Source organism: Lepidochelys olivacea (genome assembly GCF_965140295.1).
Source record: "Lepidochelys olivacea isolate rLepOli2 genome assembly, chromosome: 6".
Classification (NCBI taxonomy): Eukaryota; Metazoa; Chordata; order Testudines; family Cheloniidae; genus Lepidochelys; species Lepidochelys olivacea.
The window spans coordinates 2,992,879-3,064,967 of record NC_140416.1 but is presented as its reverse complement, the minus strand read 5'-3'; the positions used below and the strand labels follow the sequence as shown (position 1 = coordinate 3,064,967).

The 72,089-nt window shown below is 44.4% G+C and overlaps 5 protein-coding genes and 1 pseudogene across 6 annotated transcripts; 4 read left to right on the top strand and 2 right to left on the bottom strand.

Moving 5' to 3' along the window:
- Positions 1-4,933: 4,933 nt before the first annotated feature.
- LOC311522631 (olfactory receptor-like protein OLF2) lies at positions 4,934-5,464 on the top strand (the record flags this gene model as incomplete). Its single annotated transcript, XM_084632091.1, has 1 exon — positions 4,934-5,464. One exon carries the CDS (start codon positions 4,934-4,936, stop codon positions 5,462-5,464), a length of 531 nt encoding a protein of 176 aa, XP_084488217.1.
- A 4,594-nt stretch (positions 5,465-10,058) lies between these two features.
- On the top strand, positions 10,059-24,443 carry LOC311522630 (olfactory receptor 5W2-like; annotated as a pseudogene). The gene is made up of 3 exons: positions 10,059-10,838; positions 12,283-12,322; positions 23,500-24,443. The product of its transcript is annotated as an olfactory receptor 5W2-like (transcript).
- Positions 24,444-30,307: 5,864 nt separating this feature from the next.
- LOC311522693 (olfactory receptor 8U3-like) lies at positions 30,308-31,246 on the bottom strand (the record flags this gene model as incomplete). The annotated part of the gene is made up of 1 exon (XM_084632183.1): positions 30,308-31,246. The coding sequence occupies one exon, from the start codon at positions 31,244-31,246 to the stop codon at positions 30,308-30,310; it is 939 nt and encodes a 312-aa protein (XP_084488309.1).
- Positions 31,247-42,775: 11,529 nt separating this feature from the next.
- Positions 42,776-43,714, top strand: LOC311522691 (olfactory receptor 5W2-like; the record flags this gene model as incomplete). Its single annotated transcript, XM_084632181.1, has 1 exon — positions 42,776-43,714. One exon carries the CDS (start codon positions 42,776-42,778, stop codon positions 43,712-43,714), a length of 939 nt encoding a protein of 312 aa, XP_084488307.1.
- Positions 43,715-53,452: 9,738 nt separating this feature from the next.
- Positions 53,453-54,391, top strand: LOC311522690 (olfactory receptor 5AR1-like; the record flags this gene model as incomplete). The annotated part of the gene is made up of 1 exon (XM_084632180.1): positions 53,453-54,391. The coding sequence occupies one exon, from the start codon at positions 53,453-53,455 to the stop codon at positions 54,389-54,391; it is 939 nt and encodes a 312-aa protein (XP_084488306.1).
- A 10,579-nt stretch (positions 54,392-64,970) lies between these two features.
- LOC311522687 (olfactory receptor 5W2-like) lies at positions 64,971-65,909 on the bottom strand (the record flags this gene model as incomplete). Its single annotated transcript, XM_084632177.1, has 1 exon — positions 64,971-65,909. The coding sequence occupies one exon, from the start codon at positions 65,907-65,909 to the stop codon at positions 64,971-64,973; it is 939 nt and encodes a 312-aa protein (XP_084488303.1).
- Between the last annotated feature and the right edge of the window lie 6,180 nt (positions 65,910-72,089).

Genomic DNA, 72,089 nt, shown 5'->3' with positions numbered 1-72,089 from the left:
TTTTTCCTTCTTCTCCTCTGCATGCTTCTTTTCTTTTTTCCTCTCCTCCATTTCTTTTTCCTTTGCCTCCATTTCTTTTTTTGCCTTCATTTTCTCTGCCTGAGTTCAACCCATCTTTTATGTTCCTTTTGTTTTTCCTCAGCCTCAAATCTGGCTAATTGCAGCTTCTGTTGAACATGGCATTCTGTCCTCCTAACCTCTCTGTTTTTAACTCACTTTACACCCAAGAGTTAGAAATAAAGCAAAAAAACCCAAAACCCTGACTTGTAAAATTTTGCTGTGCTGTAACCCGATACCTTTTTTCTTTGATAGCTGTTCTCAGCCGACAGAAAACTCCTTTTGTTATGCCTGCTGCTCTGTCCCCCAGACAGAGAGACAAAATCTACAGCTGCAATCACCTTTTACAAAACCTTTTAAAATCCTGCTGTGCTTCTGGTCCAAAATGATCCCACCACTGCCACCATGTCAAGGTTCCTTCCCCACTCTGAACTTTAGGGTACAGATGTGGGGACCTGCATGAAAGACCCCCCAAGCTTGTTTTTACCAGTTTAGGTTAGAAACTTCCCCAAGGTACAAACTTTGCCTTGTCCTTGAACAGTATGCTGCCACCACCAAGCATTTTAAACAAAGAACAGGGAAAGAGACCACTTGGAGACATCTTCCCTCAAAATATCCTCCAAGGCTCTACACCCCCTTTCCTGCAAAGGCTTAATAATAATCCTCACCAATTGGTACAGGTGAACCGAGACCCAAGCCCTTGGTTCTTATGAACAATGAGAAATTAGTTAGTTTTTTAAAAGAAGAATTTTAATAAAAGTAAAGGTAAAATAATTATCTCTGTAAAATCAGGATGGTAAATACCTTACAGGGTCATCAGATTTATAACACAGAGAATCCCTCTAGGCAAAACCTTAAGATACAAAAAGACACAAAAACAGGAATATACATTCCCTCCAACACAGCTTATTTTACCAGCCATTAAACAAAAGAAAATCTAACACATTTGCTAGTTTGATTACTTACTAACTTAACAGGAGTTGGAAGGCTTGCATTTCTGATTTGTCCCCAGCAAAAGCATTACACAGACAGACAAAACCCTTGATTAGTCCCCCGCCCCCCTCCAGATTTGAAAGTATTTTGTTCCCTCATTGGTCATTTTGGGTCAGGTGCTAGCGAGGTTATCTTAGCTTCTTAACCCTTTAGAGGTGAAAGGGTTTTGCCTCTGGCCAGGAGGGATTTTATAGCACTGTATACACAAAGGTGGTTACCCTTCCCTTGATCTTTATGACACACCCTGTGCCCATTGGCTCACCAAGGTGCCAGGACGGAGCCACGGGAACCCCACTGACACCAGTGGGAGTGGCCCAGCCACACTCCATGGCAGGAGATGCTGGGCAGAGTTGGGGGAACTCCAGCCTCCCCTGATAATGTTGGGTGGGGGCTGATGGCCACGGGGCCCTGAGGCTGATGGGGCTGAGGTCATCTCTGGGAAGGGCAGGGTGGGGACCTTGATGCCATGGGGTTCCTTGTTGAGGATGGGGGACATTGAGCCATTTCTCTACCCTGCATTCTCACAGCAGTAGCATAAATGATGCTTTTCTCCTTCTCTCCCTGGTGCAGAGACCCTCAGTGCCCAGCTGGAGGAGGAGGAGGAGGAGGAGGAGGATGTGTCCCCTGAACAAGACACCATCAGGGTCATCCAGCAGCACCTCCAGGGCAGAGTTGAGGTACAAAAATCTTCCAGCTGCACTGCCCCCAAGTCTGTCCTGCCCCTTGTTCCATCCCCACCCACATTCGGGGTCTTGTCCCAGAGAATCCATCACCCGCAATGGGGGGCACTTCTCCCCTGTTACCTGGCACCCCAAAGTGGGGGTGTTCATCTCATGCAGGCCAAGGTGTCCGCTCCCCGCAGACACTGCCCCAGTTACAACCCCAGTCTGTGCAGGGTGACACTGGTTTTGGGAAGAGGGGTGGCTTTCCCTGTCCAACTCCAGGGAGGTCCTGAGACCTGGAGCTTTTGTAGGTGGGGTGGGGAGGTCCCTACCTGACCATCTCTCTCTCTCTCTCTCCCACAACCCCACTCTTAGTGGGTGGAGGACAGGGCCAAACAGCTCCGCTTCCTCCACGCTGTCCCACGTCTGTGCTTCTCGGCACAGCAGCAGGGGTGGGACACTCTGGAGCCGTACTTCTCCAAAGCGGCCCTTGTGGAGAGCATTGCGGTGAGTGGGACCCCGTGCCCGGCTCCTGGGGTGAGGGAGCCCAACATGGGAGGAAGAGGTAGTGGGGCTGGAGGGGGAAGCAGAGGACAGGGCTTCCTGGGGATGAGGACTGGGGAGCAGGGAAAGAGGAAATTCTGACACTGATGGGGAACTGGCAGTGGGGAAACTGTAAGGCCGGAGGGGCAGCTGAGGCTGAGGGGAGGGAAGAATTGGGTGGGAGAGGAGGAAGGAAAGAGTAAGTTTGATGGATGGGAGGAATGGGGAGGCCAGCTGGTTGGGGGTGGGGGTGACACTGACTGTTTCTGCAGAGCACTTTGGCCTCCTCCCTGGAAAGCGCCTGTGGGACTACAGGGCCTGAATCTCACATGCAATTTTATCTCCTTGGGGTCTCTCAGGAGCTGATTGAAGATCTGCCCATGGTGTCTGAGCCGAGCTCCATCGTCTCCAGCTCCATGGCCGCGGTTTGCAGCCTCAGGTACCAGGACCCTCCCATCCAGCTGCTCTAACCCTGGTGCAGATCCTCTCGGGCCTAGATTAACCCCATCCGTGTCTGTTTGCATCCCCCAGCAGAGGAGGTGGGAACATCCCCTCTTCCCTGGCTGGGGGTGATTTCACTCCCGTAACGTTACAGTGGCCATAGGGAGGGATCATTGCAGGGGAGGAGGGTCATGTGCATGACACTGCCAGCGCCACTCCGGTGCTGCCAAGCATAACACGGGCTCCTCTTTCCCTCCAGCAAACTGAAGCCACCACTTGCCCTGGAGCTGGAGTCACGCCTCCTGCGGGCTCTACAATACACCATTTTCACCATGGGCACGGGGCAGGACACCACCCACTTCCGGGTAGGTCATGATCCTACTTCTCTGTCCCAGGAGCAGGAGCGGCCTCTGGTCCCTACCCCCTCGGTTTGATGGAGCTGCTGAGAATAGGGGAGGGGTGAGCAGAGCGGGGGGCAAGCCCGGGCAGGGCGTGGGGGGTGGGGGGGATGACACAAACTGCAAGGGAGGGCCCCTTCCCGCCAGTGAGGATTGCGTTACCCCTCTGTGGCTGATCCCAGCCTTCCCTGTTCTCCTCATTGTGTGCTCTGCTGCCTGGACTTTCCCAGGGATCCTACCTCCCACCCATTGCGGTTTGGCTTTTCCATATTCTGCTGGGTACCAGGCCCTGCGCAGAGAACTGCTAAGGGCAAGGATTGAAGAGCCAGCAGGCATCCAGCCATGAACTCTTGCTAAGTGTCCCTGCAGTCATGTGAATGGCAGAGGCCAGGATGTACCTTTTGGGTCTGGCCAGGGCTCCCCAGAGAACCCTCCTGGTCCCCTGAGAGGGGTAGCCCCATGTCCCATGACTGACGGGTGCTCCCTCTTCTTGCAGGCTCTCAAGGTTCCTTCCCCACTCTGAACTCTAGGGTACAGTTGTGGGGACCTGCATGAAAACCTCCTAAGCTTACTTTTACCAGCTTAGGTTAAAACTTCCCCAAGGTACAAAGTATTTTACCCTTTGCCCTTGGATTTCCACTACCACCACCAAACTTTATCTGGGTTTACTGGGAAAACAAAGTTTGGACACGCCTTTCCACCCAAAATCCTCCCAACCCTTGCACACCACTTCCTGGGGAAGGTTTGGTAAAAATCCTCACCAATGTGCATAGGTGACCACAGACCCAAGCCCTTGGATCTTAGAACAATGAAAAAGTATTCAGTTTCCTTACAAGAAGACTTTTAATAGAAGTAAAATAGAATCATCTCTGTAAAATCAGGATGGTAAATACCTTACAGGGTAATTAGATTCAAAACATAGAGAATCCCTCTAGGCAAAACCTTAAGTTACAAAAAAGACACACAGACAGGAATAGTCATTCTATTCAGCACAGCTATTTTCTCAGCCATTTAAAGAAATCATAATCTAACACATATCTAGTGAGATTACTTACTAAGTTCTAAGACTCCATTCCTGTTCTGTCTCCGGCAAAAGCATCACCCAGACAGACACAGACCCTTTGTTTTTCTCCCTCCTCCCAGCTTTTGAAAGTATCTTGTCTCCTCATTGGTCATTTTGGTCAAGTACCAGAGAGGTTACCCTTAGCTTCTTAACCCTTTACAGATGAGAGGATTTTTCCTCTGGCCAGGAGGGATTTTAAAGGGGTTTACCCTTCCCTTTATATTTATGACAGAGCCCTAAACTCTTTCTGCCTCACCTGACCCACCTCAGAATGGGGGTAATCATTCTTGCCTGCCTTATAAGGGTGCTGTGAAGGTTCATGAATGTTTTAAGGTCCTTGTCTGGCCTCATCACCACAGTACCTCCCATCACCTCACAATCTTTAATGTTTGTGTCTGACAACATCCCTGGCTGTATTATTCCCGTTTTACAGATGACAAGCTAAGGCTCAGAGAGATATATCTATCCTTATATGACCTCGGATGTCTGCAGCTGAGCCGGGAACTGAGCCTCAAAATTCAGAGTGCGCAGCAAGTGCCCAATCCACTAGACAATCTTGTCCTCACATGGCAATTGAGTAACAGTGGCGTATAACCTGTTTGTAAGAGAATGATGACTCAGCCCCTCATTCTATACAGCAATGCTGTCTTCTCCTTTACATTCGGCGTGTATGTGTGTCTCACAACTGCACGGAGGATGCCTCTCGTAGTCTCTAATACTGCCTTTTTAGCTATTCGAGGGATTCCTTTGTGAAGGTACATTACAAATTGCATGTGATGTCCAGGCAGCTTTGTAAACAGCTGGTGGCTGGAGCGTACACTGTGGGGTTGGTGGATTCAATGATACACACATGTTGTACATTTCAGCTGTCACTTTGGAGCTCCAACATCATCAAACATTTCTTCTGTGTCATCCCCCTGCTGCTGGTGGTCTCCTGCTCTGACATCCGCATCAATGAGATTGTGATGTTTGCTTTCATGTGCTGCATTATCGTGAGCAGCCTTGTGACTGTCCTCCTCTTCTATGTCTATATCATCTCTACCATCCTGCAGATCTACTTCACCAAGGGCCAGCGCAAAGCCTTTTCCTCCTGCACTTTCCACTTGACCTCAGTGGTCATGTTTCACGGCACCCTCCTCTTCATGTATTTACGCCCCACCTCCAGCTATTCCATGGACACAGACAAAATGGTTTCAGCATTTTACACGCTGGAGATCCCCATGGTGAACCCCCTCATCTACAGCCTGAGGAACATGGAGGTGAAGGACGCCTTAAGGCATGCAAGTTTCCCAGACACTTCAGTTTAAACACACAGGATTAGATAAAACAATAAAATAAAACCTATCTGTGTAGTCACTAAACTTCAGTGAGCACAAATAATGAGGCATAGAAGTCAGACATGGTTACAAGAAAAATAAAGCTAAAATGCAACTTGTGCCTAACTTAACAAACAATGTGCAATTCAAAGCAAAGGTTTTGTCCCCACATGCTTTCAGCAGTCTTACTGACCAAACTTCTTAGGTCAGGACCCTTGCCCCAGTCCAATGGCTGCTTCCTGTATCCCTTCACATGCAGTGAATAAACAGGCAGAGAGAGAGAGAGAGAGAGAGGTGCCTCTCTCTCCAGATAGGAATGTCTGCCACTTCTTTTTAAAGTCCTATCTCTCTTTTGAGAAACATTTCCACCTCATTACCAGGAAATAAAATGTCCTCGTGCAAGAATGATTCCTTGCTGCTTTTTCCTCATCTTTTTGAGCTTCTTTGGTTTCAATTCCTGCTTGATAACTCTGTTTACTGCTTAAATATAAAATTAAGAAGAGCACACATTTCTTTGTTAAAGATAGACCTGTTTGCCAACCTCAGTATGAAACGTATTAATAAGAACGTAAGAACATAAGAATGGCCATACTGAGTCGGAACAAAGGTCCATCTAGACCAGTGTCCTGTCTTCTGACAGTGGCCAATGCCAGGTGCCCCAGAGGGAATGAACAGAACAAGGAATCATCAAATGATCCATCCCCTGTAGCTCATTCCCAGCTTCTGGCAAAGAGAGGCTAGGGACACCATCCCTGCCCAGCCTCGCTAATAGCCATTGATGGACCTATCCTCCATAATGTATCTAGTTCTTTTTTGAACCCTGTTATAGTCTTAGCCTTCACAATATTCTCTGGCAAGGATTTCTCAGGTTGGCTGTGCATTGTGTGAAAAAATACTTCTTTGTGGTTGTTGTAAACCTACTGCCTATTCACTTAATTTTGTGGCCCTTAGTTCTTGTGTTATGAGAAGGAGTAAATAACACTTCCTTATCTACTTTCTCTCCACCAGTCACGATTTGGTAGACCTCTATCATATCCTCCCCTTAGTCATTTATTTTCCAAGCTAGAAAGTCCCAGTCTTATTCATCTCTCCTCATACAGAAGCCGTTCCATAGCCCTAATCATTTTTGTTGCCCTTTTCTGAACCTTTTCCAATTCATCTCTTTAGAGATGGGGTGACCACATCTGCATGCAGTATTCAAGATGTGGCAGAATTCAAGATATTATATACAGGCAATATTATAGTTTCTGTCTTATTATCTATCCCTTTCATAATGATTCCCAACAGTTTGTTCACTTCTTTGACTACCGCTGCACACTGAGTGGATGTTTTCAGAAAACACCATACAATGTAATCTTATAATTTGCATACAATGTTGCCACATGTATTTTATCAGGAAAATAATGATCAGCAAATTATGAGTTTTCAAATGATACATTATAAGACATACTTTAAAAAGCAAAAAAAAAAAAAAAAAATCCACACGAACAATTCCACCCCCACCACAAGTTACACTCTCCCAAATACAAGAGAAAAAAGTCAGCTATTCGAACATATGAAACGTAGAATGCGAGAGGACTCCTGTCTGTGAAGCATACCAAACAGGTGTAGCCACACCCATAGCCCTATGTAATCAGCAGCACAATCAGAACAAATTCCATGGGAACAACCCCTAGATTGCACAGTAACACCCTTTAAAGTCTGTGGGAATGTCAATTTATTCTATCGCCATGAAACTCTTCACTCCCATCCCTCCCACCTCCAAAAAACCACAGCGCAATGGTGATTTACACCACCTGTGAATCTGGCCCAATGACTCCCAGGGAGAGGCCTCCATTGACAGCAGCAGGGGATGTGGTCTAATGGGTAGTGTCCATGTTATGGTTACCTCTTTAAGCAAGTCTATCCATATCCAGCAGACCTGTGCACAGTGCAGAGAAGCCCTGAGCATCCTCAGGAGGCACAAGTTGAGGAATGTAGAAGGTTCAATGTTGCCCATGTGATGTCACTATAAGGCAGGGGAGGATGCACATTCTCCCTTCCCTAGCTTCACCAGGTTGCTGGGCAGGGACAAGAGTCTGCCACTAGCAACATCTCCATGCAGGAGATTGTGCAGGAAGGGCTCATCTCGATTTCAGAAAAAAAAAACCAAGTCCTGAGGCCTGTAGGAAGAGAATGGATATTTGCAATGCATAGGAGCTGTTAGTGTTACAAGTGGGTCATTTCACAAGATGAAATCCCTGGCCATGCATTGAAGAGATCCCAGCATGGAAGGGCACAGAAATTAAATTGCCCCCTCTTTCACGGGGACTTTACTATTTGTCATTCTTGAATTGCTCTTTTCCTGTGAAATAAAAGGCATTTGCCTAGAAAGGTGAAGGCTACTCTTTGCGTGTGAAACCATAAAAATCAAGCTCTTCCTCTCATCTGTCAAAACCTGCACCACCATCGTCCAAGAGGCCATTTTTATAATAGTGATTCCATTCAGAAGGGTCATTTCCACAGTTCCCTTTCAGGTGTGTGCCTGGGTGACCACGCACGAGGCAGTGAAGGGCCATGTGCCTAATTAGGTGCCTGGACCCTGGAGAGGATGCACTTGTAAGATGGGTGGTGGCCTTGGGAGGAGTAGGGAGTAGGTGAGGGAGCAGTGGAGTGAGATGGGGAGTGAGGGGAAATTGGGACATGCAGGGCTGCACCGGCTGAAAAGAGATGCGACTGTCTATCGTTTATCAAAAATGTATTAATATTTGTGGTGAGAGCATGACTATTTCTAGTTGACTCTTAGATTTATTTAGCATGTTAGTGCTGAGCTCTGTGTGCAGATAATATGCATGAAGAGGGATAGTTTGTGACCTGCAGAAGTCCAGAGCATGCTGTGGTCTCCTCCTGAGCTCCTCTGGTCATCCTTTGGTCTCCATCAGGCAAAAATGAGTGAACGAACTTTTCCTACCATTAGGAGAATAACCTAGCAAGGGAAGGACATTGGATACCATGGTGATTGGCATGCTGTAAATGCTCGATAATCTGGAGTACTCTTACATGTCTTACAGGTTTTACATTCGACCTATTGGGACCAGGACAATGATGTGATTCTGAAACCATGAATGACTGAGCAGATATAAGCTACAGCTGCAAATAATTTGTATGTTTCACCTGTATCTAACTTTCTGTTCCTTTTATTCAAAATTTCTTGTGAAAGCTCCTTGAATTTTTTTCTTGAGAAGCCTTTTGATGGGTAATTGGATTTTCCTTTCAACTATTTTTTTCCATGAAATTATCTTTTCCCTGGAAATTATAAGCTTTCCATCAAAATACCAAACTGCTCTCCTCCCTAAACCATGGCTGTGGGACTCTGGTGATGTTCCAGGGCAGTTCAGCAAGAGGAGAGACCATCGTGCATCATGGGGGATGTAGTCCAGCCTGGGAGCCAGGAACATGGAAGAGATTGGTGCTGTGTGGTATCTGATGTAACCCTATGGTATTTCCTAACAAAAAAGATTTTGGTCTCCACAAAAAAAAATAAACAAACCGCCTTTGTGGATCAGTTCTACACAGTACTTGGCTTGCACTGAAAACAGCAGGATGTAATATACCCCTCACCTCATACTCTGTAACTCTGGTAGAAATTGCATCATTTAATAACACAATAGGAAAGATTGGGACAAATTAATCCCCAGGGCACCAATTACACCAAGGTGGCTTGGGTTCACTGAATAGATTAATTAGGTGTTATGGCTGTCTGAGCTCAGGTATTCCCAGTTGCTTCAGGAATCATGTGCCATAGATCACACATCTCGGTATAAAACTTCCCAAATGCTCCAAACTGGTAGTTTCTATGGATGGGAAAATGCCACCACATCTCTCTATCTCTTCTCAGCAGGTGCATGCTATTGTCCTGTATTACAGTCACACACACACTCAGATACCATGGGGATCAGCAGCTATTCAATTCCAGGCCTCCAGCACTTAATGTCTCAGCAACAACTCCGACCCCTTCAGCTAAAGGAGTGACGTCCTTGGTTGGAAAAATAGGCAATTACCTACTCACTGAAGCCTGGGCTTTCCATTATGTCTCTGGGTTTTCATACAGACTCAAGTAAATGCCAAAAAGCTTAATTAGCACAGTGAGCAACTTTACGCCAAACCTACATGCCAAGCCACAGAGCTCCCCTTGCCCAAAGAGGGTGGAAAGATTGACACTCCTTCACTCTCACCACTTCTTTAGCTATGGAATAATCCCTTCAGACTGATTCTCTCACAGCAGAATCACAAGTCACTGTTTTCTCTTTGAATGAGTGAACAGGGAGTGTTTGTGGGTGGGACATGATGAATCTGAAGTGTCATTATATTTGCACAGTGTGTACATTTTATCGAACACCTGGAATGACCAGCTGTGAACATCTGGCTCTGTGGACTAAGCACTTCCCTGAGTGGGTACTGATGTTCATTAAGAAACTGATCTCTGTTTATCTTCACTTCTTTCATTACAGAGAAGGGGCAGGTTTTCCGCACCATTCACCTGCCCATATCTCTATAGCTGCCTGACCTCTGCCTGACCTCTATCACCCTGGTGGAGAACGGGGGGATGATCTTGTTAATCATGATTGATCCCCGACTCCACACCCCCATGTACTTTTTCCTCAGGAATTTGTCTTTCTGTGACCTCTGTCTTTCCTCGACAATTTCCCCCAAGATGCTGCTGAATTTCTTAGCCGAGAGGAAAGGCATTTCTTACACGGCCTGCGCTGTGGAATTGTCTCTCTCTATCGCTTTTGTAGACGCTGAGTGCTTCTTGCTGGCTGTGATGGCGTATGACCGTTATGTTGCCATCTGTAAGCCGCTGCTCTATGCGGTCACCATGTCCAGGCGGTTTTGTAAACAGCTGGTGGCTGGGGTGTATGCTGTGGGGGTGGTGGATTCAATGATTCCCACATGTGTTACATTTCAGCTGTCATTCTGTAGCTCCAACATCGTCAATCATTTCTTCTGTGACATCCCCCCTCTGCTGGCGCTCTCCTGTTCTGACACCCGCATCAATGAGATTATGATGTTTGCTTTCACGTTGTGTTTGACAGGGAGCAGATTTGTGGCCATCCTCCTCTCCTATGTCTATATCACCTCCACTATCCTGTAGATCAGCTCTGCTGCGGGCCATCGCAAAGCCTTCTCCACCTGCACTTTCCACTTGACTGCGGTGGTCCTGTTTTATGGCACCCAACTCTTCATGTATTTACGTCTCACGTCCAGCTATTCCATGGACACGGACAAAATAGTCTCAGTGATTTAATTGCTGGTGATCCCCATGTTGAACCCCCTCATCTACAGCCTGAGGAACATGGAGGTGAAGGACGCCCTGAGGAGAGCAGTGAATAAACTCCTAACCAGTTCTTGAATCTGTTTAACTTAGTACTGGTTTAGTGATGGGGAGTGGAAACAGGTGAATTGAATTCCCATCCCATTGCAATGTAATTTTGTTGAGCCTGTGGGAGTATAGTATTGTTATTATGAATTTGTTTGTATTCCAATGGGGCCTGCAGGCCCCAACTAAAATCAGGGCTTTGTTAAGCTATTACCCCATCAAAATTCCAGGAGGCACCTGTTTCAAATGTGTGAATATTTGTGACGGGCTTCTGTAGAACTGATCAATTAAATTGTTTTAATGGTTCATTTTATTAATATAACTTCAAAAATAAAGATTTATGAATGAAACTACATTCATTCATAAAACCAGATACCCCAATAACTGGCTAATTGACTTTCACTTTCAATCCAATTGCTGCTTAAATAGTTGAAACTTATACTGTTTCAACATTGTAACTTCTTCTCACTGTTTGCCATTCCTTACACTTGTCCATATTGTAACTCAAACTCCATTTTAACTTGTCCCAAACTCCATTTTAAAATGCTCACTCCATTTTGAAAAAGCTTGCTGCAACCTTCATTTTTGCAAAACCCTGCTGTAATCTTATTAGTGTAGTTTAGATGTGTGAATGAGGTATATATGGATAATGGAATCAACCTCCCGCCCAGACTGTCCTGATGAAATAAAGTGTAAACACCAATGGCTGAAGATGCAGACAACAGCCCTGATAAAGCAAGAAGAGTCCACCCTGGAAAAAAAATAATAAAAGTTCAATTGAAGAAACATCAAAGCCAGGTCCCAGGCTGAAAGTCATGTCTGCAATTGATGGGTGATCAATCACACCAAACCCAGAGGCAGTGTGACACATCAAGACCTATAGACTCTGGATTCAAACTAAAGCCTACAAAAAGGATGGGTGAGATGGATCACTTTGGAGGGTAACATTCTGCTCCCAACACGGAAGGGCATTGGTGCATGCCCAACAGAGACCCAGTTCTTCCTTGTGCCTGGCTTTCCTGGCCAGTTATCTGCCATGAGCTACGAACTCAAGCCCAGAACTCAAACTACATTCAGGAATGGTAACTATTTAGCAGCTACAGAACATTTGATGTGTGTGTGTGTGTGTGTGTATACATGGGTATTAGATATTAGTTATTGGTCATAAATCAAATTGTGTTATAATACATGTGACATCTTGTCTTGTCCCATGAAACAAACCTGTGTAGTTTTGTCTGCATAACACTTTGAAAGCATAGATGTATTTGTATTGGGAAAGAAGAGGGGGGAATCAAATCTATCTCCTTCTGCTTTGTAGTGGGTTTGGTTTGGTTATGCAGTTGCAAGTATGAAGTGTGTGATTTCTATGGCTGAAACAAAGGGAGTTTTGCACCTAGCACCCTCCTGATCATCTGCAGCCCTTTACGTCCTCTGTGGGGTTGTTGTGTAGATTGTCTCCTGGTTTGTATCCACGCATGTGGAGGAGAAAGGTGAATTCCATCAAAATGGCCTTTATTTTAAGTTAAGGGAGCAACAAAATAAGTAAGAACAAGGGTAAGATATACAAAAGAGAATGTGGTGTGTGTGCGTCCACTGTGAGAATCTGCATTGAACTGAATACAAAGTAATATGGGAAGGGTGAGTTTTCTCGAGTATATAAATTAAACAGAAAGAAAAAGTCATATCAGACTCTAGATGTTTATACCACAGGAGCAGGTTCGCTATGAGGTCTTACTCTTAGTTCTGTGGGTAAGTCCTATGGACTCTGAAGAATAGGGATTCTGGGAATTGTACAGCTCAGGTTGCGGAGAGTGAGAAATGGATAGAGCTGGGCCAATAGCTGATTTTTGCATTCATGGGTGGTTAGAAAACATTGAAAAACAAATTCAGTTCAACCTGAACCAAATCTGAAAATTCCTCAAATGTTTGGCAAATTGAAAACATTGACAGAAATGTCCTGTGGGGTGAAGGGAACTATTTAGCATGAACAGAAATGGAACATTTCCTTTCCTTCCTGGATACTTTTTGATGTCAAAGCAAAGGCAATGTAGGTCCACACTGACAAAAGGGATGGGAATGGAAGAGGTGGTAATGGTGCTGCTTCCCTTGTAGACTTTAACCCAGTGATTAGATCACTCCCATGGGAAGTCGGAGATCCAGGTCAATTCCCCCTCTGTCGAATGGGGAGAAGCAATTTGAAAGTGGGTCTCCCACATTGCCGGACAGGATCCTGGTGACTGGGCTATGTTCTGTCCTGCATCGTTCTCAGGACTAGTCTACACTACTGCTGTAAATTGATATAAGTTATGACTCTGTAGACAAGTGGTTCGGGGCACCAACATGCTCAACTTCATGTCTCTGTTCCAATGGTTTTTTTAATTACTTGTCCACTGTAGAACAACTTTGAAAGGAGAGATTGAGAGCAACCGAGTCTAGAATACGACACCACTCAGGGGCTGGGATGCTTTTTGGAAATACAGGAAACGCAAATGCACATCTTTGCTCAGCACTGGACAGAAGGGGGAATTGCACCTGGATCTCCCACCTCACAGGTGAACACCCTCAGTATTAAGGTAAAAATTACAAAGAGAGGGAGCATAAATTATTCATAAATTTAATAGTGAAAAGTACAAGGTCATGCATTTAGTGATTAATAACAAGAATTTTTGTTATAAACTGGGGACGCATCACTTGGAAGTAATAGAGGAGGAGAAGGACCTCATAGTATTGGTTGACCTTGGGATGACTATGAGCTGCCAAGGTGATATGGCCATGAAAAAAAAGCTAATGCGGTCTTGGGATGCATCAGGCGAGGTATTTCCAGGAGAGATAAGGAGGTTTTAGTATCATTCTACAAGGCACTGGTGAGACCTCCTCTGGAATATTGTGTGCAGTTCTGGTCTCCCATGTTTAAGAAAGATGAATTCAAACTGGAACAGGTATAGAGAAAGGCTACTAGGATGATCCGAGGAATGGAAAACCTGTCTTATGAAAGGAGACTCAAGGAGCTTGGCTTGTTTAGCCTAACCAAAAGAAGGCTGAGGGGAGATATGATTACTCTCTATACATGTATCAGAGGGATAAATACCACGGAGGGAAAATTATTTAAGCTCAGTACCAATGTGAACACAAGAACAAATGGATATAAACTGGCCAGCAGGAAGTGTAGACTTGAAATTATATGGAGATTTCTAACCATCAGAGGAGTGAAGTTCTGGAACAGCCTTCCAATGGAAGCAGTGGGGGCTAAAGACATATCTGGCTTCAAGACTAAGCTTGATAATTTTATGGAAGGGAGGATATGATGGGATAGCCTAATTTTGGCAACTAATTAATCTTCAACTATTAGCGGTAGGTATGCACAATGGCCTGTGTTGGGATGTTAGATGGGGTGGGATCTGAGTTACTACAGAGAATTCTTTCCTGGGTGTCTGGTTGGTGAGTCTTGCCCAAGTGCTCAGGGTTTAGCTGATCACCATATTTGGGGTTGGGAATTAATTCTCCTCCAGGGAAGATTGTCAGAGGCCCTGGGGGTTTTTCACCTTCCTCTGAAGCGTGGGGCATGGGTCACTTGCTGAAGGATTCTCTGCACCTCGAAGTCTTTCAACCATGATTTGATGACTTCAATAGCTTAGACAGACGTTCAAGATTTGTTACAGGAGTGGCTGGGTGAGATTCTGTGGCCTGCGTTGTGCAGGAGGTCAGACTCGACGATCACAATGGTCCCTTCTGACCTTAAAGTCTATGATTCTATGTTTAGTCTGGAAGAAATTCACCCTTTTCTCGATATTTTCATGTCTCAATGCTGGGAAATTACTTAAACAGCCTTTTGGAGAGGTACAAACACATGAAGTGGAATACAGTCACCCCAGTTTCATATCATATTCAAAAGATCTTACGGGAGAGACAGAGATCCAGACCAGCTGATGCTCTGGCCCTCTGTGTTCCATTTCACAAGGAAGGGAACAACATTATTTGCATGTGCTCTTCACACCTGTAGTCCTGGGAGCAAAGATGTTACAGGGAGCAAATCTCAAAGTTATCCCATAAAGCAGCTCCAGACGAATTAAGGGTAACCTGGGTGTGGTTAGCAAACAGGGAAAAGTTCGACTCTTAGTCTGATTTTTACGGTTCTGAGCAGGCGCTGCTTTCGTCCTCAACTCGTTGTATGTGAAGGGAGGAAAAACAAAGAGCTACCACGAAGTCATGGGCAAACAAGTCAGTTTCAGAGCATTTTGGCCTTTAATTGAAATTACAGTGGGCCATTCATGGGAAGGGAAGAAAAGAATTATCCTTAGACAAATTTTAACTTTTCTGAACATATTTACCTATCAGGAGAAGGAAAGAGCTTTACCAAGGGAGGGAGAAGAGTGACAGGAAAAGGAGAAAAAAAATCCTTTAATAGGAAGGGGGAAACTCCCACATCCATTCAGGAAATGTCTATACTAAGGCCATTACATTGACTCAGCAATGGTGTGCAGCAGTACCGGAGCATAGATGCTTTCCACATTGATGGAAGGGTTTTTTTTCATCGATGTAGTTAATCCACATCTCCGAGGGACAGTAGCTACATCAATGGAAGAATGAAATTGAGGGTCAGTAGAAGCTAACTGCCTCGCACAGGGTGTGAAAAGATCCCCCCCCGTGCGACAGAGCTCTGTTGATCTAATTTTTAAGCATAAACCAGGCCTCAGAGAAGCTGCCGATGTAAAAGACCAGTTGGGAAATCTAGTCCTATCTCCCTGCCAGGGCAGCAGAATCCCCTTCGGTTCTTTTTGTTCAGGCTCGTTGGAAATATTCCACTTATCCCAGCTTCCCCGTAGAGATTCTTCTGTGTTTTGATTGAGCTCAGTGTCAGGCTGTCTGTGTGTAGTGGGCACTCTGTGTGTGTGTGTGTGTGTTTGGTGTGCAGTGGGCACTATGGGTGTGCATGTGGTGGGGGTACCCTGGAGCTGAATGTCAAGGGGAGGCAGATGTGTGTCCCTTGCCCTGCCCAGTGCTCAGGCTGGCGTCCCCCCTCTGCCCAGTGCAGGGCTCCTTGTGAGATCAAAGAATCATAGGACTGGAAGGGATCTCGGGAGGTCATCTAGTCCCCTCCCCTGCACTCATGGCAGTTCTAAGTATTATCTATTATCTAGTATTATCTGCAGTTCACTGAAACTGAGATTCACTCAGTTCAGGGGCTTCTTAGTTAACAGAGACTTTCCCAGTACCCAGTTTTCAGCCTTTCTGGGCAGTCTGCAACTTCGGCAGTTCTAGCTTCTTTTGATCTTCACTTTTACTGATTTTGCTTATTTTTCTGTCCCTATTTCCCTTAACTGAAATAAGCAATCAGAAACTAACAAAACAGTAATCACTTTGTCCATTCTCCACCCACCACAGCCAAAACTCACTTAAAATCATGACCAGAGTCTCAAAGAAATCAGCTGTGCACACATCCTGCTCAGCTACGCCACTGTGACGTGTTGGGTCACAGAAACCCCTTTGGGACTGCCACGTGATGTGCTGAGTCTCCCTCTGAGCCTGTTTTCCGTGCCAGCTTGAGACTTCAGTACCTTACCTCGTTTGAGCTAGACACGCTTGCCTGCTGCAAACCCGGATCCAAGTCTCAACCACGTCTGCCACAAGCTGCAGGCTTCACTGAAAACAGCTTAAGAAGTGCTCCTGTTTCTATTATTCAGATAGCCAGCTCCCAATGGGGTCCAAACACCAAATAAATCTGTTTTACTCTTTATAAAGCTTATATAGGGTAAACTTATACATTTTTCACCCTCTATATCACTGATAGAGAGATATGCACAGCTGTTTGCCCGCCCCTGCCCCCTCGAATTAATACATACTCTGAGTTAATTAATAAGTAAAATTCCTAATACAATGAAAACTAAATGCAGGTAAATCTCACCCTCAAAGATGTTGCAATTAGCCTGTTTTACAGACGAGACTTCCTCCTAGTGTGGGTCCAGCAATCACTCACACCCCTGTAGTTACTGTCCTTTGTTCCAGTTTCTTTCAGGCATCTCCTTGGGGTGGAGGGGCTATCTTTTGTGCGAGCTGAAGACAAAATGGAGGGGTTTCCCCAGGGGCTTATTTAGTCTCTCTCTTGTGGGTGGAAACCCCTTCCCCTCTCCTATGCAGAATCCAGCTCCAAGATGGTGTTTATAGTCACATGGGCAAGTCACATGTCCATGCACGACTCAGTTCCTTAAACAACAACACTACATTCCCAGGAAAGCTCAGATGTGGATTGGCATCTCTCAAAGTTCATTGTTAGCTTAAGTTTTTCTTGATTGGACACTTACAAAGAATAATCTTTTCTCAAGAAGCTGTCCAACTGCTTCACTGAGGGTACTTAAAATCAAACAAGTACATAACAAGTATTCATAACAAGTATTCATAACTTTGAATACAAAAACGTTATATGCACACAAACAGAATATATCCAAAAAGAAAAGGAGGACTTGTGGCACCTTAGAGACTAACCAATTTATTAGAGCATAAGCTTTCGTGAGCTACAGCTCACTTCCTCAGATGCATATCGTGGAAACTGCAGCAGGCTTTATATATACACAGAGAATATGAAACAATACCTCCTCCCACCCCACTGTCCTGCTGGTAATAGCTTATCTAAAGTGATTTCCAGCACAAATCCAGGTTTTCTCACCCTCCACCCCCCCACACACAAATTCACTCTCCTGCTGGTGATAGCCCATCCAAAGTGACAACTCTTTACACAATGTGCATGACAATCAAGCTGGGCTATTTCCTGCATAAATCCAGGTTCTCACATCCCCCCCACCCCCATACACACACAAACTCACTCTCCTGCTGGTAATAGCTCATCCAAACTGACCACTCTTCAAGTTAAAATCCAAGTTAAACCAGAACATCTGGGGGGGGGGGTAGGAAAAAACAAGAGGAAACAGGCTACCTTGCATAATGACTTAGCCACTCCAAGTCTCTATTTAAGCCTAAATTAATAGTATCCAATTTGCAAATGAATTCCAATTCAGCAGTTTCTCGCTGGAGTCTGGATTTGTAGTTTTTTTGTTTTAAGATAGCGACCTTCATGTCTGTGATTGCGTGACCAGAGAGATTGAAGTGTTCTCCGACTGGTTTATGAATGTTATAATTCTTGACATCTGATTTGTGTCCATTTATTCTTTTACGTAGAGACTGTCCAGATGACTACAAGCCATCAAGAACACTATCCCCGATAATGTCACGGCTAACCTGGTGGCTGAACTTTGTGACTTTGTCCTTACCCATAACTACTTCACATTTGGGGACAATGTATACCTTCAGATCAGCGGCACTGCTATGGGTACCCGCATGGCCCCACAGTATGCCAACATTTTTATGGCTGATTTAGAACAACGCTTCCTCAGCTCTCGTCCCCTAAAGCCCCTACTCTACTTGCGCTATATTGATGACATCTTCATCATCTGGACCCATGGAAAAGAAGCCCTTGAGGAATTCCACCATGATTTCAACAATTTCCATCCCACCACCAACCTCAGCCTGGTCCAGTCCACACAAGAGATCCACTTCCTGGACACTACAGTGCTAATAAACAATGGTCACATAAACACCACCCTATACCGGAAACCTACTGACCGCTATTCCTACCTGCATGCCTCCAGCTTTCACCCTGACCACACCACACGATCCATCGTCTACAGCCAAGCTCTGCGATACAACCGCATTTGCTCCAACCCCTCAGACAGAGACAAACACCTACAAGATCTCTGTCAAGCTTTCTTACAACTACAATACCCACCTGCAGAAGTAAAGAAACAGATTGATAGAGCCAGAAGTGTTCCCAGAAGTTACCTACTACAGGACAGGCCTAACAAAGAAAATAACAGAACGCCACTAGCCGTCACCTTCAGCCCCCAACTAAAACCCCTCCAACGCATTATTAAGGATCTACAACCTATCCTAAAGGATGACCCAACACTCTCACAAATCTTGGGAGACAGGCCAGTCCTTGCCTACAGACAGCCCCGCAACCTGAAGCAAATACTCACCAACAACCACATACCACACAACAGAACCACTAACCCAGGAACTTATCCTTGCAACAAAGCCCGTTGCCAACTGTGCCCACATATCTATTCAGGGGACACCATCACAGGGCCTAATAACATCAGCCACACTATCAGAGGCTCGTTCACCTGCACATCCACCAATGTGATATATGCCATCATGTGCCAGCAATGCCCCTCTGCCATGTACATTGGTCAAACTGGACAGTCTCTACGTAAAAGAATAAATGGACACAAATCAGATGTCAAGAATTATAACATTCATAAACCAGTCGGAGAACACTTCAATCTCTCTGGTCACGCAATCACAGACATGAAGGTCGCTATCTTAAAACAAAAAAACTACAAATCCAGACTCCAGCGAGAAACTGCTGAATTGGAATTCATTTGCAAATTGGATACTATTAATTTAGGCTTAAATAGAGACTTGGAGTGGCTAAGTCATTATGCAAGGTAGCCTGTTTCCTCTTGTTTTTTCCTACCCGCCCCCCCCAGATGTTCTGGTTTAACTTGGATTTTAACTTGAAGAGTGGTCAGTTTGGATGAGCTATTACCAGCAGGAGAGTGAGTTTGTGTGTGTATGGGGGTGGGGAGGATGTGAGAACCTGGATTTATGCAGGAAATAGCCCAGCTTGATTGTCATGCACATTGTGTAAAGAGTTGTCACTTTGGATGGGCTATCACCAGCAGGAGAGTGAATTTGTGTGGGGGGGTAGAGGGTGAGAAAACCTGGATTTGTGCTGGAAATCACTTTAGATAAGCTATTACCAGCAGGACAGTGGGGTGGGAATAGGTATTGTTTCATATTCTCTGTGTATATATAAAGCCTGCTGCAGTTTCCACGATATGCATCTGAGGAAGTGAGCTGTAGCTCACGAAAGCTTATGCTCTAATAAATTGGTTAGTCTCTAAGGTGCCACAAGTCCTCCTTTTCTTTTTGCGAATACAGACTAACACGGCTGTTACTCTGAAAAGAATATATCCAGTAGATCATAAGCTTTGCAGAGATATGTTACACAGCATATCTGGCATAAAACATATTCAAGATATGTCATATTTACAGCTATGAGCCTATTTCTATAAAGAATTATGGGGTGCAACATCACACTCTGTTTCACGGAGTATAAATTATGGGAAATAAATAAAACTAACAAAAGAATCAGAAGGGAGCTGGCATGCTCGGAGATATTTTGTAGCAGCATCTGCAAAGATGCTGCAGGGATCTTCAGGGTTAACCACCAGTTTGGGGAATATCCTCCTTTTTGCAGCCTGCCCTGACCTTGGCATTTTCAGTGAGGACTGCCCCAGGCACCTACGGATCACAGGAGGCACAAAAACCAGGAGGAGGAGTTATGGGCATGACTCTCAGAGGAAGTAGGGGCATAGTGTTTCCTGGGCAGAGACCTGGGGTGACAGACTTTGGATACAGAGATTGCTGGTTTTTGGTTGTTTCTAGTGGTGTTCAGGGAAGCAGGATTTTGCCTCCATTCTTTGTAGCCCCTCCGCCATGGATTATACCAAAGAATGTAGCTGACTTGGATCATCAATTTTTCCTCTGAATACAATCGACCCTGCAATGCCTCACAGTTTGGGACCACTTAGGAGAAGGGGGCACCAACATTCCCTGGAGCACTGATAATACCACCCAAGCCTGCACACCCTTGAGGGATAATTTCTCCTACTATAGTGAAAAAGGGAGGAGTCATCACTGGGCCTGCCTTGGGTCTCCTTGTGGAGAGGTGATGACCACAACGTCCTTGTGCATCTGAAGCCATGGATCAGTGCATGGGCCCATCCCTTGGGGGACCTACACTTTCATGTCAATTGAACACAGCTGTCAATCAGCACCACACTTTTGGTGTTCCTGGGATATTTTCTAGGTTGGTGGCTGTGACATACCAGGGTCCAACCCAGACTAATCAGGAGCTGTGTCATACCTGCCTAAAACCTTACAATGCCTTGCTGAAGTGGCTTCAACTTTGGCCACTCACAAACAACCATCTAGCATGCAAATCACACCCGAGGCATGTGTGTGTAACTGCAGCCTGGCCAGGAATAGTTGGGCTACACTCAGGCTCTCACCACCCTTCCTTATACTGCAGGGTGACCCCAACACATTCCACAGTCTTTGATTTCCTTCCAGAAATGTACGTCCTGTGTTGCCCAGTCCTCTCCTGGACAATACAAGCTACATTGTCCATTATTTCTTTAATAGCACTAACATGCCTGCAACTTAGCTTCTCAGATACTTCTATTTAAACACACTGGATTAGATAAAACAATAAAAAACAAAGTTTATTAACTACAAAGATAGATTTTAAGTTAGTGGAAATAAAGAGGCATAGAAGTCAGAGATGATTTCAAGAAAAATAAAGGTTGAATGCAACTTATGACTAAATTAACAAATGATGTGAAATTCAAAGGAAAAGTTTCCTCACCACATGCTCTCAGCACTCTCACTGACCAAACATCTTAGGTCAGGAGCCATCCCCACTCCAGTGGCTGCTTCCTTTATCCCTTCAGATGTGGTGAATCAATGGGCAGAGAGAGAGAGGTGCCTTGGGATGTCTGCACCTTCTTTTTAGAGTCCTATTCCCCCTTTGAGAAACATTTCCACCTGTTTACCAGAAGACAAAGTGTCTTTGTAGAAGGATGTTCCCTGCTGCTTTTTCCTCACCTATTTAGATACAAAATTAAGTAGAACACAAATTTCTTTGTTTAAGACAGAGCAGTTTGCCAGCCTCAGTTTTCACCATGTATTAAGAACACAATACAGTGTTATCTTACAACTTCACATACATGATAAAATATTATTAATATTTGTGAGGAGAGCATGACTATTTTTAGTTGACTCATAGATTTATTTAGCATTTTATAGCTGAGCTCTGTGTGCAGATCATATGCATGCAAGATGGACAGTTTTGTGAACTGCACAAGTCTGTAGCATGTTGTGGCCTCCCCCTGAGCTCCTCTGGTCATAATGTGGTCAGCATCAAGCAAAATGAGTGAACCTGTCTTTCCTACTTTGGGGAGTAACCTAGCAAGGGAAGGACATAGGATATAATGGTGATTGGCATACTATAAATAGCTAGATAATCTGCAGTACTCTTACATGTCTTAAAGGTTTTACATTCCACCTACTGAGGCCAGGACAATGAGGTTACTCTGAAACAAGGAATGACAGAGAAGATATCAGTTACACCTGCAAACAATTAGTTTGTTTCACCTGTATCTAACTTTCAGTTCCTTTGATTCCAAATTTGTTGCTAAGGCTGGTTGAAAATTTTTCATGAGAAGTTTTTTTATAGGAAATTGGATTTTCCATTTAACTATTTTTTTCCAATAAGTTATCTTTTCCCTGGAAATTATAAGCTTTCCATCAAAATACCAAACACCCATCCTCCCTAACCATGCCCGTGGGACTCTGGTGATGTTCCAGGGCAGTTCAACAAGAGGAGAGACCATCATGCATCATGGGGGATGTAGTCCAGCCTGGGAGCCTGGCCCATGGAAGAGATTGGTGCTGTGGAGTGTCTGAGGCACCCCCATGGTATTTCTGAGTCAAACTATTAAGATTTTAGTGAAAAGATTTTAGTCTTCACAAAAAAACCCCAAAACCCTTTGTGGATCATCTCTACAAAGTACCCAGCTTGAAGTGATAACACCAGGATGAAATATACCCCTAACTTCATACTCTGTAAATCTGGTAGTAATTGCATCATTTAATAAACCAATAGAAAGAGTCAGTCAAATTAATCCCCAGGGCACCAATTACACAGGGGGTGGCTTTGGTTTACTGAATTCATTAATGACGTGTTATGGCTCTCTGAGCTCAGGTATTCCCAGTTGCTTCAGGAATTATGTCCCATAGATCACACATCTTCGTATAAAGCTTCCCTAATGGTCCAAACTGGCAGTTTCTGACAATGATGAAACACCACCACATCTCTCTCTGTCTTCTCAGCAGGTACGTGCTATTGTCCTTAATTACAGACACGCACACACGCAGACACCTTGGGGATCAGCAGGTATTGAAAGCCTCAGCCCCAACTCCTACCCCTTTAGCTAAAGGAGCAAAGTCCTTGGTTGGAAAAAAGTAGGCAATTACCTAGTCACTGAAGCCAGGGCTTCCCATGATGTCTCTGGGTTTTCAGACAGGCTAAAATAAATGCCAAAAAGCTTACTAAGCACGGTAAGCAACTTTACCCCAAACGGACATGCCAAGCCACAGAGCTCCCCTTATCCAAAGAGGGTGGAAAAATTGACACTCCGTTACTCTCACCCCTTCTTTAGAGATGGAATAATCCCTTCAGACTGATTCTCTCACAGCAGAGTCATAAGTTAATGTTTTCTTTTCGGATTTGTGAACACTAATGTTTGTGTGTGGGACATGATTAACCTGTGTGTCATTGTGTTTGCACAGAGTGTGCATTTTATCAAACGCCTGGAATGACCAGCTGTGAATATCTGGCTCTGTGGACTAAGCCCTTCCCAGAGCGGGTACTGATGTCCATTAAGAAACTGATCTCCATTTATCCTCTCTTACCTCATTACAGAGAAGGGGCAGATTTTCTGCACCCTTCACCTGCCCACATCTCTGTTGCTGTCTGATCTCTGTTCAGAGGAGATGGAAGAAGGAAATCACTCGGAGGCGACTGAGTTCATTCTCTCAGGACTGACAGATCGTCCGGAGCTGCAGGCCCCTCTCTTTGTGGTATTCCTACTGATTTATGGTATCTCCCTGGTGGGGAATGGGGGGATGATCTTGTTAATCACGATTGATCCCCGACTCCACACCCCCATGTACTTTTTCCTCAGGAATTTGTCTTTCTGTGACCTCTGCCTTTCCTTGATAATTTCTCCTAAGATGCTGCTGAATTTCTTAGCCGAGAGGAAAAGCATTTCTTACACGGCCTGCGCTGTGCAAATGTATCTCTCTTTCGTTTTTGGAGATGTTGAGTGCCTCTTGCTGGCTGTGATGGCGTATGACCGTTATGTGGCCATCTGTAACCCGCTGCTCTATACGGTCAGCATGTCCAGGCAGCTTTGTAAACAGCTGGTGGCTGGGGTGTACGCTGTGGGGATTGTGGATTCAATGATATACACGTGTTGTACATTTCGGCTGTCATTCTGCAGCTCCAACATCATCAATCATTTCTTCTGTGATGTCCTCCCACTGTTGGCGCTCTCCTGTTCTGACACCCGCATCAATGAGTTTGTGGTGTTTGCTCTGATGAGCTGCATTACAGGAAGCAGCTTTGTGACTGTCCTCCTCTCCTATGTCTGTATCATCTCCACCATCCTGCAGATCCGCTCTGCTGAGGGCCGGCGCAAAGCCTTCTCCACCTGCACTTTCCACTTAACCGCTGTGGTCCTGTATTTTGGCACCCTCCTCTTCATGTATTTGCGTCCCACCTCCAGCTATTCCATGGACAGAGACAAAGTGACCTCAGTGTTTTACACGCTGGTGATCCCCATGTTGAACCCCTTCATCTACAGCCTGAGGAACAGGGAAGTGAAGGATGCCCTGAGGAAAGCCATGAATAAACTGCTAACCAATTCTTGAATCTTTTTAACTCTGTATTGGTTTAGTGATGGGGAGTGGAAACATGTGAATTCAATTCCCAGCCCATTACGATGTAATTTTGCAGAGCCCATGTGATTATTGTTCATTATTATTTTGTTATTAAAATTAATTTGTTTGTATTCCAACAAGGTCTGCAGGCCTCAGCTGAGGTCATTGGACAAAACCTGAGGAAGACTCACAGGTCCAGAAAGAGAGAATGATTTTATAAACTGGTTCCTAGGGGCATCCACCTAGAGGGTGAGATATTCAATTTCACATCTCAGGACAGTGAGTGGCAGTTCCCACTGTATTTTTCACTGAATGCATCCGATGAAGTGAGCTGTAGCTCACAAAAGCTTATGCTCAAATACATTTGTTCATCTCTAAGGTGCCACAAGTCCTCCTTTTCTTTTTGCAGCTACAGGCTAACATGGCTGCTACTCTGAAACCGTTCCAAAGGGGTTTCTGTGACGCAACCTGTATTACAGAGCTTAGGAATAAAATTGCAAAACAATGTGTGTGTGTCTGGGGCGGGGGGGGACGTGGGCGGCATGGGAGAACAGCACAAGAACCGATGGACTTCAATTGCAGGAAGGGTGGTTTAGGTTGGGCATTAGGTGAAACATCCCAACAGTGAGGGTGGCTAAGGAGTGGAATAACCTGCCCAGGAAGGTTGTGGAATCTCCACCTCTACAGATTGTTAAGAGCAGGCTAGAGAAACACCTGTCAGGGATGGTGTAGGTAATACTCAGTCGTGCTGTGAGTGCAGGGGAGGGGACGAGATGACCTCTCGAGATCCCTTCCAGTCCTATGATTCTATGATCTCACAAGGAGCCCTGCACTCGGGGGTGGGGGGACGCCAGCCTGAGCACTGGCAGGCCAAGGGACACGCATCCGTCTCCACTTGACAGTCAGCTCCACTGCACCCCCCACCACACGCACACACACATAGTGTCCACTGCACACCAAACACACACACACAAACAGACAGAGTACCCATGACACACACACAGCCTGACACTGAGCTCAATCAGAATGCAGAATAATCTCTACGGGGAAGCTGGGACAGCTGCAATATTTCCAACAAGCCTGAACAAAAAGAACCGAAGGGGATTCTGCTGCCCTGGCCGAGAGATAGGACTAGATTTCCCAAATGGTCTTTTCCATCGGCAGCTTCTCTGAGGCCTGGTTTATGCTGAAAAAAAAGATCAACAGAGCTCCGTCAGACAGGGAGGGGAAACTTTTCACACCCTGTGGGTGGCAGTTAGCTTGTACTGACCCTCAGTGTCATTCTTCCATTGACCTAGCTACTGCCTCTCGGGGACGTGGATTAACTACATCGAAGGAAAAATCCTTCCTTCACTGTGGAAAGCATCTACACTATGGCGCTGCTGCACATCATAGCTGAGTCAATGTAATGGCCTTAGTATAGATATTCCCTGTATCGATCGCTGAGTTTTCCCCCTTCCTATTAAAGCAATTTTTCTCTCCTTTTCCTGTCACTCTTCTCTCTCCCTTGATAAAACTCTTTCCTTCCTTTGATAGGTAAATATGTTCAGAAAAGTTGAAATTTGTCCTCTTAGGATAATTTCTTCCTTCCCCTCCCATGAATTTCATTTCAATTAAAGGCTGAAATGCTCTGAAACTGACTTACTTGCCCATGACTTGGTGGTACCTCTCTGTTTCTCCACCCTTCACTTACAATGAGTTGAGGACGGAAGCAGTACCATCTCAGAACCCAAAAATCAGACTAAGAGTTGAATTTTTCCCTGTTTGCTAACCACACCAACGTTACCCTTAATACCTCTGGAGCTGCTCACTTAGGCAGCAGAGGTTAAATTTGGCTTTGAGGACTTTGAGATTTGGTCCCTAGAGCATCTTTGCTCCCAGGACAACAGGTGTGCACAGCACATGCAATTAATGGTGTTGCCGTGTCTTTCTTTGTGTAAATGGAACACAGACGGACAGAGAATCAGCTGGCCTGGATCGCTGTCTCTCCTGTGAGGTCATTTTAACATGATAGAAAACTGAGGTGACTATATTCCACTTTATTTTTTGGTCACCTATTCAAATGCCTCTTTAAGTAATTTCCCAACTTTGGGATGGAAAGGTGTCCAGAAATGAGTGAATTTCATCTTTACTAATTAAATTATTGTCAAAAACAATACCGTTTGGATTGACCTGAAACTTTTCACAAACATGTTACAAAAACGCCTAACAGCTTTGTCCCAAAACAATGTTTGTGTGAGTGTGTGTGTGTGTGGGGGGGATTTCATAGATTCATGGATGTTAAGGTCAGAAAGGACCATTATGATCATCTAGTCTGACCTCCTGCACAACGCAGGCCACAGAATCTCACCCAGCCACTCCTGCGAAAAACCTCTCACCTATGTCTGAGCTATTGAAGTCCTCAAATTGCAGTTTAAAGACTTCAAGAAGCAGAGAATCCTCCAGCAAGTGACCCATGCCCCATGCTACAGAGGAAGGCGAAAAACCTCCAGGGCCCCTAACAGTCTGCCCTGGAGGAAAATTCCTTCCCGACCCCAAATATGGCGATCAGCTAAACCCTGAGCTTATGGGCAAGATTCACCAGCCAGATACCCAGGAAAGAATTCTCTGTAGTAACTCATCTCCCACCCCATCTAACATCCCATCACAGTCCATTTTGCCTATTTACCATGAATATTTAAAGATTAATTTATTGCCAAAATCATGTTATCCCATCATACCATCTCCTCCATAAACTTATCAAGTTTAATCTTAAAGCCAGATAGGTCTTTTGCCCCCATTGCTTCCCTTGGAAGGCTATTCCAAAACTTCACTCCTCTGATTAAACTTCCCAATGACCAGTTTATATTCATTTGTTCTTGTGTCCACATTGGTAGTGAGCTTAAATAATTCCTCTCCCTCTCTGTTATTTATCCCTCTGATATATTTACAGAGAGCAATCATATCTCCCCTCAGCCTTCTTTTGGTTAGGCTAAACAAGCCAACCTCCTTGAGTCTCCTTTCATAAGACAGGTTTTCCATTCCTCGGATCATCCTAGTAGCCCTTCTCTGTACCTGTTCCAGTTTGAATTCATCTTTCTTAAACATGGGAGACCAGAACTGCACACAGTATTCCAGGTGAGGTCTCACCAGTGCCTTGTAGAACGGTACTAAAACCTCCTTATCTCAACTGGAAATACCTCACCTGATGCATCCCAAGACCGCATTAGCTTTTTTCACGTTCATATCACATTGGCAGCTCATAATCATCCTATGATCAACCAATACTCCAAGGTCCTTCTCCTCCTCCGCTACTTCTAATTGATGCGTCCCCAGTTTATAACTAAAATTCTTGTTATTAATGCCTAAATGCATAAACTTACACTTCTCACTATTGAATTTCATCCTATTACTATTACTCTAGTTTACAAGCTCATCCAAATCTTCCTGTATGATATCCCGGTCTGTCTCTAAATTAGCAATACCTCCCAGCTTTGTATCATCCTCAAACTTTATTAGCACACTCCCACTTTTTGTGCCGAGATCAGTAATAAAAAGATTAAATTAGATTGGTCCCAAAACTGAGCCCTGAGGAACTCCACTGGTAACCTCCCTCCAGGCTGACAGTTCACCTTTCAGTAGGACCTGCTGTAGTCTCCCTGTTAACCATTTCCTTTTCCACCTTTCAATTTTCATATTGATCCCCATCTTTTCCAATTGAACTAATAATTCCCTGTGTCGCACCGTATCAAGCACCTTACTGAAATCTAGGTAAATTTGATCCACTGTGTTTCCTTTGTCAAAAAAATCTGTTAATTTCTCAAAGAAGGAGATCAGGTTGGTTTGGCACGGTCTACCTTTTGTAAAACCATGTTGTATTTTGTCCCATTGACCTCATTGACTGACTAATCTAATTGCCTTTTATGATGAGATTACTGGTTCTGTGGATGAAGGGAAAGCAGTGGATGTATTGTTTCTTGACTTTAGCAAAGCTTTTGACATGGTCTCCCACAGTATTCTTGTCAGCAAGTTAAGGAAGTATGGGCTGGATGAATGCACTATAAGGTGGGTAGAAAGCTGGCTAGATTGTCGGGCTCAACGGGTAGTGATCAATGGCTCCATGTCTAGTTGGCAGCCGGTATCAAGTGGAGTGCCCCAAGGGTCGGTCCTGGGGCCGGTTTTGTTCAATATCTTCATAAATGATCTGGAGGATGGTGTGGATTGCACTCTCAGCAAATTTGCGGATGATACTAAACTGGGAGGAGTGGTAGATACGCTGGAGGGGAGGGATAGGATACAGAAGGACCTAGACAAATTGGAGGATTGGGCCAAAAGAAATCTGATGAGGTTCAATAAGGATAAGTGCAGGGTCCTGCACTTAGGACGGAAGAACCCAATGCACCACTACAGACTAGGGACCGAATGGCTAGGCAGCAGTTCTGCGGAAAAGGACCTAGGGGTGACAGTGGATGAGAAGCTGGATATGAGTCAGCAGTGTGCCTTTGTTGCCAAGAAGGCCAATGGCATTTTGGGATGTATAAGTAGGGGCATAGCGAGCAGATCGAGGGACGTGATCGTTCCCCTCTATTCGACATTGGTGAGGCCTCATCTGGAGTACTGTGTCCAGTTTTGGGCCCCACACTACAAGAAGGATGTGGATAAATTGGAGAGAGTCCAGCGAAGGGCAACAAAAATGATTAGGGGTCTGGAACACATGAGTTATGAGGAGAGGCTGAGGGAGCTGGGATTGTTTAGCCTGCAGAAGAGAAGAATGAGGGGGGATTTGATAGCTGCTTTCAACTACCTGAAAGGGGGTTCCAAAGAGGATGGCTCTAGACTGTTCTCAATGGTAGCAGATGACAGAACGAGGAGTAATGGTCTCAAGTTGCAGTGGGGGAGGTTTAGATTGGATATTAGGAAAAACTTTTTCACTAAGAGGAAAGGAGTACTTGTGGCACCTTAGAGACTAACCAATTTATTTGAGCATGAGCTTTCGTGAGCTACAGCTCACTTCATCGGATGCATGCTGTGGAAAATGCAGCAGACTTTATTTATACACAGAGAATATGAAAAAATACCTCCTCCCACCCCACTGTCCTGCTGGTAATAGCTTATCTAAAGTGATCATCAGGTTGGGCCATTTCCAGCACAAATCCAGGTTTTCTCACCCTCCACCCCCCAACACAAATTCACTCTCCTGCTGGTGATAGCCCATCCAAAGTGACAACTCTTTACACAATGTGCATGATAATTAAGTTGGGCCATTTCCTGCACAAATCCAGGTTCTCTCAGCCCCTCACCCCCCTCCCAAAAACCACACACACAAACTCACTATCCTGCTGGTAATAGCTCATCCAAAGTGACCATTCTCCCTACAATGTGCATAATTAAGGTGGCCCATTTCCAGCACAAATCCAGGTTTTCTCACATCCCCCCCACCCCCATACACACACAAACTCACTCTCCTGCTGGTAATAGCTCATCCAAACTGACCACTCTCCAAGTTTAAATCCAAGTTAAACCAGAATTATCATGCACATTGTGTATACTGAGACATGAAATTGAACATTTCATCCTCAAGGTAGATGCCCCCAGCCACCAGCTTATAAAATCATTCTCTCTCTTTCTGGCCCTGTGATGCTTCCCATGTTTTCCCCACTGATCTCAGGTGGGGCCTGCAGACCTTGACAGAATACAAAAAACATTAATACAAAAAATACAAAACCTTGAAGGAATATAAAAAAAAATAATAATAACAACAGTACAGTAAAGAACAATACTCCCACGGGCTCTGAAAAATTACTTTGTAATGGGCTGGGAACTGAATTCACCTGTTTCCACTCCCCTCCACTAAACCAGTACCGAATGAAACAGATTCAAGAATTGGTTATGAGTTTATTCACTGCTTTCCTCAGGGCGTCCTTCACCTCCGTGTTCCTCAGGCTGTAGATGAAGGGGTTCAACATGGGGATCACCAGCGTGTAAAACACTGAGGCCACTTTGTCTGTGTCCATGGAATAGCTGGAGGTGGGACGTAAATACATGAAGAAGAGGGTGCCAAAATACAGGACCACCGCAGTCAAGTGCAAACTGCAGGTGGAGAAGGCTTTGTGCCGGCCCTCAGCAGAGCGTATCTGCAGGATGGTGGAGATGATATAGACATAGGAGAGGAGGACAGTCACAAAGATGCTCACTGCAATGCAGCTCATGAAAGCAAACATCACAATCTCATTGATGTGGGTGTCAGAACAGGAGAGCGCCAACAGTGGGAGGACGTCACAGAAGCAATGATTGATGATGTTGGAGCTGCAGAATGACAGCCGAAATGTACAACACATGTATATCATTGAATCCACCACCCCCACAGCGTATATCCCAGCCACCAGCTGTTTACAAAGGTGCCTAGACATGGTGACCGTATAGAGCAGCGGGTTACAGATGGCCACATAACGGTCATACGCCATCACAGCCAGCAAGAGGCACTCAACATCTCCAAAAAAGAAAGAGAGATGCATCTGCACAGCGCAGGCAGTGAAAGAAATGCTTTTCCTCTGGACGGAGAAATTCAGCAGCATCGGAGGGGAAATTATCAAGGAAATGCAGAGGTCACAGAAAGACAAATTCCTGAGGAAAAAGTACATGGGGGTGTGGAGTCGGGGATCAATTGTGATTAACAAGATCATCCCCCCATTCCCCACCAGGGTGACACCATAAATCAGTAGAAACACTCCAAAAAGGGGGACCTGCAGCTCCGGACGATCTGTCAGTCCTGAGAGAATGAACTCAGTCACCTCTGAGTGATTTCCCTCTTCCATCTCCTCTGAACACAGATCAGGCAGCTACAGAGATGTTGGCAGGTTGATGGTGCAGAAAACCTGTCCCTTCTCTGTAACGAAGTAAGTGAAGATGAATGCAGATCAGTTTCTCAATGGACATCAGTACCCACTCAGGGAAGGGCTTAGTCCACAGAGCCAGATGTTCACAGCTGATCATTCCAGGTGTTCGATAAAATGCACACTCTGTGCAAACTCAAGGACACACAGGTGAATCATGCTGTACACACAAACACTCCTGTTCACTAATCCGAGCAACAAGTAGTGACTTGTGACTCTGCTGTGAGAGAATCAGTATGAAAGGATTATTCCATCGCTAAAGAAGGGGTGAGAGTAAAGGAGTGTCAATCTTTCCACCCTCTTTGGGCGAGGGGAGCTCTGTGGCTTGGCATGTCCATTTGGGGTAAATTTACTCACTGTGCTAATTTAGTTTTTTGGCATTTACTGGAGCCTGTATGAAAAGCCAGCAACATCATGGGAAGTCATGCGACTAGGTAGTTGCCTACTTTTTTCCAACCAAGGAGGTCGCTCCTTTAGCTGCAGGGGTAGGAGTTGGGGCTGAGGCATTAAGAGTTGGAGGTACTGAATTTAATACCTGCTGATCCCCGTGGTGTCTCTGTGTGTGCATGACTGTAATTCAGGAGAATAGCATGTACCTGCTGAGAAGAGAGAGAGAGAGATGTTTCATGTTTCCTCATCGACAGAAACTGACTCTTTGGGGCATTTGCGAAGTTTTATACTCAGATGTGTGATCTATGGGACATGATTCCTGAATCAACTGGGAATACCTGAGCTCAGAGAGACAACACCTAATTAATGCATTCAGTGAACCAAAGCTACCCTCGGTTAATTGGTGCCCTGGGGATTAATTAGACCTACTCTTATTTACTGTGTTATTAAATGATGCAAATTCTACCAAAGTTACAGAGTATAAGGTTAGGGGTATATTGCATCCTGCTGTTTTCAGTGCAAGCTGGGTACTGTGTAGAGCTGATCCACAAAGGTTTTTTTTTCTTTTGTGGAGACCAAAATCCATTAGCTAAAAATGTAATATTTCGACCACGGGTATTCCCTAGATACTGGGTGGCAGTTCCAAAGCGGTTTCTGTGACCCAACTCGTTACACAGAATTTAGGAATAAAATTAGGAATAAAATTGCAAAAGAGGGTGTGTGTGTGTGTGTGTGTGGGCAGAGGGCGGATAGCACAAGAACCCATGGAAGGACGGTTTAGGTTGGACATTAGGAAACAGATCCCAACAGTGAGGGTGGCTATGCACTGGAATAACTTGCCCATGAAGTTTGTGGAATCTCCACCATTGGAGATTTTTAAGAGCAGGTGAGAGAAACACCTGCCAGGGATGGTCTAGATAATACTCAGTTGTGCTGTGAGTGCAGGGCAGGGGACTAGATGACGTCTCAATGTCCCTTCCAGTCCTATGGTTCTATGAAAGCACTAGAGGCCCTGCACTGGGAGTAGGGGGGACGCCAGCCAGAGCACTGGGCAGGGCAAGGGACACACAGCTGCCAACACTTGATACTCAGCTCCACTGTACCCCCCACTACACACAACACACACAGTGTGCACACCAAACACACACACACACAGCCTGACACTGAGCTCAATCAGCTGGGAGGGCTGAATATGTTCAACTTGCCTGAACAAAAAGAACCAAAGGGGATTCTGCTGTCCTGGCTGGGAGATAGGACTAGATTTCCCAACTGGTCTTTTCCATTGACAGCCTTTCGAAGGCCTGATTTAGGCCTAAGAAAATAGATCAAGAGAGCTCCCTGTCGCACAGGAAGGGGAAATTTTTCACACCCTGTGCAAGGCAGTTAGCTTGTGCTGACCCTCAGTGTCATTTTTCCATTGACCTAGCTACTGCGTCTCGGAGACGTGGATTAACTACATCGAAGGAAAAGCCCTTCCGTCACTGTGGAAACCATCTACACTATGGCTCTGCTGCACACCATAGCTGAGTCAATGTAGTGGCCTTCATATAGACATTCCCTGACTCGATGGGGGAGTTTTTCCCCTTCCCATTAAAGAGATTTTTCTCTCCTTTTCCATCATTCTTCTTCCTCCCTTGTAAAGCTCTTTCCTTCTTTTGATGGGTAAATATGTTCAGAAATTTTCTCTCAATCTCTCCTTTCAAAGTTGTTCTACTGTGGATAACTAATTAAATAACCATTAAACAGCTTTATACAGAGTAAAATGGATTTATTTCGGGTTTAGATCCCTTTGGGAGCTGGGTGTCTGTGTGCTGGAGACAGGTATCCTGCTGAGCTAGTTTCAGTCTAGATCTGCAGTTTTGGGGGTGTGGCCCGGACCCTTGGTCTGTGTTGCAGCAGGCTAGCATGTCTGGCTCCTCAAGGCAGGGTTCTGGAGGCCCAGGCTGGCTGGGAAAACAGCACACCAGATGACAGGAGGTAGGGAGGGGGGTGGCATGCTTGGAGATTCTATTTTGCAGCAGCTGCAGAGATCTTCAATGTTAACCACCAGTGACCAACAGATGAAGTCAAATACAGTCACCTCAGTTTCGTATTATATTCAAAAGGCCTCACGGGAGTGACAGCGACAGAGACCAGCTGATTCTCTGGCCCTCTGTGTTCCATTTCCACAAGGAAAGACACAAACAACAATATGAATTGCATGTGCTGTGCATACCCGTTTTCCTGGGATCAAAGATGCTCCAGGGAGGAAATCTCAAAGTCATCCCAGTAAGCAGCTCCAGAGTATTAAGGGTAACGTTGGTGTGGTTAGCAAACAGGGAAATGATTCAACTCTTGATTTTATGGTTCTGATTTTAGGGTTCTGAGCAGGTACGGCTTCCGTCCTCAACTCATTGTAAGTGAAGGGAGGGAAAACAAAGAGGTACCACCACATGATGGGCAAACAAGTCAGTTTCAGAGCATTTTGGCCTTTAATTGAAATGACATTCATGGAAGGGGAAGGAAGGAACTATCCTGAGAAGATCAATTTCAACTTTTCTGAACATATTTACCTTTCAAAAGAAGGAAAGAGCTTTACCAAGGGAGGGAGAAGAATGATGGAAATTGCTTTAATAGAAAGGGGGAAACTCCCCCATCGATTCAGGGAATGTCTATACTAAGGCCAATACATTGACTCAGCTATGATGTGCAGCAGCACCATAGTGTAGATGCTTTCCACATTGACGGAAGGGTTTTTCCATCATTGTAGTTAATCCATGTGTCCAAGAGGCAGTAGCTCACTCAATGGAAGAATGACACTGAGGGTCAGTACAAGCTAACTGCCTTGCACAGGGTGTGAAAAGTTTCCCTGCCTAGTGCGACGGGGCTCTGTTGATCTAATTTTTAAGCATAAACCAGGCCTCAGAGAAGCTGCTGATCAAAAAGAACAGTTGGGAAATCTAGTCCTATCTCCCTGAAAATCTTCATTGGTTTAGAATCCACAAACTTCCTGGTCAAGTTCTTCCAGTGCTTAGTCACCCTCACTCTTGGGATTTTTTTCCTAATGTCCAACCTAAACCGCCATTGCTGCAATTGAGGTCCATCAGTCCTTGTCCTATCCTTCCCCTACTCCCACTACATTGTTTTGCAATTTTATTCTTAAACTCTGTGTGACGGGTTGCGCCTAAAAACCCCTTTGGGACTGCCTCCGGATGTGCCTAGACTACCTCTGAGCCTGATTTGCCTACCATCTTGGGACTTCAATCCCTTATCATGTTTGAGCCAAGCATGATTGCCTGCTGCAAACACAGATCCAAGTCTTAACCACGTCCCGCACAAGCTGCAGGTTTAACTGAAAACAGCTTAAGAAGCGCTCCTTTCTCCAGCACTCAGATGTCCAGCTCCCAATGTGCTCCAAACCCCAATAAATCCATTTGACCCTCTATAACATTTATACTTGGTAAACTCATAAATTATTCTCCCTCTATAACACTGATAGAGAGATATGCACAGCTGTTTGCCCCCCCGGGTATTAATACATACTCTGGATTACTTAATTAGTAAAAAGTGATTTTATGGAATACAAAAGTAGGATTTAAGTGGTTCCAAGCAATAACAGACAGAACAAAGTAAATTACCATACAAAATAAAATAAAACATGTAAGTCTAAGCCTAATACAGTAAAAACTAAATGCAGGTAAATCTCACCATCAGAGACATTCCAATAAGTTTCTTTTACAGATTAGACTTTCTCCTAGTCTAAGTACAGTAATCACTCACACCCCTCCAGTTACTGTCCTTTGTTCAATTTCCTTCAGGGATCTCCTTGGGGTGGAGAGGCTATCTCTTGTGCTAGCTGAAGACAAAATGGAGGGGTTTCCCCAGGGGCTTATATAGTCTCTCTCTTGTGTGTGGAAACCCCTTCCCATCTCCTAGCAGAATCCAGCTCCAAGATGGAGTTTTGGAGTCACATGGGCAAGTCACATGTCCATGCATGACTCAGTTCCTTACAGGCCAACCCCACATTCCCAGGATAGCTCACATGTGGATTGGCATCTCACAATGTTCATTCTTAGCTTAAGTGTTTCTCGATTGGGCACTTACTGAGAATAGTCTTTTCCCAAGAAGCTGACCAACTGCTTCACAGAGGCTACCTAAAATCAAACAAGTACATAGCCAATACTCATAACTTCGAATACAAAATTGATACATGCATACAAATACTATGAATATACCTAGTAGATCATAACCTTTGCAGATATATGTTACATGGCATATTTGGCATAAAACATATTCCAGTTATGTCATATTTACAGTCACAAGCGTATTTCTATAAAGAATTATGGGGTGCAACGTCACATTCTGTTTCACGGACTATAAGTTATAGGAAATAAATAAAATTAACAAAAGAATCAGAAGGGAGCTGGCCTGCTCAGAGATATTTTGTGGCAGCAGCTGCAGAGATGCTGCAGAGATCTTGAGTGTTAACCACCAGTTTGGGGCATATCCTCCTTTTTGCAGCCTGCCCTGACCTTTGTATTTTCAGTGAGGACTGCCCCAGGCACCTCCGGGTCACAGGAGCCACAGAAGGCAGGAGGAGGAGTTGTAAGTTCCTAGAGGAAGTAGGGGCAGAGTGTTTCCTGATCACAGACCTGGAGTGACAGACTTGGGAGTTTCTGAATACAGAGATTGCTGGCTGTTGGTTGTTTCTATTGTTGTTCAGGGAAGCAGGACTTTGCGTCCATTCTTTGTCACCCCTTCCCCAACGGATTATACAAAAGAATGTAGCTGACTTGGATCGTCAATCTTTCCTCCTAATACAATCAACCCTGCAATGCCTCACAGGTTGGCACCACTTTGGAGAAGGGGGAACCAACAGGCTCTGGAGCACTGATAATACCAGCCAAACCTGCAACCCATGCGGGATAATTTCTGCTACCATAGTGAAGAAGGGAAGAGTCATCACTGTGCCTGCTATGTATTCCCTTGGGGGCAGGTGATGTTACCACAATGGCCTTGTACATCTGCAGCCGTGGATCAGTGCATGGGCCCATCGCTGTGGGGACCTCACCCTTTCATGTCAATCGAACACTGCTGTCAGTCAGCACCACACCTTTGGTGTTCCTGGGATATTTCCTAGGTTGGTGGCTGTGACATACCAGGGTCCAGCCCAGACTAATCAGCAGCTGTGTCACACCTGCCTGCAACCTTGCAATGCCTTGCTGAAGTAGCTTCCACCGGGGACACTCACAAACATCCCTCTAGCATGCATATCACACCCTGAGCATGTGTGTGTAACTGCAGCCTGGCCAGGAATAGATGGGTTACACTCTGGCTTTCACTACCCTTGGTTATACTGCAGGTTGACCCCAACACACACCCCACTCTTTGATTTCCCTCGCAAAATGTACGTCCTGTGCTGCCCAGTCCTTTCCTGGACAATACAAGCTACATTGTCCATTGTTTCTTTAATAGCACTAACAGGCCTGCAGCTTAGCTTCTCAGACACTTCTATTTAAACACACTGGATTAGATAAAACAATAAAACAAAGTTTGTTGAACACAAAGAGAGATTTTAACTGAGTGCAAATAATGAGGCATAGAAGTCAGACATGGTTACAAGACAAATAAAGCTGAAATGCAACTTTTGCCTATGTTGACAAATGATGTGAAATTTAATGCTAAAATTTCCTCACCACATGCTTTCAGCAGTCTTACGGACCAAACATCTTCAGTCACGATCCATCCCCCAGTCCAATGGCTGCTTCCTTTATCCCTTCAGATGCACTGAATCAATGGGCAGAGAGAGAGAGAGAGTACACAGCGCCTTGGGATGTCTCCATCTTCTTTTTAGAATCCTATTCCCCCTTTCAGAAACATTTCCACCTGGTTACCAGAGGACAAAATGTGTATGTAGAAGGATGTTCCGTGCTGCTTTTTTCTCACCTTTTTGGGCTTTGTTTGCTTCCCTTCCTGCTTGGTGAGTAAAGATTGTGATTTTATTGGGACTGTCACCTAATGTGCTGAAATTACCTCTGAGTTCATTTTCCCCTGCCAGCCTGGGCCTCCAGAACCCTGCCTTGTCAAGCCAGACACGCTAGCCAGGTGCAACACAGACTGAGGGTCTGGGCCACACCCCGAAAACTGCAGATCTAAACTGAAACCACCTCAGCAGGATACCTGTCTCCAGCACACAGACACCCAGCTACCAGTGGAATTTAAACCCCAAATAAATCCATTTTACTTTGTATAAAGGTTATACAGGGTAAAATGATAAATGTTTGCCCTCTATATCACTGCAAGAGACATATGCACAGCTGTTTGTCCCCCAAGTAACAATTACTTGCATTGAATTTACAAATATACAAAAGTGATTTTATTAAGTATAAAAGGTAGGATTTAAGCTTCAAAATGGAGCACACTATCTGGTGACATGGTCTTGGGCTGTCCCACAGGTACACAGGAAGGTAAACAGAGCCATTCACAGTTCATTTATTCTGAAGCACCTTTAATGGCCTCCACTTAAAATGTCTACCTCAGTAATACAAGTTTATAGGTTATTCTCCTAACTCCAGATATAGAAATAATCCATGTAAACAAATAGGATGAACACATTTAGTAGATTATAACCTTTATAATGATATGTTACATGGGGCACTTAGCATGAAGCATATTCCAGTTATGTCTTACTCATAAGCATATTTTTATAAAGCATATGGAGTGCAATGTCACACAGAGCTTTGCCCGGCACTAGACAGAAGGGGGAATTAAACCTGTATCTCCCACCTCACGAGTGAACACCCTAACTCTTGGGCTAAAAATTAGAAAGAGAAGGATCACTACCTTCTCCTATGGTGGCTGCGTTGCGACCGGCACCTAAATCCTCCCCCTGGGCACACACAGTGTTCTGGGACAAAGCTATTAGGAGTATTTGTAACAGAATTGTGAAGAGTTTCAGGTGAATCCAAACAGTATTGTTTTTGACAATAAACGATTAGTCCAGAAGAAATTCACCCATGTCTAGACACTGTTGTGTCCCAATGCTGGGCAATTACATAAAGAGGCATTTGGAGAGGTGACCAACTTAACAAAAGAAGGAAAGAGCTTTACAAGGAAGGGAGAAGAGTGACATGAAAAGGAGAGAGAAATAGCTTTAAGAGGAAGGGGGAAAACTCCCCCATCGAGTCAGGGAATGTCTATACGAAGCCCACTACATTGACTCAGCTATGGTGTGCAGCAGCACCATAGTGTAGATGCTTTCCACAGTGATGGAAGGGTTTTTCCTTCAATGTAGTTAATCCACGTCTCTAAGAGGCAGTAGCTAGGGCAATGGAAAAATGACGCTTAGGGTCAGCACAAGCTAACTGCCTTGCACAGGGTGTGAAAAATTTCCCCTCCCTGTGCGACAGAGCTCTGTTGATCTAATTTTTCAGCATAAACCAGGCCTCAGAGAAGCTGCTGATGGAAAAGACCAGTTGGGACATCTAGTCCTATCTCCCTGCCAGGGCAGCAGAATCCCCTTCGGTTCTTTCTGTTCAGGCGAGTTGGAAATAGTCCAGCTGTTCCAGCTTCCCAGTAGAGATTATTCTGCATTCTGACTGAGCTCAGTGTCAGGCTGTGTGTGTGTAGCAGGCACTCTGTGTGTGTGTTTGGTGTGCATCAGGGACTATGTGTGTACATGTGGTGGAGGGTACAGTGGAGCTGAATGTCAAGTGTAGGAAGGTGTGTGTCCCTTGTCCTGCCCAAGGCTCACCTTAAGAAGTGTTCCTGACTCTAACACTCAGATGCTCAGCTCCCAATGGGGTCCAAACCAGAAATAAATCTGTTTTACTCTTTATAAAAATTATACAGTGAAAACTCATAATTTGTTCACCCTCTGTAACACTGATAGACAGTTATGCACTGCTGTATGCTCCCCCAGGTATTAATACATTCTCTGGGTTAATTAATAAGTAAAAAGTGATTTTATTAAATACAGAAAGTAGGATTTAATTGGTTTCAAGTAATAACAGACAGAACAAAGTAAATTACCAAACCAAATAAAACACGCAAGTCTAAGCCTAATACAGTAAAAACTAAATGGAGGTAAATCTCACCCGCAGAGATTTTCAAATAAGCCTTTTTTCCTGAATAGAGTTCCTCCTAGTCTGGGTTGAGCAATCACTCACACTCCTGTAGTTACTGTCCTTTGTTCCAGTTTCTTTCAGGGATCTCCTTTGGGTGGAGGGACTATCTTTTCTGCGAGCTGAAGACAAAATTGAGGGGTTTCCTCAGGGGCTTATATAGTCTCTCTTTTGTGGCTGGAAACCCCTTCCCCTCTCCTTTGGAGAATCCAGCTCCAAGATGGAGTTTTGGAGTCACATGGGCAAGTCACATGTACATGCATGACTCAGTTCCTTCAGGACAAAGCTACATTCCCAGGAAAATTGGCATCTCTCAAAGGTCAGTGTTAGCCTAAGTGTTTCTTGATTGGGCACTTACAGAGAATAATCTTTTCTCCAGAAGCTGACCAACTGCTTCACTGAGGCTACTTCAAATCAAACAATTACATAACACGTATTCATAACTTTGAATACAAAAATGTTACATGCACACAAACAGGATGAATCTATCCAGTAGATCATAACCTTTGCAGAGATATCTTACATGGCCTAGCTACCATAAAACATATTCCAGTTTTGTCATATTTACATGCATAAGCATATTTCTATAAAGAATTATGGGGTGCAATGCCACACTCTGTTTCATGGACTATAAATGATAGGAAATAAATAAAATTAAGAAAAGAATCAGAAGGGAGCTGGCATGCTCGGAGATATTTTGTAGCAGCTTCTGCAGAGATGCTGCAGAGATCTTGAGTGTTAACCACCAGTTTGGGGAATATCCTCCTTTTTGCAGCCTGCCCTGACCTTGGCATTTTCAGTGAGGACTGCCCCAGGCACCTCCAGGTCACAGGAGGCACAGAAACCAGGAGGAGGAGTTATGAGCATGACTCTTAGAGGGGGCATAGTGTTGCCTCGGCACAGACCTGAGGTCACAGACTTTGGATAGAGAGATTGCTGATTGTTTGTTTTTTCTAGTGGTGTTCAGGAAGCAGGACTTTGTGTACATTACTATTTAGATTAACCAGCACACACATTTCTTTGTTGAAGAGAGACAAGTTTGCCAGCCTCAGTTTGGAACATGTATTAATAAAATGATGCAGTGTAATCTTATAACTTCACATACATTAACAAAAATGTATTAATATTTGCGATGAGAGCATGACTATTTCTAGTTGACTCATAGATTTATTTATCATCTTAAACTGAGCTCTGTGTGCAGATAATATGCATAAAGAGGGATAGTTTTGTGAACTGCAGAAGTCTGTAGCATGCTGTGGTTTCCTCTTCAGCTCCTCTGGTCATCATGTGGTCTCCATCAAGCAAAATGAGTGAACCTATCTTTTCTACTTTGGGGAGTAACCTCGCAATGGAAGGACGTAAGATACCATGGTGATTGGCATGCTATAAATAGCGAGATAATCTGGAGTACTCTTACATGTTTTACAGGTTTTACATTCCACCTACTGGGGCCAGAACAATGAGGTGATTCTGAAACCAGGAATAACTGAGAAGATATCAGCTACAGCCGGAAACAATTACTATGTTTCACCTGTATCTAACTTTCTGATCCTTTGATTCCAAATTTGTTGCTCAGGCTGGTTAAACATTTTTATTGAGAAGTTTTTTTTTTTATAGGAAATTGGATTTTCCTTTAACTATTTTTTCCAAAAAAATATCTTTTCCCTGTAAATTATAAGCTTTCCATCAAAACACCAAACTCCTCTCCTCCCTAAACCATAGCTTTGGAATTCTGGTGATGTTCCAGGGCAGTTCAGCAAGAGGAGAGACCATCATGCATCATGGGGGATGTAGTCCAGCCTGGGAATTGGCCCATGGAAGAGATTGGTGGTGTGTGGTATCTGCGGAACTCCCGTGCTACTTCCAAGTCAATGCATTAAGTTTTTAGCTAAAAGATTTTGGTCTACACACACACACAAAAAAAAAACCTCTGTGGATCAGCTCTTCACAATACACAGCTTGCACTGAAAACAGCAGGATTAAATATACCCCAAACCTCATACTCTGTAACTCTGGTAGAAATTTCATCATTTAATTACACAGTAAGAAAGAGCAGGTCAAATTAATCCCCAGGGCACCAATTACACTGAGGGTAGTTTTGGTTCACTGAATGCATTAATTCAGTGTTGTGTCTCTCTGAGCTCAGGTATTCCCAGTTGCTTCAGGAATCATGTCCCATAGATCAAACATCTCAGTATAAAACTTCCCGAATGCTCCAAAGAGGCAGTTTCTGTCGATGAGGAAACACGAACACATCTCTCTCTGTCTTCTCGGCAGGTACGTGCTATTGTCCTGAATTACCGTCACACACACACACACAGACACCATGGGGATCAGCAGCTATTGAATTCCAGACCTCCAGCACCAAAAGCCTCAGCCCCAACTCCGACCCCTTCAGCGAAAGGAGTGAACTGCTGGGTTGGAAAAAAAAGGCAATTAGCTAGTCACTGAAGCCAGGGCTTCCTATGATGACTCTGGGTTTTCTTACACGCTCCAGTAAATGCCAAACAGCTTAATTAGCACAGTGAGGAGCTTTACCCCAAACCGACATGCCAAGCCATAGTGGTCCCCTTGCCCAAAGAGGGTGGAAAGATTGACACTCCTTTACTCTCACCCCTTCTTTAGCTGCGGAATAATCCCTTCAGACTGATTCTCTCCCAGCAGAGTCACAAGTCCCAGTTTTCTGTTTGGATTAGTGAACAGCAGTGTTTGTGTGGGGGGCATGATTAACCTGCGTGTTATTGTGTTTGCACAGTGTCTGAATTTTATCAAACACCTGGAATGACCAGCTGTGAATATCTGGATCTGTGTACAAAGCCCTTTCCAGAGTGGGTCCTGATGTCCATTGAGAAACTTATCTCCATTTATCTTCACTTACTTCATTACAGAGACGGGACAGGTTTTCCGCACCATCCACCTGACCACATCTATGTAGCAGCCTGATCTCTGTTGAGAGGTGATGGAAGAGGGAAATCACTCAGAGGTGACTGAGTTCATTCTCTCAGGACTGACTAATCGTCCGGAGCTTCAGGTCCCCCTGTTTGCGGTGTTCCTACTGATTTATGGTATCACCCTGGTGGGGAATGGGGGGATGATCTTGTTAATCACAATTGATCCCCAGCTCCACACCCCTATGTACTTTTTCCTCAGGAATTTGTCTTTTTGTGACCTCTGCATTTCCTTGATAATTTCCCCTCCGATGCTGCTGAATTTCTCCGTCCAGAGGAAAAGCATTTCTTTCACTGCCTGCGCTGTGCAAATGTCTTTCTCTATCGTTTTCGCAGATGCTGAGTGCCTCTTGCTGGCTGTGATGGCGTATGACCGTTATGTGGCCATCTGTAACCCGCTGCTCTATACGGTCATCATGTCCAGGCAGCTTTGTAAACAGCTGGTGGTTGGGGTCTACACTGTGGGGGTGGTGGATGCATTGATAATCACGTGTTGTACATTTCGGCTGTCATTCTGCAGCTCCAACATCATCAATCATTTCTTCTGTGACGTCCTCCCACTGTTGGTGCTCTCCTGTTCTGACACCCGCATCAATGAGATTGTGATGTTTGCTTCCATGAGCTGCATTCAAGTGATCAGCTTTGTGACTGTCCTCCTCTCCTATGTCTATATCATCTCCACCATCCTGCAGATCCGCTCTCCTGAGGGCCGGCACAAACCCTTCTCCACCTGCTCTTTCCACTTGAATTCTGTGGTCCTGTATTTTGGCACCCTCTTCTTCATGTATTTACGTCCCACCTCCAGCTATTCCATGGACACAGACAAAGTGACCTCAGTGTTTTACATGCTATTGATCCCCATGTTGAACCCTCTTATCTACAGCCTGAGGAACACGGAGGTGAAGGACGCCCTGAGGAAAGCATTGAATAAACTCCTAACCAATTTTTGAATCTGTTTAGTGGTGGGGAATGGGGAATGGAAATAGATTAATTCAATTCCCAGCCCATTACAAAGTAATTTCGCAGAGCACGTGGGAGTATTGTTCTTTATTGTATCGTTATTATTATTTTTTTTTCTATTCCTACAAGGTCTGCAGGCCCCAACTGAGATCAGTCGACAAAACATGGGAAGCATGACAGGGCCAGCGAGAGAGAATGATTTTATAAGCTGGTGGCTAAGGTGCATCCACCTAGAGGGTGAAATGTTCAACTTCACATCTCAGGACATTGGTTGGCAGTTCCAAAGGTGTTTCTGTGACCCAACCAGTTACACAGAGTTTTAGGAATAAAATTAGGAATAAAATTGCAAAAAGTGTGTGTGTGTGGGCTGAGGGAGGATAGCACAAGAACCCATGGACTTCAATTGCAGTAAGGGTGGTTTAGGTTGGACGTTAGGAAACAGATCCCAACAGTGAGGGTGCCTATGCACTGGAATAACTGGCCTCGGAAGTTTGTGGAATTTCCACTTTGGAGATTTTTAAGAGGAGGTGAGAGAAACACCTGTCAGGGATGTTCTAGATAATACTCAGTTCTTCTGTGAGTGCAGGGGACTGGACTAGATGACTTCTCGAGGTCCCTTCCAGTCCTATGATTCTATGATCACACAAGGAGCCCTGCACTGGGAGGAGGGGGGACGCCAGCCAGAGCACTGGGCAGGGCAATAGACACACATCTGCCAACACTTGATATTCAGCTCCACCGTAACCACCACCACACGCACACACAGAGTGTCTAATGCACACACACAAAGAAGGCGCAGTACACACACACACAACGCCCACTGCAACACACACACAGTGCCCACTACACACAACACACACAGTGCCAACTGCACACCAAACACACACACACAGCCTGGCAGTGAGCTCAATCAGAATGCGGAATAATCTCTACGGGGAAGCTGGGACAGCCGGCATATTTCCAACTCTCCTGAACAAAAAGAACCGAAGGGGATTCTGCTGCCCTGGCAGGGAGATAGGACTAGATTTCCAAACCAGTATTTTCCATCGGCAGCTTTTGTGAGGCCACGTTTAGGCTTAAAAAATAGATCAACAGAGCTCTGTCACACAGGGTGGGGAAACATTTCACACCCTGTGCGAGGCAGTTAGCTTCTACTGACCCTCAGTGTCATTCTTCCATTGACCTAGCTGTTGCCCCTTGGGGATGTGGATTAACTACGTCGAAAGAAAAACCCTTCCATCAACATGGAAAGCATCTACACTATGGTGCTGCTGCACACCATTGCTGAGACAATGTAATGACCTGTGGATAGACATTCCCTGACTCAATGGGGGAGTTTTCTCCCTTCCCATTAAAGCGATTTTTCTCTCCTTTTCCATCATTCTTCTCCCTCCCTTGTAAAGTTCTTTCCTTCTTTTGATGGGTAAATAGGTTCAGAAATTTTTACTCTCAGCATAATTCCTTTCTTCCCTTCCCATGAATGTCATTTCAATTAAAGGCCAAAATGCTCTGAAACTGACTTGTTTTCCCATGACTTGGTGGTACCTCTTTGTTTTTCCTCCCTTCACTTACAATGAGTTAAGACAGGTTTCTGAGTAGCAGCCATGTTAGTCTGAATCCTCAAAAAGAAAAGGAGGACTTGTGACACCTTAGAGACTAACAAATTTATTTGAGCATAAGCTTTCGTGAGCTACAGCTCACTTCATCAGATGCATTCAGTGGAAAATACAGTGGGGAGATTTATATACACAGAGAACATGAAACAATGGGTGTTACCATACACACTGTAACAAGAGTGGTCAGGTAAGTTGAGCTATTACCAGCAGGAGAGTCGGGGGGAAAAAGCCTTTTATAGTGATAATCAAGGTGGGCCATTTCCAGCAGTTGACAAGAACATCTGAGGAACAGTGGAGGGCGGGGGGAATAATCATGGGGAAATAGTTTTACTTTGTGTAATGACCCATCCACTCCCAGTCTTTATTCAAGCCTAAGTTAATTGTATCCAGTTTTCAAATTAATCCCAATTCAGCAGTCTCTCATTGGAGTCTTTTTCTGAAGTTTTTTTTGTTGAAGAATTGCCACTTTTCAGTCTGTAATCGAGTGACCAAAGAGATTGAAGTGTTCTCCGACTGATGCGTAGGAGATGTTTTAGTTGGGGGCTGAAGGGGATGGCTACTGGTGTTCTGTTATTTTCTTTGTTGGGCCTGTCCTGTAGTAGGTAACTTCTGGGTACTCTTCTGGCTCTGTCAATCTGTTTCTTCACTTCAGCAGGTAGGTTCTGTCACAATCCATCCCCCAGTCCAACGGCTGCTTCCTTTATCCCTTCAGATGCAGTGAATCAATGGGCAGAGAGACAGAGAGAGAGAGAGAGCGTGTGAGAGAGTGCACAGCTCCTTGGGATGTCTCCACCTTCTTTTTAGAATCCTATTCCCCCTTTGAGAAACATTTAAACCTGGTTACCAGAAGACAAAAGGTGTATGTAGAAGATGTTCCCTGCTGCTTTTTCCTCACCTTTTGAGCTTCCTTTGTTTCCCTTCCTGCTTGGTGACTCTGGTTTGGTTTCCCCAGGAAGAGCCACTGAGTTTGGCTGGGCAGGTCATGGATAGACTTGGTTCCATGTGCCAGTGTGAAAGTGAAGGTCGGTAGACAGGTGTCAGTGTGGGTCACAGGAAGATGCCCAGAGTGCCCTGCGAAGCTGTGGGATCATGACTGGCAAGGAGCCTGTCTGGGTCTAGGAGTGTGTGATTCCATCCCTTCCGTCCTCTGACAGTCTGTTTCCGTAGCCTCTTTCCTTCCCTGTCTCTGGTTCCCGCCTGAAGGAGGTTTGAAAAGCCACTGTGTGATCTGATCACCTCGCCCGAAGTAACAGAGTATGTGGCACCAGCCGACGCTCTTTGCTGAAGGGGGGCTGTAAGACAGTTGTGGAGGCCCGAAACAAACCTTCCCTGTGTGAGTGGGACGAGTGAAAGATCCGTAGGGATTCTGGGAGCCAGGGGGTCCAAAAGGGATTCCCGCACTCACCAGGTAAAATGCGGGCCGGTGAGTCAAAAAGGATCACCGTCCTCCCAAAAGGCACACACTAGTTCACTTGCAAGTTTCTGGAAAAAATTGGAATTGGTATACCAGGGATAGGGATCATTTAAAATTAAAGGGAAAGTTTTGACCTTGACATGGTTGTGCACCTCAGAAGTGCACTTCTGGCCAATGTCAGTGTGAGGCATATTTCTACTGGCGTGAAGAAACAGAAGGGGGGAAAAACAGCTCCGTGAATCTCAAATGAGGAGTCACAAGGACTCCCAGGAATAACTTACAACATGATTAAAAGAGATAAAAATAAAATCATTTAACTGTGAACAATTTAGGCAAATTAGCTAAAAAACACTCCTGGTGTGTACAATCTTTGTTTTATAAGTTTAAGATAAATTGGTGTTGTTTTCAAATTGTAAAACCAAAAAATACTTTTGCCAGACAAAAGAAACTAGTGTTGTATTTAGCATTTAATCCTTAAGGTGACTTAATGCTTTACAAGATTTAAAATGTTTTTAAATAAAGACCAGAGTTGTGGTTGCAGCAGGACAGTCAAAGCCAGAAAAATGGAAAAAAAGATTTTAAATCTGTTTTGGTAACTTGTCTATAAAACAAATACAGAAAAATATGGGGAGTAATTCCTCAGTTTTGCCTGCAATCAGCAAGGGTATTTGTAAAAAAAATAATATTTTAAGCAATACTGCCAACAGTGTGTAATCTGCCAGGAACATAGTGTTGGTAAAGCTGTCAAGGTTAGGCAGGCAGCACATCCCCCTTCCTGGGGACCTTTTGTAAATATTCAAATGGATTTTATTTAAATGTCTAAATGTTGTAATTTTAAGTATGTTAGTTTTAGTTCATGTATTTTCCAACTGGGTTGAGGCCTTTCCCTATAAAAAGGCAGAGACCAAAACTGTTGTAAAACTTTGTTTAAGGATTTTGTACCACAATTTGGCATACCTGTGAGTAGCAACAGTGATAGCAACAGTGATAGTGGACCTAATGTTATTGAACAAATTATAAGAAGTTATGTGTAGCTTTACAGATCCAACACAATCTCCACTGCCCCCACCACTCGCAGTTTGCTGGGACAGTAAAACGTCAAAATGGGATTCTGAAAAATAAACTGGCCAAGATCTGTGCTAAAACAAATTTAAAGTGGCCAAATGCCCTCCCATTAGCATGAATGAATATGAGGGCCACTCCCAACCGAAAGACTGGACTTAGCCCTCGTGAAATTCTAACAGGGCTCCCGATGTGACTACTGGCTGTGCCCCCACTGGCCCTGGCTCAGATGGACAGTCATTTAATGGATGACACAATGCTTAATTATTGTCAGGCACTAACAAAATGTGTTAGGTCTGTTTATATACAGCAGCCATATCACTCGCTGAAACCAGGAGTTTCCAGGAGCTACATAGAGATCCATCAGCAAGGAACTGCCCTGGACCCATGCTGAAAGACCCTTACTGAGTCCTGTTAATAATCAACACCTCAGTGAAGTGCCAAGAATTGACTACCTGCCCATGTTTCTCACTGTAATGACTCTCCGACTGATGATCAGTCTATCTTTCCTTCTGGCGTTGTTGCTCCTTCTGGACAGCAGGAGTGAAGGACAAGGTGAAAAGCTGGTACCCTCTCCCTTATCCACTGACAAAACTACTGTGCATTTGGACTTTGCTAGAAGAACCAAACCATTACAGGGTGACGTGCTAGTAACCTCTCCCCTGCATAATGCCAAAGCACAGCTGTTCCAAGAAAGAAGAAGGAACACTCGCTCTGCTGAAACCACCAAAGTCCAGGGATTCCTGACTACAAAAGACATTAAGAATTGGACACGATGGAAAAGACAAAGTATTATTTACTGGAAAGGACGGAGTTGTGGACACTTTGCTTGGGAATGGGGCACTACTTGGTATTTAGGGTTTCTCCTGGGGGTGGCAAAATGCGCCGTTGGGCAAGTAACCTGGGGATGGACTGTCCTCCCTAATTGGCTCCCAGACAATGGATATCCAAAACGCCTTGCTACCACAAGCATGAACCCCACCATCCCTTCCTCCATTATCCTCACCACCACCCCCACAACCTACCCAAATATACACGATACCCTATATTCAAATGAAACCCAATGACCAAAACCTTCACATTTCAGTGATTTATGGAAATTTTGCTCTGAGAAATTATTTTTTAAGGTTCAGGACCATTCATATGAGCGAATGATTGAGTGGAGAACAGATGGGTTGGTGGATATAGAAATATATGATATCACTGCAACTGAGCCCCAGAAGTCAGAAATTAAAATTAATGGGGCTCATAGCTGGACAAAGATGATGGCCATTCCTGGAGTTTGTAGCATAATAGATAGAAAAAGGCCCTTACTGTTATTTAATCACCCAACTAGTAAATAATCAAACAAATACCCAGAAAGTTTGTTCTGCTGCTGAAAAAGATTACCGGTACTGAAAATGTCCCAGTAACCAACCATTGGCCTGTGCCCTATTGTAATATACCCCATCCTAGGCCATTGATGTGATGCCTCTCAGCCTTTTTGGGAAGGTGTTTAGCCAGCAGATGTGGTCTAATACTTCACAAGGGAGAGATGTGTCAGTGTGTTGGGACACCGATGGACTGTAATTCATGCTACACTAGGGACAGTAAAATTCACACCACCCTTATCTACTTTTCAGATTACCTCTATATATCCTAATTGTTCAAAAGGAGCTGCCATTCGGTTGGCACAGCAAAGCACCTGGGTTTCCGCTAGAAAGAAGAGGGACTTGGTTGGCCACCTCTGGGATGGTGCAAATTGTGTAGCTGCAATCTGAAATATCCATAAAAGTCAGCAACATGAGGAAAAATTGGGACAGCTGGAAAAAGCCACGGACCTTATTACTGGAGCACAGCTAGCCCAGGTTCAGGCTGGTGTTAGTGAATTATACGTTATATCCACCCTTACTTCAATGACCCAAAACCTGTTAACAGAAATGGTATTAGGTATCACCAATGCTGGAAAGGCATTGCAGTGGGATGTGGCTTGTTCAGAGGTTCAGAATTTTCTGAATGACCAGCTTAAGACCATTCAGAAGGATCTTGAACATCAGGCATGGCCTACTGCCCTTACAAATACCTCAGGAGTTCCATGTAATCTGTGGCTGTGGAGACATACTTGGAGATTTTCTGAATGGAGATGCAAGCATTCACAGTGCTCCTTCCAAGCATACGGGCCACTCTGAGGGGTATGGGCTCCCACCTGCTGAATCCTGCCAGGTCCATGGGGAGGATGCATGTGGGATTGGATAATTCACAGAGACATTTGGGAAGTTGAACTACCTGATTTGGTATGTCCTAAAAAATTAGGTATGCCCAACCGATTTGTAGTCAGTGCTTCTGGAATAACGCCCGAGATTTGGGTAGGGATTGGAAGCTAATGGACACTCTGGCCATTAGAGCCCCCTCAACTTCAGTGTGTATGTAAACTAAAACCAGGAGAAGTTGTCACTGTTCATGACAACATTTGTTGGAAAGGTATGGGACACGGGACTACCCTGACAGGACGCCTACTTTTCCAAACTAATAATAGTTTTGTGCATCTTGAAACCACCACCTTGAATGATGTACATTTTAATCTCACCACAGCTGCAGGCATTCATTGGCCTGCAGATCATTCATTGGCCTGCAGATAAAACTCTGCAATTAGCCCCTTCAGTTCCAGATACCCTTTAACTGGACTGCTTTAGTACCTGACCGATTCCAAAATTTGCTTTCAATCCTACCAGAGTTTCAGAAAATTTCCAAATTACAGGGACAAATTCACATGCTCCAAAATATATAGCAAGCCAAAAAGAATGCCTTTAATACTGCCTATAGAATGTCTACTTTGTGTACCCAGACTAATGTATTGTGTTTTGTGGCTAAAGCTATACAACAATCCCAACCACATCATATTATCCCCATGGGAATGCTGTTGCTTTTACCGCTGTTTAGCATAGGGTTATGTTCTTGTTGCTGTAAGAAATGTATTTATCATTGCCTATCTAGCCCTAGACCTGCCAACCTCAGTGCAAGGAAGTAGGTGGCACTAATGATTGTAAATGGAATGTGTGACACAGTTTGGGCAGAAGAACAGGAGGACGAAAAGGAGAAAATTAACCGGCTCATGGATATAGAAGTATAGGCCCAATTTGGTGCCAAAAAGGCACCAAATGGGGGAATGTGAAGGAACATCTAGTAGGCCTAAACTAATAGGCCAAAAACTTTGGTCAAACTAACTGTGCATATGAAGCATAAGAAGAGAGTGAGGAAAATTCCATTAAGGGGCAATTGTAAAAGCACAGCTTAAGAAATGTAACCATAACAGCTAAAAGTTAAAAAAAAATGTTAAGCGCAAAGGAAACACCAGTCAATAACAGGAAAAGCTTGTTTTGCTAAACTCCAAGTATGGCAAAGCTACAGTTAAAGCTTGCACTACATGCCAAATAAGGGAAATGCTGTTGAAGGAAGTCGTTTAACAAATTGTGGTTTTCAGCAATATAAGCTTCTGTATTTCTGTTTACGCCAGGGCAGCTCCAGCTGACTCTCCCTGTATGTGCATGCATGAAGAAAGGAGCCTCAGGTTTGTTCTGGTCCAAACACAACACGTGGTTAATTTTCCACCACACTGTTTAGAAACAAAATTAAGTAGAACACACATTTCTTTGTTTACGACAGAGAGGTTTGCCAGCCTCAGTTTGGAACATGTATTAATAACACGACACAGTGTAATCTTCTAACTTCATAAACATTTTCAAAAATATTAACATTTACAATGACAGCAAGACTAGTTTTAGTTAACTCGTAGACTTATTTAGCATCTTACAGCTGAGCTCTATGTGCAGATAATATGCATGCAATAGGGATAGTTTTGTGAACTGCAAAACTCAGTAGCATACTGTGGTCTCCTCCTGAGCTCCTCTGGTCATCATGTGGTCTCCATCAAGCAAAATGAGTGAACCTACCTTTCCTACTTTGGGGAGAAACCTATCAACAGAAGGGCATAAGATACTCTGGTGATTGGCATCCTATAAATAGCTAGATAATTTGGAGTGCCAGGACAATGAGGTGATTCTGAAACCAGGAGTGGCAGTGAAGATATCAGCTATGGATGCCAATAATTAATATTGGTTTCAGAGTAACAGCCGTGTTAGTCTGTATTCGCAAAAAGAAAAGGAGTACTTGTGGCACCTTACAGACTAACCAATCTATTTGAGCATGAGCTTTCGTGAGCTACAGCTCACTTCATCGGATGCATACCGTGGAAACTGCAGCACTTGTATCTAACTTTCAGTTCCTTTGGTTCCAAATGTGTTGCTAAGGCTGGTTGAAAATGTTTCTTGAGAAGTCTTTTTTGATGGGAAATTGGATTTTCAGTTCAACTACTTTTTGCATAAAATTACTTTTTCCCCTGGAAATTATGAGCTTTCCATCAAAAAAGCCAAACTTCCCTCCTCCCTAAACCATGGCTGTGGGACTTTGGTGATGTTCCAGGGCAGTTCAACAAGAGGAGAGACCATCATGCATCATGGGGGATGTAGTCCAGCATGGGAGCCTGGCCTATGGAAGAGATTGGTGGTGTGTGGTGTCTGAGGCACCCCCGTGCTATATCTGAGTCAAAATATTTTAGTGAAAAGATTTTGGTCTCCAGAAGAAATACCCTTTGTGGATCAGCTCTACACAGTACTCGGCTTGAAACTCTGTAACTAACCTGAAACTCTGTAACTCCGGTAGTAATTGCATCATTTTATAACACAGTAGGAAGGAGTGGGACAAATTAATCCCCAGGGCACCAATTACACCAAGGTGGCTTTGGTTCACTGAATGGATTAATTAGGTGTTATGGCTCTCTGAGCTCAGGTATTCCCAGTTGCTTCAGGAATCATGTGCCATAGATCACACATCTCAGTATAAAATTTCCCGAATGCTCCAAACTGGTGATTTCTATCGATGGGGAAATGCCACCACATCTCTCTCTCTCTTCTCAGCAGGTACGTGCTATTCTCCTGAATTACAGTGACACACACACGCAGACACCATGGGGATCAGCAGGTATTGAATTCCAGACCTCCAGCATTTAATGCCTCAGCCCCAGCTCCTACCCCTTCAGCAAAAGGAGCAACCTCCTTGGTTGGAAAGAATAGGCAATTACACAGTCACTGAAGGCAGGGCTTCCCATGATGTCGCTGGGTTTTCATACAGGCTCCAGTAAATGCCAAAAAGCTTAATTAGCACAGTAAGCAAGCTTAACCCCAAATGGACATGTCAAGCCACAGAGCTCCCCTTGCCCAAAGAGGGTGGAAAGATTGACACTCCTTTAATCTCAACCTTTCTTTAGCTAAGGAATAATCCCTTCACACTGATTTTCTCACAGCAGAGTCACAAGTCATTGTTTTCTGTTTGGATGAGTAAACAGGAGTGCTTGTGTGGGGGGCATGATTAACCTGAACTGTATTGTATTTGCACCGTGTATGTATCTTATCGAACACCTGGAATGACCAGCTGTGAACATCTGGCTCTGTGGACTAAGCCCTTCCCTGAGAGGGTACTGATGTCCATTAAGAAACTGATCTCCATTTATCTTCACTTATTTCATTACAGAGAAGGGGAAGGTCTTCCGCACCATTCATGTGCCCACATCTCTGAAGCAGCCTGATCTCTGTTCAGAGGTGATGGAAAAGGAAAATCACTCAGATGTGACTGAGTTCATTCTCTCAGGACTGACAGATCGTCCAGAGCTGCAGGTTCCCCTGTTTGTGGTGTTCCTACTGATTTATGGTATCACCCTAGTGGGGAATGGGGGGATGATCTTGATAATCACGACTGACCCCCAACTCCACACCCCAATGTACTTTTTCCTCAGGAATTTGTCTTTCTGTGACCTCTGCATTTCCTTTATAATTTCCCCTAAGATGCTGCTGAATTTCTTAGCCGAGAGGAAAAGCATTTCTTATACTTCCTGCGCTGTGCAAATGTCTCTCTCTATCGTTTTCGCAGATGTAGAGTGCCTCTTGCTGGCTGTGATGGCGTATGACCGTTATGTGGCCATCTGTAACCCACTGCTCTATACGGTCAGCATGTCCAGGCAGCTTTGTAACCAGCTGGTGGTTGGGGTGTACTCTGTGGGAATTGTGGATTCAATGATATACACGTGTTGTACATTTCGGCTGTCATTCTGCAGCTCCAACATCATCAATCATTTCTTCTGTGACATCCCCCCGCTGCTGGCGCTCTCCTGTTCTGACACCCACATCAATGAGATTATGATGTTTGCTTTCACGTTGTGCTTTACAGTGAGCATCTTTGTGACCATCCTCCTCTCCTATGTCTATATCACCTCCACTATCCTGCAGATCCGCTCCGCCGAGGGCCGGCGCAAAGCCTTCTCCACCTGCTCTTTCCACTTGACCTCTGTGGTCCTGTTTTATGGCACCCAACTCTTCATGTATTTACGTCCCACCTCCAGCTTTTCAATGGACACGGACAAAATAGTCTCAGTGTTTTACACATTGGTGATCCCCATGTTGAACCCCCTCATCTACAGCCTGAGGAATACGGAGGTGAAGGACTCCGTGAGGAGAGCAATGAATAAACTGCTAACCAATTCTTGAATCTCTGTAACTCAGTCCTGGTTTAGTGATGGGGAGTGGAAACAGGTAAATTCAATTCCCATCCCATTACAATGTAATTTCGCAGAACCTGTGGGCGTATTGTTCATTATTATATTGTTATTATTATTAATTTGTTTGTATTCCAACAAGGCCTCTAGGCCCCAACTAAAATCAGGGCTTTGTTAGGCTATTACCCCATCAAAATTCCAGGAGGCATCTGTTGCAGATGTGTGAATATTTGTGACGGGCTTCTGTAGAACTGATCAATGAAATTGTTTTTAATTGTTCATTTTATTAATATAACTTCAAAAATAAAGTTTTATGAATGCAACTACATTCATTCATAAAACCAGATACCCCAATAACTGGCTAATTGAGTTTCACTTTCAATCCAATTGCTGCTTATATCACTGAAACTTACATTGTTTCAACATTGTAACGTCTTCTAACTGTTTGCCATTCCTTACACTTGTCCATATTGTAACACAAACTCCATTTTAACTTGTCCCAAACTCCATTTTAAAATGCTCACTCTCTTTTGTAAAAGTTTGCTGCAACCTTCATTTTTGCAAAACCCTGCTGTAATCTTATTAGTGTAGTTTAGATGTGTGAATGATGGATATATGTATGGATGATGGAATCAACCTCCAGCCCCAGACTGTCCTGATGAAATAAAGTGTAAACGCCAATGGCTGAAGATGCAGACAACAGCCCTGACAAAGCAAGAAGAGTCCACCCTCAAAAGAAAAGAACAAAAGTAAAATTGAAGAAACATCAAATCCAGTTCCTAGGCTGAAAGTCATGTCTGCAACTGACGGGTGATCAATCACACCGAACCCAGAGGCAGCGTGACAGAACAAAACCTATAGATTCTGGATTCAAACTAAAGCCTACAAAAAGGATGGGTGAGATGGATCACTTTGGACGGTAACATTCTGCTGCCAACATGGAAGGGCATTGGTGCATGCCCAACAGAGCCCCAGTTCTTCCTTGTGCCTGGCTTTCCTGGCCAGTTAGCCGTCACAAGCTACAAACCCAGGCCACGAAATCAAGTTACATTCAGGACTGGTAACTAACTAGCAGCTGCAGAACATTTGATGTGTTTGTGTGTAAATATATATACATAGGTATTAGATATTATTTATTGGTCAGAAATCAAATTGTGTTATAATAAAAATGGCATCTTGTCTTGTCCCCTGAAAGGATCCGGGATAGTTTTCTGCTTTGTAGTGGGTTTGGTTCTGATATGCAGTTGCAAGTATGAAGTGTGTGGTTTCCATGGCTGAACCAAAGGGAGTTTTGCATCTTTCACCCTCCTGATATTCTGCAGCCCTTTATGTCCTCTGTGGGGTTCTTGTGTAGATTTTTGCCAGGATTGTGTCCATTCTTGTGGAGGAGAAAGGTGAGTTCCATCAAAATGGCCTTTATTTTAAGTTAAGGGAGCAACAAAGCAAGTAAGAACAAGGGTAACATATCCAAAAGAGAACATGTGGTTTGTGTGTCCACTGTGAGAATCTGCACTGAACTGAATATAAAATTATATGAAAAGGGTGAGTTTTCTCTAGCACATAAATTAAAGAGAAAGAAAAAGTCATATCAGAGACTAGTTGTTTATACCACATCAGCAGGTTAGCTATGATGTCTTACTCTTAGTTCTGCACGTAAGTCCTATGGACTCTGAAGAATAGGGATTCCTGGAACTGTACAGCTCGGGTTACGGAGAGTGAGAAATGGCTAGAGCTGGGCCAATAGTTGATTTTTGAGTTCATGGGTGGTTACAAAAAATTGAAAAACAAATTCACTTCAACCTGAACCAAATCTGAAAATTCCTCAAATGTTTGGCAAATTGAAAACATTGATGGAAATGTCCTGTGGGGTGGAAGGAACTATTTAGCATGACCAGAAATGGAACATTTCCTTTCCTTCCTGGATACTTTTTGATGTAAATACAAAGACAATGTAGGGCCACACTGACAAAATGAATGGGAATGGAAGAGACGGTAAAGGTGCTGCTTCCCCTGTAGACTTTAAATGAGTGATTAGATCACTCCTGTGGGAAGTGGGAGATCCCGGTCCATCCCCCCTCTGTCTGATGGGGAGAAACAATTTGAAAGTGGGTCTCCCACATTTCTGGACAGGATCCTGGTGACTGGGCTATGTTCTGTTCTGCATCGTTCTCAGGACTGGTCTATGCTACATGTGTAAATTGATCTAAGTTATGCTGCTTCAAGTTGACTAATTTAGTCTGACTTACAGCGGTGTCCACACCTTGCTATGTCAACCGGAGAGTTGTGTAACTGAAGTAGTGTAACACTAATCATCTGACAATGTTAGATCGGCCCTGAGGAAGATCTATGATGGAACATAGTATTGGGGGGTGGGGGGTGGAGTACAGACTTCAACAGGTGAGCGCTCTCCTATTGACTTAGCATGTCTTCCCCAGACCTGCTCAATCAACACCATTTCATCTATTGCAGTAGTCCCGATTGAGCCAGTTGTGTAGATATGGCCTCTGCCTCTCCTGTTGAAACTGTTGCATTGTGGATAAAACACAGGAAGAATCACAGGGCCAGAAAGAGAGAATGACTCTACAGACAAGTAGTTTGGGGCACCGACGTGCTCAACTTCATGTCTCTGTTCCAATGTTTTTTTTAATTAGTTTTCCACCTTAGAACAACTTTGAAAGGAGAGATTGAGAGCAACCCAGACTGGAATAGTACATCACTCAGGGGCTGGGATGCTTTCTGGAAATACAGGAAAACCAAGTGTATATTTTTGCCCAGCACTGGACAGAAGGGGGAATTGAACCTGGATCTCCCACCTCATAGGTGAACAGCCTAACTATTGAGCTAAAAATTACAAAGAGAGGGAGCATCACCACCTCCTACCAGTGGCTGCTTTGTGACCGGCACCTAAATCCTCCTCCCCCACAAACATTGTTTTGGGACAAGGCTATTAGGAGACTTTCTAACACATTTGTGAATAGTTTCAGGTCAACCCCAACAGCATTGTTTTTCACAATAAATTATTCATAAATCTAATAGTGAAAAGTGCAAGGTCATGCATTTAGGGATTAATAACAAGAATTTTTGTTATAAACTGGGGACGCATCACTTGGAAGAAACAGAAAAGGAGAAGGACCTCGTAGCATTGGTTCAACGCAGAATGACTATGAGCCCACAAGGTGATATGGCTGTGAAAAAAGCTAATGCGGTCTTGGGATGCATCAGGCGAGGTATTTCCAGTAGAGATACGGAGGTGTTAGTGCCGTTATCCAAGGTACTGGTGAGACCTCCTCTGGAGTATTGTGTGCAGTTCTGGTCTCCCATGTTTAAGAAAGATGAATTCAAACTGGAACAGGTACAGAGAAATGCTACTAGGATGATCCGAGGAATGGAAAACATGTCTTATGAAAGAAGACTCAAGGAGCTTGGCTTGTTTAGCCAAACCAAAAGAAGGCTGAGGGGAGATTTGATTGCTCTCTGTAAATATATCAGAGGGATAAATACCACAGAGGGAGAAGAACTCTTTAAGCTCACTACCAATGTGGACACAAGATCAAATAGATAAAAACTAGCATCAGGAAGTTTAGACTTGAAATTAGACGGACGTTTCTAACCATCAGAGGAGTGAAGTTCTGGAATAGCCTTCGAGGGGAAGCAGTGGGTGCAAAAGACATATCTGGCTTTAAGACTAAGCTTGATAAGTTTATGGAAGGGATGATATGATAGGCTAGCCTAATTTTGGCAATTAATTGATCTTCAACTCTTAGCGGTAAATATGCCCAATGGCCTGTGATGGGATGTTAGATTGGGTGGGATCTGAGTTAGTACAAAGAATTCTTTCCTGGGTGCCTGGCTGATGAGTCTTGCCCACTTGCTCAGGGTTTACCTGATCACCATATTTGGGGTCGGGAAGGAATTTTCCTCCAGGACAGATTGTCAGAGGCCCTGGGGGGTTTTCACCTTCCTCTGCAGCGTGGGGCCTGGGTCACTTGCTGGAGGATTCTCTTCACCTCGAAGACTTTCAACCGTGATTTGAGGATTTCAATAGCTCAGACAGAGGTTAGAGGTTTGTTACAGGAGCGGGTGGGTGAGATTCTTTGGCCTGTGTTGTACAGGAGGTGAGACTAGACATTGATAATGGTCCTTTCTGACCTGAAAGTCTATGATTCTATGATTAGTTCGGAAAAAAATCACCCATTTCTAGATACTTTCATGTCCCAACGCTGGGAATTTCCTTTAAGAGACTCTTGGAGAAGTGACCAGCACATGAAGTGGAATACAGTCATCTAAGTTACAGCGCAGGCAGGATGCTGTGGTCAAGCTCATGTGGGAGGAAACTGACATACTCCGCTGTATGGTGGATCTAATGCGGGAAAGGCAGCAAGACCACAGACTGCTGCTGCAGCCCCTGAATAACAGCCCTCCCTCCTCCGCAAGTTCCATAGCCTCCACACCCAGATGCCCAAGAACACGAGGGGAGGGGGAGGCTACAGGGACCCACACAGTCAACCCCAGAGGATTGCACAAGCAGCAGAAAAATGGCATATCCTAAATGCTGATTTGGTTTCTGTACTTGTCCTTCCCTCCTCCTCCACCCCCCTAACCCAATACCTCCCTCCCCCATCTAGCTTCTGATTTCTCTTAATGTTTTGTTCAACAAATAATGAAGAAAGGTTTTTAAACAATTGTGACTATATTTCCTTTCATATATATAGAGGGGGTGGGTAACTTTAAGAGAAACAGACACAACTCTCACACCGTACCCTGGCCAGACATGAAACTGGCTTTCAAAGCTTCTCTGATGTGCAGCATACCCTGCTGAGCTCTTCTAATCGCCCTGGTGTCTGGCTGTGCAAAACTGGCCACCAGGCAAGTTGCCTCAACCTCCCACCCTGCCATAAATGTCTCCCACTTACTCTCATAGATATTGTGGAGCACACCACAAGCAGCAATTACAATTGGAATATTGGGGGTGCTGATATCTAACCGAGTCAGTAAACTGCACCAGCATGCTGTCAAATGTCAAAACGCACATTCTGCCACCATTCTGCACTTGCTCAGTCTGTAGCTGAACAGCTCCTGACTACTGTCCAGGCTGCCTGTGTACAGCTTCATGAGCCATGGCATTAAGGGGTAGGCTGGGTCCCCGAGGATAACTATGGGCATTTCAACATCCCCAACAGTAATTTTTTGGTATGGGAAGTAAGTTACTTCCTGCAGCTGTTCAAACAGACCAGAGTTCCTGAAGATGCAAGTGTCGTGCACCTTTTCCGGTCATCCCACGTTGATGTCATTGATGCTTGCAGCACCATGGAATAGAACCCCTTTAGGTTTATGTACTGGCCGCCCCAGTGTTCCGGGGCCAAGATAGGGATATGAGGTCCATCTATCACCCCACCGCAGTTAGGAAACCCCAGCACATTAAAGCCATCCACAATGGTCTGCACATTTCCCAAAGTCACTACCCTTGATAGCAGCTGGTCAATGATTGTGTTGGCTACTTGCAGCACAGCAGGCCCCACAGTGGATTTCCCCACTCCAAACTCATTCCCGACTGACCTGTAGCAATCAGGCATTGCAAGTTTCCACAAGGCTATGGCCACTCACTTCTCAACTGTGAGGGCTGCTCTCATTTTGGTGTCTTTGCACTCAGGACAGGGGACAGCAAGTCACAAAGTTCCATGAAAGTGGCCCTACGCATATGAAATATTCTCAGCCACTGGGAATCATCCCATACCTGCAACACCTTGTGTTCCCACAGTCTGTAGTTGTTTCCCGGGCCCAGAATCAATGTTCCACAGCATGAACCTGGCCCAAAACTACCACAATCTCCCAATCACCACATGCTGTGCCGTCTGTGTCCATGTTCTCGTCCTCATCAATATAGTAATCACGCTGTCATCGCTTCCTCACGCGGTTTTGCAGGTACTGCACATACCGCTGGATAATGCGCGAGGTATTTACAATGGTCAAAACTGCAGCGGAGATCTGATCGGGCTCCATGGCTATGGCGCCTGCATGGATAAACCTGAAAAAAGGGCGTGAAACGTAGTAGAGCAGAATGGCAGCAGAAGCTGTGCTGTTCAGTTCACGGTAGCCGAAGAACGGCGGAAAATGGTTGTCTTCTGTAGCTTTCACGGATGTGGGAGCCCAGGACAGACCACATGGAGAAGCTCGGAAGCGTGGCAATAGCGGGAGAGCAGAGTTGGCAGTGGAAGCTGTGTTGCTTGGTTCACGATGGTAGAGAAGAGTTGGCAGCAGAAGCGTTTGATGAGGAAGAGAAAGAGTAGATAGTAAAGATTACATAGGAAAATGAGAGATGGATTCATAGTAGCAAGAGAGCAGCGGTGCACTGCCTGCTGAAAGTAGAATGGCGTCTGCATGCCAAGAAGGCGTGAAACAATTGTCTGCCATAGCTTTCAGACAGCACACACCCAGAAACACCCGCGAGAATGTTTTTGCCCCATCATGACCTGGGAGCTTAACCCAGTATTCCAGTGGGCGGTGGGGACTGTGGGAACTGTGGGATAGCTACCCACAGTGCACCGCTCCGACATTCTATGCTAGCCTTGGTACTGTGGACTCAATCCACTGAATTCACGCTCTTTGGCGGGGACACAGAAGACCGAATGTATAAAATAGCTTCAGAAAATTCGAATAGAATAATTTTGAAATAATTTCATACTTTAGACATACCCTTAGTTAACAGAGACTTTCCCAGTGCCCAGTGTTCAGCCTTTCTGGTCAGTCTGCAACTTCAGCAGTTCTAGCTTCTTCTGGTCTTCACTCTTACTTATTTTTCTTATTTTTCCATCCCTATTTCCCTTACCTGAAAGAAGCAAACAAAAAATAACAAACCAGTAACCACTTTGTCTGTTCTTCACCCACCACACCCAAAACTCACTTAAAATCACTACCAATGTCTCAAAGCAATCAGCTGTGCACAGATCCTGCTCCACGAAAGCTTACATACTCTTGTGGGTGGAAACCCCTTCCCCCAGAAGAGAGATGGGGTGCAATGTCACACTCTGTTTCACAGACTATAAATTATAGGAAACAAAAAAAATAAACAGAAGAATCGGGAGGGAGCTGACATGTTGAGAGATACTTTGGAGCAGCATCTGTAGAGATGCTGCAGAGATCTTCTGTGTTAACCACCAGTTTGGGGAGTATCCTCCTTTTTGCAGCCTGCCCTGACCTTGGCATTTTTACTGACGACTGACCCAGCTACTTCCGAGTCACAGGAGGCAGAGAAGCCAGGAGGAGGAGTCATGAGCATGACTTCCAGATGAAGAAGGGGCACAGTGTTTCCTGGGCACAGATCTGGAGTGACAAACTTCAGAGTTTCTGAACAGAAAGAAGGGGGTACTAACATGCCCTGGAGCACTGATAATACCATCCAAGCCCACACACCTGTGCGGGGTAATTTCCGCTACCATAGTGAAGAAGGGAAGAGTCATCACTGGGCCAACCAGGGATCCCCTTGGTGGGAGGTGATGACCACAGTGTCCTTGTGCATCTGCAGCCATGCATCAGTGCATGGGCCCATCCCTGTGGTAGCCTCATGCTTTCATGCCAATCGAACACTCCTGCCTCTCGGAGAAGTGGATTAACTACATCGATGGAAAAAACCCTTCCATCAATGTGGGATGCATCTACACTACGGCGCTGCTGCACATCATAGCTGTGTCAATGTAAAGGCCTTAGTATAGACATTCCCTGACTCAGTGTGGGATATTTCCCCCTTCCTATTAAAGCTATTTTTCTATCCTTTTCCTGTCACTCTTCTCCCTCCCTTGATAAAGCTCTTTCCTTCTTTCGATAGGTAAATATGTTCAGAAAAGTTAAAATTTCTCTTCTCAGAATAATTCCTTCCTTTCCCTCCCATGAACAGCGTAATTCTTTCATTAACCGAGTTACTGCCTCTCGGAGACATGGATTAACTACATTGAAGGAAAAACCCTTCCATCAATGTGGAAAGCATCTACACTCTGGCTCTCCTGCACACCATATGTAAGCCAAGTAATGGCTTTAGTATAGACATTCTCTGAATCGATGGGCGAGTTTCCCCTGTCCTATCAAAGCTATTTTTCTCTCCTCTTCCAGTTACTCTTCTTCCTCCCTTGGTAAAGCTCTTTCCTTCTTCTGTTAAGTAAATATGTTCAGAAACATTGAATATTTCTCCTCTAAGGATAATTCCTTCCTTCCCCTCCCATGGATGGCTCACTGTCATTTCAATTAAAGGCTGCAATGCTCTGAAACTGACTTGTTTGCCTATCACTTCCTTGTACCCCTTTGTTTTTCCTCCCTTTGCTTAAAATGAGTTGAGTACATGCTCAGAACCCTAAAATCAGACATACAGTCGAATCTTTCCCTGTTTGCTAGCCACAGCAACATTATCCTTCATACTTCTGGAACTGCTTCCTTGCATGGCAGAGGTTAAATTTGGCTTTGATGACTTTGATATTTACTCCCTGGAGCATCTTTGCTCCCAGGACAACAGGTATGCACAGCAAAGGCAATTAATGTTGTTGTTGTATCTTTCCCTGTGGAAATGGAAAACAAAGAGCCAGAGCATCAGCTGGCCTGAATCGCTGTCTCTCCCATGAGGTCTTTTTAATATGATACAAAACTGAGTTAAACATATTCCACTTTATTTGTTGGTCACTTCTCCAAATGTCTCTTTAAGTAATTTCCCAGCACTGGGACACAAAGGTGTCTATAGATGGGTGAATTTCTTCTGGACTAATCATTTATTGTCAAAAACAATACCTTTTGGATTGACCTGAAACTATTCACAAATGTGTTACAAATACTCCTAATAGCTTTGTCCCAAAACAATGTGTGTGAGCGGGGGTAGGATTTAGGTATTGGTCGCAACGCAGCCACCGTAGGAAGCGGTGGTGGTTCTTCCCAATGTAATTTTTAGCCCAATAGTTGGGGTGGTTACCTTTGAGGTGGGAGATTCAGGTTCCTTTTCCCCTTCTGTCCAGTGCTGGGCAAGCTTTGTGTGACATTGCACTCTATATGCTTTATGAAAATATGCTCATGAATGTGACGTAACTGATATATGCTTTATGCTAAGTGTCCCATGTAATATATCATTATAAAGGTTATAATCTATTAAGTGTGTTCATCCTGTTTGTTCACATGGATTATTTTTATATCTGGAATTAGGAGAATAAGGTATACATTTGTATTACTGAAGTAGACATTTTAAGTGGAGGCCATTAAGGGTGCTTCAGAATCAATGAACTGTGAATGGCTCTGTTTACCTGCAAGCCTTCCTGTGTACCTGTGGGCCAACCCAAGAAGAATGGAGACTGGGGTCTTACAGTGACATGTGACCATGTCACCTGATACTGAAATCCATCTTGAAGCTTGTACTTTTCCAGAGCGGGGTGGGATTCCAAAAAAGGATTCCTGCCTTAGGGAAGTTCTATTCAACTGTGGAAGGCAAACAATGAGTATCTTCAGCTGGCTTCCCCACCCCACGGAGATACCTGCAAGCACCTAGAAACAAAAGGACTGTAACCACAGGAATGGGTGAGAACAGGCTGGACCCAAGTCAGAAAAGGCATCTGACCTGAGAATGATTTTACCTCAAGTAACAACTGGGATAAGAAGTTAACATTTGTAACTGTTTTTTGAGTGTATTAAGCTTATCCTTGCATGTTTTGTTTTATTTTGCTTTGTGACTTATTTTGTTCTCTCTGTTATTTCTTAAAACCTCTTAAATCTACCGTTTATACTTAATAAATCACTTTTGTTTATTTATAAACTCAGTCCAAGTATTTGTTACCTGGGGGGGCAAACAGCTGTACATATCTCTCTTACAGTGATATAGAGGGCAAACATTTGTCATTTTACCCTGTATAACCTTTATACAGAGTAAAATGGATTCGTTTGGGGTTTAGATCCCATTGGGAGCTGGGTGTCTGTGTGCTGGAGCCAGGTATCCTGCTGAACTGGTTTCAGTCTAGATCTGAAGTTTTGGGGGTGTGGCCCACACCCTCAGTCTGTGTTGCACCAGGCTAGCATGCCTGGCTCAAAAACTCAGGGTTCTGGGGGACCAGGCTGTAAGGGAAAATGGGCTCATAGGTAATTTCAGCACATGAGGTGACAGTCCCAATGAGGGTCTCTGTGACCAAATCTGTCACACTCTGGACTTGGATTTCCTTCATTTCCAGAAAGCATCCCAGCCCCTGAGCTCTTGGTGCTATTCCAGTCTGGGCTGCTCTCACCTTTCAAAGTTGTTCAGCTGTGGATAACTAATTAAATAACCCTTGGAAAAGAGACTTGAAATTGAGCATCTCACACTCTAGGTGGATGCCCCTAGCACCAGCTTATAAAATCATTCTGTCTTTCTGGCCCTGTGAGTCTCCCTGTGTTCTGTTCACTGATTTCAGCTGTGGTCTGCGGACCTTGTTGGAATATAAACAAATTAAGAATAATAACAATATCATAATGAACAATACTACCACGGGTTCTGCAAAATTATATTACAATTGTCTGTGAATTGAATTCACCTGTTTCCACTCCCCATCACTAAACCAGTACACAGTTAAACAGATTCAAGATTTGGTGAGGAGTTTGTTCATTGCTCTCCTCAGGGCGTCCTTCACCTCCGTGTTTCTCAGGCTGTAGATGAGGGGGTTCAACATGGGGATCACCAGCATGTAAAACACTGAGGCAACTTTGTCTGTGTCCATTGAATAGCTGGAGGTGGGACGTAAATATATGAAGAGGAGGGTGCCAAAATACAGGGCCACAGAGGTCAAGTGGAAAGTGCAGGTGGAGAAAGCTTTGTGTCGACCCTCAGCGGAGTGGATCTTCAGGATGGTGGAGATGATATAGATAAAGGAGAGGAGGACAGTCAGAAAGCTGATCAGTTGAATGCAGCATGTAACAGCAAAGACCAAAATCTTATTGATGTGGGTATCAGAACAGGAGAGCACCAACAATGGTGGGATGTCACAGAAGAAATGATTGATGATGTTGGAGCTGCAGAATGACAGCCGAAATGTACAACACGTGTGTATCATTGAATTCACCACCCCCAGAGCATACACCCCAGCCACCAGCTGATTACAAAGCTGCCTGGACATGGTGACCGCGTAGAGCAGCGGGTTACAGATGGCCACATAACGGTCATACGCCATCACAGCCAGCGAGAGGCACTCAGCATCTGCAAAAACGATAGAGAGATACAGTTGCACAGCACAGGCAGTGTAAGAAATGTTTTTACTCTCAGCTAAGAAATTCAACAGCATCTTAGGGGAAATTATCAAGGAAAGGCAGAGGTCACAGAAGGACAAATTCCTGAAGAAAATGTACATGGGGGTGTGGAGTCGGGGATCAATCATGATTAACAAGATCATCCCCCCATTCCCCAGCAGGGTGACACCATAAATCAGTAGGAACACCCCAAAGAGGGGGACCTGCAGCTCCGGACGATCTGTCAATCCTGAGAGAATGAACTCAGTCACATCCGAGTGATTTCCCTCTTCCATCTCCTCTGAACAGAGATCTGGCAGCTACAGAGATGGGGTTAGGTGGATGGTGAGAAAAACCTGTCCCTTCTCTGTAATGAGGTAAGTGAAGATAAATGGAGAACAGTTTCTTAATGGACATCAGTACCCGCTCAGGGAAGGGCTTCGTCCATAGAGCCAGGTGTTCACAGAGGGTCATTCCAGATGTTCGATAAAATGCACATGCTGTGCATATACAATGACACGCAGGTTAATCATGTCCCCCACACAAATACTCCTGTTCACTCATCGGAACAGAAAACAGAGACCTGTGACTCTGCTGTTGGAGAATCAGTCTGAAGAGATTATTCCTTAGCTAAAGAAGGGGTGAGAGTAAAGGAGTGTCAATCTTTCCACCCTCTTTGGGCAAGGGGAGCTCTGTGGCTTAGCATGTCAATTTGGGTTAAAGTTGCCTACTGTGCTAGATAATCTTTTTGGTATTTACTTGAGCCTGAATGAAAACCTAGAGTTATCATGGGAAGCCCTGGCTTCAGTGACTAGGTAATTGCCTATTTTTTTCCAACCAAGGAGGTTCCTCCTTTAGCTGGAGGGGTCGGAGTTGGGGCTGAGGCATTCGGTGCTGGAGGTCTGGAATTCAATAGCTGCTGAACCCCATGGTGTCTGCGTGTTTGTGTCTGTGACTCTAATTCTGGACAATAGCACGTACCTGCTGAGAAGAGAGAGAGAGATGTGGTGGAATTTCCCCATTGATAGAAACTGTCAATTTGGAGCATCAGGAAGTTTTACACTGAGATGTGTGATCTATGGGACATGATTCTCGAAGCAACTGGGAATACCTGAGCTCAGAGAGCCAAAACACATAATTAATGAATTCAGTAAACCAAAGCCATCCTCGGTGTAATTGGTGCCCTGGGGATTAATTTGACCTACTCTTTCTTACTGTGTTATTAAATGACGCAATATCTACCAGAGTTACAGAGTATCAGGTTTGGGGTATATTTCATCCTGCTGTTTTCAGTGCAAGCTGGGTACTGCATAGAGCTGATCCATAAAGGATTTTTTTTTTCTGGAGACCAAAACCTTTTTGCTAAAAACTTAATATTTCAACTCAGATATACCATGGGGTGCCTCAGATATCACACACCACCAATCTCTTGCATGGGCCAGGCTCCCATGCTGGACTACATCCCCCATGATGCATGATGGTCTCTCCTCTTGCTGAACGGCCCTGGAAGATCATCAGAGTCCCACAGCCATGGTTTAGGGAGGAGGGAAGTTTGGCTTTTTAGATGGAAAGCTGATCATTTCCAGGGAAAAAAATAATTTCATGGAAAAAATAGTTGAATTGAAAATCCAATTTCCTATCAAAATCTTCTCAAGAAAAATTTTCAACCAGCCTTAGCAACACATTTGGAATTAAAGGAACTGAAAGTTAGATTCAGGTGAAACATACTAATTATTTGCAGCCATAGCTGATATCTTCACTGCCATTCCTGGTTTCAGAATCACCTCATTGTCCTGGCCCCACTACGTGAAATGTAAAATGTGTAAGGTATGTAAGAGTACTCCAGATTATCTAGCTATTTATGGCATGCCAATCACCATGGTATCCTACGTCCTTCCATTTCTAGGTTACTCCCCAAAGTAGGAAAGATAGATTCACTCATTTGGCTTAATGGAGACCACATGATGACCAGAGGAGCTCAGGAAGACACCACAGCGTGCTTCGGACTTCTGCAGTTCACAAAACTATCCCTCTTGCATGCATATTATCTGCACACAGAGCTCAATTTAACATGATAAATAAGTCAATAGAAATAGTCATGCTCTCATCACAAATATTTATACATTTTCTTTTATAATGTATGTGAAGATATAAGATTACACTGTTATTCATACAAGTTCCAAACTGAGGCTGGCAAACTGGTCTGTCTTAATCAAAGAAATGTACGATCTGCTTAATTTTGTATCTAAGCTGTAAACAGAGTCATTAAGCAGAAAGGGAAACAAAGGTAGCCCAAAAAGATGAGGAAAAAGCAGAAGGGAACATCCTTCTACATAGAGTTTTTCTCTTCCGGGAAACAGGTGCAACTGTTTGTATTAGGAAAAAAACTTGATGTTCCAAGTCAGCTATATTCTTTAGTATAATCCATTGGCTTTCTCTGTATTCAGAAACTCCAAAGTCTGTTACTCCAGGTCTGTGCCCAGGAAACACTCTGCCCCTACTTCCTCTAGGAGTCATGCTCATAACTCCGCCTCCTGCCTTTCTGCCTCCTGTGACCCGGAGGTGCCTGGGGCAGTCCTCACTGAAAACGCCATAGTCAGGGCAGGCTGCAAAATGGAGGATGCTCCCCAAACTGGTGGTTAACACTCAATATCTCTGCAGCATCTCTGCAGATGCTTCCACAAAGTATCTCGAAGCAGGCCAGCTCCCTTCTGATTCTTTTGTTAATTTTATTTATTTCCTGTAATTTATAGTCCGTGAAACAGAGTGTGACATTGCACCCCATAATTCTTTATAGAAATAGGCTCATGGCTGTAAATATGACATATCTGGAATATGTTTTATGCTAGGTAGGCCATGTTACATATCTCGTCAAAGCTTATGATCTACTGTTTGCATGCATGTATCATTATTTATTTGAAGTTATGAATATTGGCTATTTACTTGTTGGAGTTTAAGTAGCCTCAGTGAAGCAGTTGGTCAGCTTCTTGAGAAAAGACTATTCTCTGTAAGTGCCCAATCAAGAAACACTTAAGCTAACAATGACCTTTGAGAGACGCCAATCCACATGTGAGCTTTTCTGGGAATGTGGCATCGGCCTGCAAGTAACTGAGTCATGCATGGACACGTGACTTGCCATGTGGCTCCAAAACTCCATCTTGGAGCTGTATTCTGCAGAGGAGATGGGAAGGGGTTTCCACCCACGAGAGAGAGAGAGTATATAACCCCCTGTGGAAACCCCTCGATTTTGTCTTCAGGTGTCACAAAAGGTCGTCTTTCTACCCCAAGGAGATGCCTGAAAGAAACTGGAAAAAAGGACAGTAACTACAGGGGTGTGATTGATTGCTGGACCCAGACAAGGAGGAAGTGTAGTCTGTAAGAGAGGCTTATTGCAACATCTTTGAGGGTGACATTTACCTGCATTTAGTTTTTTACTGTATTAGGTTTAGACTGACGTGTTTTATTTTATTTTGTTTGGTAATTCATTTTCTTCTGTCTGTTATTACTTGGAACCACTTCAATTCTACTTTCTGTATTTAATAAAATCACTTTTTACTGATGTATTAACCCAGAGTATTTATTAACACCTGTCAGAGATGGTCCAGATAATACTCAGTTCTGGTGTGAGTGCAGGGGAGGGGAATAGATGACCTCTTATTTCCCTTCCAGTCCTATGAGTCTATGATCGCACAAGAAACCCTGCACTGGGAGGAGGGGAGACGCCTTCCAGAGCACTGGGCAGGGTAAGGGACACACATCTGCCAATACTTGATAGTCAGCTTCACTGTAACCCCCACAACACGAACACACAGAGTGCCTGATGAACACCAAACACACACACATACAAAGTGACACTGAGCTCAATCAGAATACAGAATAATCTCTACTGGGAAGCTGGGACAGCTGCAATATTTCCAACTTGCCTGAACAAAGAGAACCGAAGCGGATTCTGCTGCCCTGGAAAGGAGATAGGAGTGGAATTCCCTACTGGTCTTTTCCATTGGTAGCTTCTCTGAGGCCTGGTTTATGCTTAAAAATTAGATCAACCGAGCTCTGTCGCACAGGGCTGAGAAACGTTTCGTACCATGTTCAACGCAGTTAGGTTGTACTGACCCTCAGTGTAATTCTTCCTTTGACCTACCTATTGTCTCTCGGGGACATGGATTCACTACATCGAAGGAAAAAACATTCCATGACTGTGGAAAGCATCTACACTGTGGCGCTGATGCACACCATAGCTGAGTCAATGTAACGGCCTTAGTATCGACATTCCCTGACTTGATGGGGGGGTTTCCCCCTTCCCATTAAAGCGATTTTTCTCTCCTTTTCCATCGCTCTTCTCCCTCCCTTGTAAAGCTCTTTCCTTCTTTTGATGGGTAAATCTGTTCAGAAATTTTTACTCTCAGCATAATTCCTTCCTTCCCCTCCCATGAATGTCATTTCAATTAAAGGCTGAAATCCTCTGAAACTGACTTGTTTCCCCATGACTTGGTGGTACCTCTTTCTTTTTCCTCCCTTCACTTACAATCAGTTAAGAGGGATGGAAGCAGTACCTGCTCAGAACCGTAAATTCAGAGTCAAATCTTTCCCTGTTTGCTAACCACACCGATGTTACCCTTAATACCTCTGGAACTACTTCTTTGGCCAGAAGAGGTTAAATTTGGCTTTGATGACTTTGAGATTTGATCCCTGGAGCATCATTGCTCCCAGAAAAAAACGGTGTGCACAGCACATGCAGTGAATGTTCTTGCCGTGTCTTTCCTTGTGGAAATGGAACACAGATGGCCAGATCATCAGCTGGCCTGGATCGCTGTCTCTCCCGTGAGGTCATTTTACCATGAAAAAAACCTGAGTGGACTGTATTCAACTTTATTTGTTGTTCACCTCTCCAAACATCTCTTTAAGTAATTTCCCAGGGTTGGGACAAAATGTGTCTAGAAATGAGTGAATTTCTTCTGGACTAATCATTTATTGTCAAAAACAATACCATTTGGATTGACCTGAAACCATTCACAAATGTGTTACAAATATGCCTAATAGTTTTGTGCCAAAGCACTGTGTGTGTGCAGGGGGAAGACTTAGATGCCGGTCACAAAGCAGCCACTGCAGGAGGCGGTGGTGGGCCTTCCCTTTGGAATTTTTAGCCCAAGAGTTGGGGTGTTCACCTGTGAGGTGGGAGATCCAGGTTCAATTTCGCCTTCTGTCCAGTGCTGGGCAAAGCTCTGTGTGACATTGCACTCCATATGCTTTATGAAAATATGCTTCTGACCAGTTGGGAAATCTAGTCCTCTCTCCCTGCCAGGGCAGCAAAATCCCCTTCGATTCTTTTTGTTCAGGAGAGTTGGAAATATTGCAGCTGTCCCAGCTTCCCAGTAGAGATTATTCTGCATTCTCATTGAGCTCAGTGTCAGGCTGTGTGTGTGTCTTTGGTGTACAGTTGGCATTGAGTGTATTGTATGCAGTGGGCAATGTGTGTGTTCTGTGTAGTGGACACTCTCTCTGTGTGTTTACTGGTCATTATGTGTGTGTGTGTGTGTGTGTGTGCTTGGTGTGCAGTGAGCACTATGTGTGTTCATGTGTTGGGGGGTACAGTGGAGATGAATGTCAAATGGAGGCAGGTGCATTTCCCTTGCCCTTCGCAGTGCTCAGACTGCTGTCCCCCCTCCTCTCAGTGCAGGGTTCCTTGTAAGATCATAGAATCATAGGACTGGAAGGGACCTCGAGAGGTCATCTAGTCCACTTACTTGCACTCATGGCAGTGCTGAATATTATCTAGACCATCCCTGACTGGTGTTTGTCTAACCTGCTCTTAAAAATCTCCAGTGGTGAAGATTCTACAACCTTCTTAGGCAAGTTATTCCAGTGCATAGCCACCCTCACTGTTGAGATGTTTTTCCTAATGTCCAACCTAAACCCCCGTTTCTGCAATTAAAGTCCATCGGTTCTTGCCCTATCCTGTCCCCCCACCCCAACACGTTTCTTTGCAGTTTTATTCCTAAACTCTGTTTCACAGATTACAAATAATAGGAAATAAATAAAATTAAGAGACGAATAATCGGGACAGAGCTGGGATGCTCAGAGATATTTTGCAGCATCTTCGCAGATCTTCAGTGTTAACCTACTGGTTTGGGGAATATCCTCCTTTTAGCAGCCTGCCCTGCCCTTGGCATTTTCACTGAGGACTGCCCCAGCCACCTCCGGATCACAGGAAGGAGAAAGCCAGAAGGAGGATTATGAGCATGAGTTTTAGAGGAAGTAGGGGCATAGTGTTTCCTGTGCACAGACCTGGAATGATGGATTTAGGAGTTTCTGAATACAGAGATTGTTGGTTGTAGGTTTTTTCTACAGGTATTCAGGGAATCAGGACTTTTCGTACACTCTTTGTAACCCCTTCTCCAAGGATTATAGCAAAGAATATAGCTTACTTGGATCATCAATTTTTCCTCCTAATACAATCAATCCTGCAATGCCTCAAA